Genomic DNA, 72,089 nt, shown 5'->3' with positions numbered 1-72,089 from the left:
TTATATATACATATATTCCATTCAAGAATTCAACAACTATTATTGAGGTAGGCACGGAACTGGGACTACATTAGTGAACAATACAGAAAGAGTTCCTGTCTCATTGAGCAAGTGTTCTAGTAAAGCAAAGAGTGTGTTTGTGTGTCAGTAGCTTAGTTGTGTCTGCCTCTTTGCAACCCCATGGACTATAGTCCACCAGACTCCTCTGTCCATGGAATTCTCCAGGCAAGAATACTGGAGTGGGTTGCCATTTCCTTCTCCAGGGGATCTCGCCAACCCAGGGATCAAATCTAGGTTAACTGCATTGCAGGCAGATTCTTTACCATCTGAGCTACCAGGGATATATATCACACGCATGCTAAGTCACTTCAGTCATGTCCAACTCTGTGACCCTATGGTTTGCAGCCTGCCAAGCTCCTCTGTCCTTGGAATTCTCCAGGCAAGAGTACTGGAGTAGGTTGCCATGCCCTCCTCCAGGGGATCTTCCCAACCCAGAGATCGAAACTGTGTCTCTTATGTCTCCACATCTCTTGCATTGGCAGACAGGTTCTTTACCACTAGCAGCCACCATCTGATGGCTCAGATGGTAAAGAATCTGCCTGCAATGCAGGAGACCCAGGTTCGATCTTTGGGTTGGGAAGATTCCCTGGAGGAGGAAATGAGGTTCCTCCTCAAGAAGAAAAGAATCCAGTATTCTTGCCTGGAGAATTACACAGACAGAGGAGCCTGGCGGGTCGCAAAGAGTCAGACATGACTGAGCAATTAACACTTTCACACTTTCTTCCATATATACATGTATATATATAATTTTAGAGACTAGTAAATGCTTGAAGGAAAATAAAGAGCTGAAAAGTAACTAGGTGTGGCAAGGGGGTATGTGTAAGAGCCTATTTTAAATAATTTGGTTATGAAAAGTGTTTCTAAGAAGAGAACATTTTAGCAGTGACCTGAATAAAGTGAAGGAATGCATTATAGAAAAAGAACCAACAGGATGGGGTGGAAGGGTGGGGGGACGACAAAGAGAGAGATTTATTTTAATGAATTAGCTCATGTGATTGTGAAAACTTGATAAATTCAAAATCTGCAGGGTAGACCAGCAGATTGAGACCCAGGAAGGGTTGTAAAGAGTTCCAAAGCTGTCTTCTGTAACTCTTTGTTGCTTGGGAGATGTCAATCTTTTTTCTATGAATACCTTCAAATGACTGGATGCGGCCCACTCATATTATGGAGGGTATTTTGCTTTACTCAAAGTCCACCTACTTAAATATTAATTTCATCCCCAAAAAATACCTTCACATAAACATCCAAAATAATGTTTGAGCAAATATCTGGGTACTATGGCCCAGCTGAAATAACACATAAAATTTATTATCACACGTTCATCCCTTGTCAACTTGGCACACACAGGCATCTCCTTAAACCATGCTGCGGCTGCTGCTAAGTCGCTTCAGTCATGTCCAACTCTGTGTGACCCCATAGATGGCAGCCCACCAGGCTCCTCCGTCCCTGGGATTCTCCAGGCAAGAACACTGGAGTGGGTTGCCACTTCCTTCTCCAAAGCATGAAAGTGAAAAGGGAAAGTGAAGTCGCTCAGTCGTGTCTCATTCTTAGTGACCCCAAGGACTGCAGCTTACCAGGCTCCTCAGTCCATGAGATTTTCCAGGCAAGAGTACTGGAGTGGGCTGCCATTGCCTTCTCCCCTTAAACCATACTTATCTCCAAATAAAGACAATATCAAGGTCATACTTCCACCTACCATGATACATGTTGCATACAACTGAAAATATGTTAACTCTTTCCTCAGAGAGGAAGCAAAGTCCTTGTGTGATGTTTACTTTTCTTGACAATCTGTAACTGCTTTCTGCCATGTGAAAATATAAGTATGCCAACTTGGAAGAAGGCCTTTACCAGAAGCTGACTTTGCTGGAACCCAGATCTCAGACTTTCAGCCTCCAGATCTGTGAGAGCCTCCAGATCTATGGTATTTTGTTATAGCATCTCAAACTAAGACAAGGAGAAGAAAGTTTTTCAATCAGTGATGCAAGAATAACTGGTTATCCATACGAAAAAGATATATCTTTGTTTTTTTTTTCTCTCTTATCCCCTTAACAGGTAATATAAGATGCACTGACTTTATATCATATGTGTTAGTCATTCAGTCGTGTCCAGAGCATTCAAATATTATCAATGTTTGATCTTGTTCAGAAAGCACAGTGTGTGTGTGTGTTCAGTCATGTCTGATTCTTTGCGACTCCACAGACTGTTGCCCACAGGCTCCTCTGTCCGTGGGATTTCCCAGGCAGGAATACTGCAGTGGGTTGCCATTTCCTCCTCCAGGGGATCCTTCCCACCCAGGGATCAAACCCACTGAGTCACAGAGGAAGCCCCTGGTACTGTGCAGAAAGCACAATAGGTTTGCTCAAACTTCTAACACTTGCTTAGCCCCTCAAATGTTATTCTAAGTTCCTCAACTCCAGCCCTTTCCTGGGCATTTAACATTTGAATGCTCAGATCCAACTAGCTGATTCTGGGCCAAAGAAGCCAGCATATCCACAAGATGGCAGCATTGTATAATTATTGAAAACCATAATCTGCTGTGGATACTTGAACATACCTTTCTGAGGCATATTATGTGATCTGTTAAGTGGATATCTGCTTTTATATCTTTACTTAATCTTGAAATAAATGAGCAGTTTCCTTCCCAGGATGTTTTACAGTTCTGAGATGCATGGGCTAGAGAAATAAAAAAAGCAGATTCTTTAGAGTGAGAATAAAAATCTGAGTTCAAGTATAAAATGCACTCTTAAGTCATTTAGTGCACTTAGGCAAGTTAACTAAACTCTCTGGGGCTCAGTCACACCACCTAAAAATTTAATATAATGAAATTATTTTCCCCAGAAAAACATTTTTTTTTTTTTTTTTGGCAGAAGATAAGATGGATAAGAACAAGACTGTATATAATGCTGTATAAACGTTGAAAGTAATTATTACCTTGGCATGGGAAAGTCAATCAGAGTAGGTGCCATCTAATAACTCAGTATCTTCAGGTTGATTAGAGGAATGATTCTGAGACCTTTAGAATAGCCTAGAATATTTTATTTCTGTTTTCTATGACACATCTTAAATGCCTGTGTTGGTGACCTTGTCAGAAGGAATCAACTACATAAAGAATTCAGTGGGGTAGTGTCATAGTTGTTACACTTGTCTTATTTTTGGTTTGGGCGATAACTGTTAAGTTCCTGTTTCAGCTGACAGCCTGTCTTCCTCCACCAGAAAGGTTAGAAACACCTCTGACTTGAATTGCCTAATAACAACAGCAGGGTACATTTGTATAAGGTTTATGGCTTAAACACAGTGGTTTTACATATCCCATTTCAACTAAGCAGAAGGTATGGTAACCAGTGACATAGTGTGGGCCAAGAAAATACAAGCTAAGAAGGTCAAGAATTTGAAATTCTAAGCAACAAAATAAAATATTAAAAATACAAGTTTCATATAGGTTAGAAAGGTCTATCATTTGCCTAGCCTAGAAGAACACGGATAAGAAGCAGTCTTAGGAGTTCAGATCAGGTTCAGGGTCTGAGAGAAAGTAAAGAGGGTCTGGAAAGTCTGGGAACTAACATTTAAATATGTCAGTTGGCTTTAGAATATGAAAGAGGGAGAGGCAGAAGTAATTAACACTAGTGAGGTAAACGTATGCAGCGCTGTCAAGGAGGGATGCTGCTGCTGCTGCTAAGTCGCTTCAGTCGTGTCCGACTCTGTGCGACCCCATAGACGGCAGCCCACCAGGCTCCCCCGTCCCTGGGATTCTTCAGGCAAGAACACTGGAGTGGGTTGCCATTTCCTTCTCCAATGCATGAAAGTGAAAAGTGAAAGTGAAGTCGCTCAGCTGTGTCCAACTCTTAGCGACCCCATGGACTGCAGCCTACCAGACTCCTCCATCCATGGGATTTTCCAGGCAAGAGTACTGGAGTGGGGTGCCATTGCCTTCTCCAATGCATGAAAGTGAAAAGTGAAAGTGAAGTCGCTCAGTCGTCTCCGACTCTTAGCCTCTTAGCGTCCCCATGGACTGCACCCTACCAAGCTCCTCTGTCTGTGGGATTTTCCAGGCCAAGAGTACTGGAGTGGGGTGCCATTGACAAAACTGGAACAGCTTCAATGCAGAAACCAAGGGGTTTCCAATGCCCATCAATAAAGATTTGCCCAAGCAAATTCTAGAGGACATGTACATAATTTCAAGAAGTGAGCTGCAAATGCAGGAGAGTTTGGGTCCCATTAATGTGCACCTTAAAAACAGAAGTTTCATAAACTTTCTTGAAAAACATCTGCTTCTCTTTTCCAGGATCTTAGGGGGTTCACAAAAGCTAGAGCTGTTGGGTAAGTCACCAAACCTCTCCAGAGCTTCAGTTTTCTCAGACACAAGATGAACACGTTACTGAAAGCTCAGTCTCTCTGGATGGTGCCAAATCTAATCTTGGAGACAGCTTTGGGTGATGCTTTAACAGGCAAAGGGAGACACACTGAACGCCTGCCTCAAAAATCTATGTCTCAACCTGGGGAGGATATGATAAAGGTTTTATAACAATGGTTTAAGGGTGAGGTCTCTGACAAGATTAGGATGACAGTAGGGTTTGCACGCCCTTAATCTCATCTCAGGTGGTCCAGTCTCTAATCTTGATGAGATTCTCTGGTCCCTTTAATCTTGATTCAGATAGTTTCTTGGCTGCTCCTCCCTTAACTGGCAACTGGTTCAAATCTGCACTTTGGAACTCAGGGAAGGTCATGGAATCTTGCCTATACAAAACAGGGGACAAAAGGTCCTCTGTGCCTGGAAGCTCCACAGGGCCTTCCTCGGTTTCAAATATAACAAGGGATGATTTACCTATCTCTAAAACTGGTCATGAAAAGTACAATTTAGCGTATGACAAATTACTTTATGAATTTTATGAGCCCTTTCTAGGGCTCTATAAATACAATTTGATTTCCTTTGCTTTGTGGATTAGGAGCCTACAATCCAGAGTTCTTCCCCTCCCCCCCCAAATCAGACCCTGGTCTCTGCTTACTGCAGAAAGTCTTCTTGCAGTGGTGTCAGGCTTGGCCAAGATCAAATGAAGCAGCTGTTCCACTTTCTGTGATCAGTATCAGTGCTTCTTGGCATTAGCATGGAGAGATGAGAGTTAACAGGATGTGCTCTTAGGACCTGTTCTCAGGAACGGCAACTCAAGCATCTTCTAAACTGAGCCTCACAAAGAAAAGTAGATTACTATGGTGAGTAATAATGAGTCATTGGGAGCAGGGTTTCATGCTCTTGCTAATGAACAATGCAAGGGAAAAGAAAAGAGGCTGAGAAAAGGGACAGAGCAACCTCAGAAACCCCAAAACGCTGAAGAAATTCTTACAAATAAAAGGTAGCTACACAAATATCCCCAAATGCCATGCATGACAGTGCGTGTCCAGGAATTAATAGTTTGTTATTAAAATAGAAATTGTAAAATATAATTTGATAGGTAAATACTGCTAGGTCAGATAGACTGACTAGAACAAGATAAATGGGGGTGAAGTGGGGAACTCAGGGGGAACCTAGGCATTTCAACTTACACAGTGCCCTTCAAGGCCTGGCCTTGGCAAGGTCTTTAACCTGTGCATTGAACATCAATGATTTGAATTTCCTGTCAGGACACATCTCTGGCATTCAATTATTACATTGCAGAATGTTCATGGCAGACAAATGAGTTAAAGCCTCAGGCATTATTTCAAAGCAACTCTGAGAGGGAAGGGTTGGGTTGGTAGAAACAGTCTTAAAGAGAATATGAAACAAATTTGCCTTGATTTTCACTGTTGAATTTCAACCTTGCCAAGAATAAGGCTGTGTTGAAGAGTTAAATCATTTTGTGCTTTCCCTGAAGAGAATCTAAGTGGGGATTTTTTTAGACTAAAAGGGACCTAAGAGGTCATTTAAGTAAGGCTCCTCTTCCACCTCCAGGGAGAATTATTTAATTCTGTTTCTTAAATATTTCAAATAAAAGATATTTCCCAAACTCTTCTAATTTGGGGATCTCTTCTAGTTTCTAACTATCTATCCATTGCCATGTGTTTCACTGTTAGAGAATTTTATTTTTCTGACAAATATTAAGGAGAACGGGTAAGGACCTGCCCATCAGGATGTTACATATTATCTGGATTTTAAGAAGCTACGACAGGAGACAAGTATATTAATTTCTTCCTTCTGCTTCAAAATACAGGAATCATCTTTAGTAAATAGTACAAGATTTCTTAAACCTATAAAGATCTTTAGTATCTGACTTCTCTTTTTAGAAACTACAACATGGAAGCCTCAGAAAACATTTAAGGTAGAGTCGTAACTAAGATTCAGTTCTTCTGAATACTTAGGTCAGATCAAGATACGTTTCCTTAAACTATTTAACCCAGCCCTTCAAAAGCCAAATAAAAGGATATTCAATCTGGCTTCTCCTGTCCCACCCCAAATTACTTTTTAAGAATAAAATAAGGATCCACTACTCTAGTACTGTTTCCAGGATCTCTTGTTAAAGTTAGGAAAACTTCAGGTTCCTGGCCACTCTGAAATGTAGACGACAACATTTTACTCATAATAGGTGGCAAAGGAGGCCTTCTCTTCCAAGGAAGCACAGTGAAATGCCTGACTCAGGCATTTAAAATACTTCTGTACTAAAGTCTGGGTTAATCTCACTTTTGGAACAGTGACAGTTTAAGTTCTTCCCCATCGCTAAGACCTTGCATATTTATTTTTGTGAGAATAATTTTACATTTGTGGGAATACCTAAACTCATGCAAAATATGAGAGATTTGAATATATATGAGATTATTCTGTTTTTCATATTTGGATTCTCAAGGCAAGAGTACTGAAGTGGGTCGCCATGCCCTCCTCCAGGGGATCTTCCCAACCCAGGGATGGAACCCACGTCTCCCACATTACAGGTGGATTCTTCACTGTCTGAGCCACCATGGAAGCCCAACTCAAGCATTTAAAATACCTCTGTACTAAAGTCTGGGTTAATCTCACTTTTGGAACAGTGACAATTTGAATTCTTTCCTATCTCTAAGACCTGCATATTCATTTTTGTGAGAATACACTTTTACATCTGTGGGAATACTTGAACTCATGCAAAATATTAGAGATTTGAATATATATGAGATTATCCTGTTTTTCATACTTAGTTAACTATATTCTTGATTTTGAGGATCCTTTGATTGCCATTATTTCTAAATTCAGTTCCATTACTTCATGGCAAATAGATGGGGAAAAGTGGAAACAAGGACAGATTTTATTTTCTTGGGCTCCAAAATCACCGCAGTGATTGCAGCCACAAAATTAATAGACACTTGCTCCTTGGAAGAAAAGTTATGACAAACCTAGATAGTGTATTAGAAAGCAGAGACATCACTTTGCTGACAGTCTTTTATAGTCAAAGCTATGGTGTTTCCAGTAGTCATGTATGGGGCTTCCCTGGTGGCTGAGATGGTAAAAAATCCGCCTGCATTTCAGGGGACCCAGGTTTGATCCCTGGGTCAGAAAGATCCCCTGGAGAAGGGAGTAGCAACCCACTCCAGGATTCTTGCCTGGGAAATCCCATGGACAGAAGAACCTGGCAGTCTACAGTCCACAGGGTCATAAAGAGTCGGACACAACTGAGTGACTAACACACTCATAGTTGGTTTTTCCAGTAGTCAGTACAGATGTGTGTTGGACCATAAAGAAGGGTGAGCACCAAAGAATTGATGGTTTTCAAACTGTGGTGCTGGAGAAGACTCTTGAGAGTCCTTTGGACAGCAAGGAGATCAAACCAGTCACTCCCAAGGGAAATCAACCCTGAATATTCACTGGAGGAACTGATGCTAAAGCTCCAACACTTTGGCTACCTGATGCAAAGAGGCGACTCACAGGAAAAGACCCTGATGCTGGGAAAGATTGAGGGCAGGAGAAGGGGGCGACAGAGGATGAGACAGTTGAATAGCATCACCAACTCAATGGACATGAGTTTGGGCAAGCTCCAGGACAGAGTGAAGGACAGGGAAACCTGGCGTGCTACAGTCCATGGGGTTGTAAAGAGCCGGACACGACTTAGCCACTCTTACAGGAAACTAATTTGCCCCCTTCCTTCAAATAAATCTACATAGCTAAAGAAAGCAATTGCTTCACCAATTGGGAACAAATGTGTCCTGCTGGCTGTGTCCATAAAAGGGACATTTTCAGTCTTATGAGCACAGACTTGTAAACCACAGATTTACAAAATTCTTGAGATTTTGAAATGGATGGGAAAGGGAGTAGGGGAGTTGTGAAAAAAAAAAATCTAATTAATAACAATGACTGGTCAGAAAAGATAATCTTACAACCTCTTTCAAGGACAGAATGAAATGATAAGGATTTAAACTTTTAAGATAAATCTAAATAATGAAAAGATAGAATAGCCCACAAATACTTATTCAATACTTATTCATCACAAATGACCAAAACAGAATTAGGAGTTGTTTATGATATAAGGGATTTTAAGACTTTAGCATTTCTAAAAACAAATTCTAACCAATTAATTCTGGATGTGGGCAAAGATTTAGCTATAGGAATATTCACTGAAATTGTTTATACTAGCAAGATTTTGGAAATAACTAAAATACTCCATTAGGATTGGTAAATGCAGTTCTAGCAATATGATACGTATTTAATATGCAGACACTAAAAATCATATTTTAGCAGACATATATATACCTATGGCTGATTCATGTTGATGCATGGCAGAAACCTACACAGTATTGTAAAGCAATTATCCTCCAGTTAAAAATTTTACAGAGTTTTTACAAAATCATATTTTGGAAAACTAGTTACAGAGAAATATGTCTCCAACAAATCATTAAGTGAAAATCCCATCTTCAAACTGAATGTGCACTATGAGTACTTGTTGCCAATTTTTTAGAAATAAAATATACGTATGTACACATGTTGTTGTTGTGGTTGTTTAGTTGCTAAGTCGTGTCTGATTCTTTTTGACTCCACAGAGTACATCACGCCAGGCTTCCCTGTCCTTCACTACCTCCCGGAGTTTGCTCAAACTCATGTCTGTTGTGTTGATGACACCATCCAACCATTTTATCTTCTGTTGCCCCCTTCTCCTCCTGCCCTCAATCTCCCAGTTATCAAGGTGCCTTTCAATGAGTCAGCTCTTCACATCAGGTGGCCAAAGTATTGGAGCTTCAGCTTCAGTATCAGTCCTTCTCAATGAATATTCAGGGCTGATTGCCTTCAGGATTGATAGGTTGATCTCCATGCAATCTAAGGGGATCTTGACTTTTCTCTAACACCATAATTCGAAAGCATCGATTCTTCAGTGCTAGATATGTGTGTTGATAAATGTACACACATTCAAGATACATATAAATAGACACAGAATACACATTGAAAAAAATACTGGCCATTTATATATAGCAAATTAACATTTCATCATTATCTCTATAAGTTTTTATTTCTTTTTTTTCTGATTTATCTAAATTTTTCAAATGAATACTTGTTACTTTTATAAGGAAAAGAGAATTCAACATTTGATATGTGTAAAAGTTCACTGGGTAACATATATGGAAGATACCAATTTTAGAATCTTGAAGCCATATGGGTCAAAAGCACAGATGTGTTCAAAGAATTAAATTAATCGAGATAAATTTAGGGAGGCCTGGCGTGCTGCGATTCATGGGGTCGCAAAGAGTTGGACACAACTGAGCGACTGAACTGAACTGAACTGAACGCCATAAAAAGAAATGTTTGCAGAAAGTCTCAAAAGTGTTTGAAGTTGCTATCATAGATGCAGCTATACACTTTCACAAAAGCTTGTGAATAATGCAGAAGGGGAGAATAGGAACTGAGACCAGAAAGGAAGACAGAAATTGCTGCCATTGTCATAGACTAGAAAAAAGACTGAATAGATCCAATAAGACATTTTTAATGTTCTCAAGTGTCCAGTCACCTCATTAACTCCCTTATCTGATACTGATTATACACAAAGCTCTGTAACAGTTAAAACACCTGAAGCAGCATTTGACATATTCTAAGCCATTCCATTTTTCTACTTATTGGTACCAAACAACCCTAGAGATGGACAGGTTGCCCCCACCTTTTTTTTTTTAATATTTATTTGGCTGCACAGTAGTCTTAGTTGTGGCATGTAGGATCTTTAGTTGCAGCATGTGGGATCTAGTTCTCTGACCAGGGATTGAATTTGGGCCCCCTGCATAAGGAGTACAGAGTCTTAGCCACTGGACCACCAGGAAGCCCTTGCCCTTATGTTTTTCTTTCCTTCTTACTGCAGCAATCTACACCTCTTATGCTTATCTTTATCACTTTACTTAAAACATACTCTGGTTACCAGTGACCTTTGCATAAACATTGTGGTTTAAAAAAGTTTTCAATTTATCTGGCCATCTCTCTGAAAACAGAAGTAAATCAATCACCAGGGCATGATTGTTCCAATTCACTTTCTACCCTTTCAATTCTTTTCTTTCAGTTAGAGGTTGGGGTTCTAATCCTTCCTTTGCCACTAAGATCTGTACAATGTAGGGCAAGCCAATTTATCCTAGTTGGGCACAACTAATATGTGTGAAAGCACTGTGTAGATTGCAAAACATTTAAAAATATGACTATTGGGAATTAGCTGGTTGTCCAGTGGTTAGGACTATATGCTTCCACTGTAGGAGGCACAGGTTTGATCCCTGGTCAGGGAACTAAGGTCCCACTCATGGCATGGGCAAAAAAAAGATTATTGAAATAGGTGATCTCAAAAGTTTCATTCAAGGTCTTAAATTATGAAAACGTGAAAATGATAAGTCACTTAGTGGTGTCTGACTCTTTGTGACCACGTGAACCGTAGCCCACCAGGTTCCTCTGTCCATGAAATTCTCCAGGCAAGAATACTGGAGTGGGTTGCCATTCCCTTCTCCAGGGGATCTTCCCAAGGACTGAACCTGGGTCTCCTGCATTGCAGGCAAATTCTTCACTGCCTGAGCCACCAGGGTAGCCCACTTTACACTATATTTTTGGTGAATTCAGTTGACCCAGGAGTTAGGAATTACATTTTGGCACACTGTAGAAGACTTCCTCTATTACGCTAAAACTACTGCTGATTCAAAACAACAGAATGATTTATTTGTAACTAAAATACCACCCAAACAGGTAATCCTTCAATTACTGAGGCTGAAAGTTACCACAAACAACACTTCATTTTAGGAGAAGGCTGAATTCGTAGCCAACACCTAAAACTTCCATTTCTACATTAAAAAACCCCAACTTTTGCCCTTCTTAACCTAATAAATTTAAATCTTAAGATTTTCACTTGAAATCACATCTGAAAAGGCTATAACCACTGGCAGTATTCCAGTACATTTTGCTGGATAGTGTCAGTGTTGGAATAGTGATTACAGAAGGCAGGAAACAAGTGAGGAGACACACCAAATATACACATAAAACAACAGACTCTCCAGGTGAAAGGGCTTCTAAAAGTTATTTAGACTAGGGAGTCCCAGAGCTCGGCATTTCAAAAGCTTATAAAAGGTTTAAAAAGGGGGTGGGGTAAGGCAGACATAAAGTGTGAACATTTAGTTTTGCCAAACAAGGATATTAACAAAACAACCATCTACCATCAGGACCATTTTATAAAAGGGCACTTTAACAACACATACATAAGAAGATAAAATCTCAGAAGCATAACTTGAAATTAGATAAATGAAAAAATGCATTATCCTGCTGTTTTCTAGGTATCTCATGGAAAACTTTGTTAGACTTGCCCCTGTCCACACAGAGACCTCTAGGAATCCCTAATCTGGTCCACTTCACGCATATCCTTATGCCCCAACCCCCAGCTGAGCATTTGTGTCCCCTCTACTGGGGGGAAAAAAATTCTTTAAATGTATACTCCACCCCTTATATAGGGAACTCTTCAAGCTGAGGAATCCATTAAATTTTGGATGGCTGTGGTAAAAAAATCAGCAGAATAATAGCTATCTTTGGAAACTTGAAAAATTCAGGATGCTTAAACTTGACTTAAAAACAAACACCAGAATCCTGACAGCAGAGAATTTAAAGTAAGCCAGACACACTTAGAATCACCAAAGGAGGCTGTCCAACAGTGCTGAATTGGGAGTCAGGTGGCTTGGGTTTTGTTAGTGCGAAAACTTCACGTTAAATCTTAGTCTTTTTTCCGTTATCAAATTCAAGACATTTAGGTCAGAGCTTTATGAATACAAATATTTAGGCCAGAAATAAAGTACCATGTAGGAATTCCACTTAAGATATCTTCCAGGATGAACCCCATTACTACTTGATCAGCTAGCGAGGCTGCAACTAAGTCTACATTTTTGTCCGTTTTTACAAAATTATCTTATTTGGGACAGATTTTCTATGTAAGTTTTCACAACCGAGGCTTTGATTCACTCATCCATCAGGGCTTGATTCATATTGCAAATGAAACACCATTATGCAGCTTTCTTTTCGGATTATCATTACTACCAAGCCCAATTTTCCCAGTTCAAATTCTTCTAAACGAAATTGTGCTCAAGATTTGATTCTCTGACCAATTTTTAGTAAAAAAATTTTATTGTGTAAAGTTTTAAACGTAGTCAGTTCTATAATGAAGTTATTTCTACCCTGTTTTTCGGTCAAGACTGTGCAGTTTTCAACAAGACCAAGATACGATTTTTCCACGTTTCTTTGTCGGGGTGGGGGTTGCGAAGAGGATAACCTTTGTATATGCAAGTTTTTTCACGGCTCTAAATCTTATTTTCTATTGATTATGTATTGGCCACTAACATTACTCGGATTTTCCTCCCCTTTGGGTATCAAGTATCAGTGGGTAAACAACACAAAGACTTAGAGGGGCAGGGTTAATTCCTGCTCTCCCTCTTTTCGTCTCCGTTAAAATAGGGAACCCAACTCTCCCTAAAGCGCAGAATTCTAGTAAGACTCCTCAGCTAGACTGGTAAAACACCAAACCCTGAACCAGCCCGTACAGGCCTGCTTTTCTCTTTCTTTCCACCAGAGGCGACAACCTCTTTCAAAAGAGATACTGAACTGGAATGGGCCGGTTGGGGGGAGTAGCCTCAGTAAAGATCAAAAGGTTAAAAACAGCCTCAAAGGTCAATACCCAACTCTTATGGCCTGACGCACCATCTTCCAAGAAAAATGAAGGTGACTCCTCCCTAATATGCTCTGTAGGCTTGGGGCCGCGAGGCCTTTCAGAAACCAGGCGGGTCTGAGGTGACTAACAGGTAGTTCACAGCGCAAGTCGACGACCGGAAGTGGAAATGGGCCCCGGGCGGGGATGAGAAGAGACTACAGCACGCTTGCGCAGTAAGCAGGGTTGCAGTACGCGTGCGCAATTGGGCGGTGACGGAGTGACGTTCAGAGCGTGGGCCGCGACTCTCACGGATCCGGTTCCGCCCTCCCTCTTGCTGTCGACCCTCCGGGGCTAGCGCTCGCGATCCCTTTCCCACAGTGCTCTGCGCTGTGAAGAAGCGGCTCCCGGGGACTGGGGGCATTTTGTGTTGGTTGGAGCCGGAGTAACAAGATGGCGGCGTCGGCGGAGTGACAGGGGTCCCTCCGGGCGGGAGCCGGCGGCAGTGGTGGCAGCGGTATCGCCGCCCTAGCTTCACCGCTCTCTTTTTCCAGCCCGCGGCGTCGCCGGGAAAGCAGGACAGCGGCGGCCGCCAGAAACAAGTGGCTCAGCCTGGTAACCGCGAGAACTCCTTCAACAATCTGCGGCCTGGCCAAAAAACCTGACAGCAGCGGTGATCAGGTTCCCCTTGGCCGATTCTGGGCCCTGTAACGCCGAAAAAGAGCCATCGTTTTCTGTTTCCTGCCGCTCTCCACAGCCTTTCCGTGGTCGAGCCCTAGAGGCCTCCATCCTCCCCTTAGAGGTGTCGGGGCTTAGCCCCAGCCTCCATCTTCGTCTCTCAGGATGGCAAGCAGCAGCGGCTCCAAGGCCGAATTCATTGTCGGAGGGAAATATAAACTGGTACGGAAGATCGGGTCTGGCTCCTTCGGGGACATTTATTTGGCGATCAACATCACCAACGGCGAGGTAATCACCTGGGGTGGGGTTCACGACTACGCTGCGCCTGTCCTCACTCCCCCGCCCCGCGAACTCTCGGGCCTTTTCCCACCGCACTCACGCACTGGGAAGTCCAGAGGGAGCCAGTTTTCCTGTCTTAGGAACCTCCCCCGCTCTCTTTCCCTAAAAGGAAAGAACCCGAGAGAAAGGTTGGGTGTACTAGGAAGTTTCCTAGCTTGTTAAAAATATACCTTAATCGAACTTTTAAAAACCCGTCGTTTAAGGTGAGAACGACAAAATCTTATTTCTGGGATCCCCTCGTTTTCTTCCTGTATTTTTAGTTGACTGGGGTTCTTGTTCCCATTAGGCCAGCTCCCGATCGCCTGGTTTGCTCATAACCCTCATTACGTTTTCTGGATGAATCATTTTCTTATACTTTAGAGGACGTGCCGCTTTCGTCACTGCCCCCTGAAGAGGCCTTTGAGGCTGGTTGCCTCGTTTTATAATTATAGAGATCTTTCTCTTCCCAGCCTCTCACCACCTTCTAGCCGAGAGTTGGAGATGTGCTCATGTTTCCCCCTCTTTTCCCAAGTGACACTGAATCCATAAGGATATTGATGCCATCATCCCCTCTTTCCCCTGCAGGAGGTGGCAGTGAAGCTAGAATCCCAGAAGGCCAGGCATCCCCAGTTGCTGTACGAGAGCAAACTCTATAAGATTCTTCAAGGTGGGGTTGGCATCCCCCACATACGGTAAGAATCCTTGAGCGAACAGGCGATCTTCTGAGGGAAGTACAGAATGGGAGAAAATGTGTAAGAGGCAGGCAATGGGACCAGCTGAATCCGGCTCTTGGCATTTGAGTTACCTGGGTTTCCTGTGAAGCGTAAGTCACCACAATCACGGTAAATTTTAGTTTGCCAACTTAGTTTAGGATTTCAGTTTTTTGTTAACACTCTGCTCCGTTTAGCTTCCATCATTCTTCGCGAGGGTTTCATTTGCAGTGAAAAGTATGCGGGTCATCTTTGATCCCAACGCGGAAGGGTTGCCTACTGCTTTCTTTCAGCTCAGCTGTTCCTTAGGTTTGTCCAGCGAAGTGGATTTGAGGGTGCCGAAGTGACCGGGCTGGGCCAGTTCGGGTTGCTATTGGAGCTGGCTTGGAAATGGCTGCTCTTTTGTTGTGTTTTTGTTCCAACATGTCTTCCTCCTCCGCTTAGAAAATGGCGGAACGACGTGACTCAACCACATATTCCTGCCCTTTTTACTGCTTGGGTTCATAAGTTATGCTTCCTGGATTCCCTCTTCGGCGGCTCCGAGTTGATTAAACCTTTGAAAAGCCTAGAATAAAGCCGCAGGCAGTGGTGAGGTTCAAGGAAAGAGATGGCATAGTGACAGCCTGTTTGTGATCTCTGCAGCAAATGAGATGTGAAATTAAGTTTACTATGCAAAATCTCTCATAGTCCTTTCCAGAAGTGTTAATTAACTCTGTAAAGAATGGTAATGTTTGTTGCATTTCAGTCTGTGTACGAAATTTTGTGGGAAATGACAAAGGCAGTTTGAGCAACACTATGTTGAAATTGACTCAGTTGTATTAAAAGGAAGCTTAATCATGTAACCGCAGTTTGACAAGTAACTTTAACCTGTTGAGTTACTTGGTCAGTAACTCCTCACGTCTGGGAAATTGTAGCTTTTTTTTGGAGATGAGATATTGGTGAAGGCAAATAGTAGTAAGAATAGATGATGACCAGATGAAGACATTGGGTCCTTTTAAATTATTAAAGGATTTTATAATAGTTCGATTTTTAAGATTAAAGAATATCTTCCTAGGATAAAGACTAAAACACAGTTTAAGACCCAGCCCTTTCCCAACAATTATTTAATAATAACATTTGCAAAAAGATCCAGATATAGTGGAGAATTAACTGGAATGGTATTTACTGTAGCCTCTTTTACTATCCTAGCTTTTATTCTTCAAATCTTGAATTAACTGGATTATATACATTAATTCTGATGTGAAAACAACCAGAGAGACACCATTCTTAAAAAAATTTTCAATGGTCATAAACATTTTTAATGGAGAAATTGAATGATACAATTTTCTATTGGTTGGAACTCAGAATAAATTATTAGGAAGAAAATACCAGGTTTATCTTACAAGATAAAGATTAATGTGAAATCTGAGATGATCAGATTTGAGATTTTTAATGGTTCTCATCCATTAAAAAAACCCTGCTGTGGAAAAATGAAAAACCTTGAGTAAAATACTATCTTTCTTCGTCACAGAATAAAAAAATTTGTGTTAGCCTAAGAATTTTAAATTTCTTATCCTTTTGCATATATTTTCATCTCTCCACCCTGGCCCTTGCTGATTTACTTCCCATTACTAGTTTTTCTTAGAATTAAATGGAAATACAGTCATGCAGTATGAGGTCATTTGTGTCTGGCTTCTCTGACCTAATGCTTTTGAGGCTGGGAGGTTTTATAAATTTCACAAATCAGGTTGAATTTAATGTAAAATGATTTTCACAAAAGCAATAAATATCTGGCATTTTCAGTGCTAGCTCCAAATTAAGTACGTGCAGTGTTATTTGGTAGCTTTTATTTAAGAACAGCACTTATACACCATTGAGGGCAGTAGTTAATATGGTGATTACCCACATAAATAAATGAAATTGACCTGTGAGCAAAATTCTCAGAACTTGAAAGCAGAGGGAATTGTGGAGTTACAAACTGGGTGGAGCTAAAGAGATTAACCTGACTTTCAAGCTAAGACTTCTTGGGAGAGGAGATGGGATTTCAGGATCTGACTGACTCTAAGGAAGAAAGGTTGGTGAACTGGTCAGGGAGGCTGTCCAACAGTGGAGTCTGGCTACTGGGAGTAGTTTCTAAAGCAGAATGTAGTTATTGAATGAGGGTGAGGAAAGAGTGAACTTGTTTTAGGAGTGGTATAGTCCAGGTACATAGAAACAAAAAGTGGATAATTGGTTTTAAAGTATGAGAGAGAACTGTTTGTCCACTGATGTGGGAAGGATAAGAAAGACTTATGCATAAGCTTTCTTTATTTTGGGTGGCAACATCTGCTCTGCTTAGTTTGTTCCCCACTATTTCCACATTAACTATACGCGTGTGTGTTTGTGTTTAGTTGCTCAGTCATGTCTGGCTCTATCGGCACCATGGACTCCTCTGTCCATGGAATTTTCTAGAGAAGAATACTGGAGCGAGTCGCCATTTCCTGCTGTAGGGGATCTTCCTGACTCAGGGATTGAACCCGTCTCTTGTGTCTCCTGTGTCTCCTGCATTGGCAGGCAGATTCTTTACCACTACCTGGGAAGCCCAATAAATACACTCAATAAATATTTACTTGGGAAATACTAAGTTAAATTGGTTATTAGCTTTTATTATTATTAAATAAGGCAGTCTATTCCCCATTGTATTAGAAATTTGACACCAAAATTTCTAGACCTCACTAATATCTACCTCCTCCCTCAATCAACCCTCACCCTGGAAGTTGTCTTCAGATTCTATGGGATATTCTAAAAGAAAGGCTGACAACTACCAGGCTTATATATTATAGCATATCTGCCTTATCAAGTCCTTAGTTTGTAAGGACCTTATTAAGGGATCTGTTGTGCAGAAGCACAGCATCCAGTGAGTATAAAGAGCAAGAAGGGGAGGATGGTGTTCAGTCTCTAGATATTTTTAAGAAACTAAAAGCCTTTGGGCCTTGTGAATTGACCTCTGGGAGCTCATTTTAAGTTACTGTGTTTCTGTTACAACCCTCCTTTTTTTGTGCTACTTTGAACTGAATTCAAATCTGTTGTTCACTTCAAATATGTTCTCTAAATCTGCCATGTGGTATTAACTGAGTGATCTGGGGTCAGTCAGTCCCTTAATCTTTTGGGGCATATCAGTTTCCTCTTTTTTGAAATAAGAAGATTTTACTAAGTTGGTAATTTTCTAATTTTGTTGGGGTAGAAGTGTGCTGGAAAGAAAAGTTTGGAGAATTTCCTACTCTTCTCTTGGAAAAAATTTTGCACACTGAGCTTTTTGGTAGGGTTTGTTTTGTCTTTAGCAGTTATTTTATTTTTTTGACTCTGCTGGGTCTTCATTAATTGCTGTGCGTAGGCCTTCAGTTGGAGTGAGCAGGGGCTACTCTCTAGTTGCGGTGCACAGGCGTCTCACTTCAGCATCTTTTATTGCGGTGCACTGGGCTCTAAGAGTGTAGGCTTCAGCATTTGCCGCATGCAGGCTTAATTGCTTCAAGACATGTGGGATCTTCCCATACCAGGGATGGAACTTGTGTCCCCTGCATTAGCAGGAGGATTCTGTACCACTAAGCCACCAGGAAAACCCAAGTAGGGTTTTGTTTCAACAAGTTTCCCTACTTAAATAAGTTACTGGCCTAGTTGATCTTAGGACTTGTGGCTATGAAATTTTAAGATTTATTTTCAGATGATGGTAGCTAGAAAGCATTTCATCACAGTTTGGTGTTTAGTCTAGATCTTACCTTTGAATGATATTTTAGTAGTGAGATACCACTCAGGACCTTGAAAATACTATCTGCATCAGGTAAACCATCGGTTACTATTTAGGAGGAAGTAAATTAATGGGGTACACTTTTATAGAAAATATGATAAAGAAGGTGGGAAAGGGCATAGGATAATTTTGGTTGTCTGGGTTTTTTTTTTAACCCCTCCCCCCCCTTCTTTTTTTGCCTTCTCTGAATGTCAGAAATCCTGGGAGATATTTGTAAAGTATTAGTTAATCCTTACTGTTCAGCGTTAAAAGCAGCTTAAATTTTAATCTTAGCTTCTTGGCACTGAGCATATATCCTGTAAATAAGTTCTAATACTGTTATCAGAGAACAAAGATGACATCTACACTAGGTATGTCTTTGTTAGAGAGATAATGTTACAGATCACCGGATTCATGAGAAATGTGATTTTAATTCATAGAGTAACTAAATCCATAGAGTAACTGTGATATACTAAATCTGTGATATCCTAAAGGTACTTATATTGGCTTATGCTGGATTTCTAGTAATGGAATAATGGAATGATGCTTAGATAGCATTTGGAGCTGGATGAAACTTGAGAAATAGCCACACTTGATGATACAGATTAGACTATTGAGTCTTCTTCAGTACTTCTTACTAGATGTCTCCTAACTTACAGTTTTCTTGGGGCAGTTTTTACCTTTATGTCAAGATCAAATTATGTCTGCGTACATACCCCACACCTTTTCACTTGATGCTGCAGACCTATATTGTGCCTCCTTCCTTTATGGCATTTGGTCTCATACAGAAAAACTGATAAATGTAAGTAACCTGTTGTTTGCACTGTTACTCAGTTGTGAAAGTGTTACTGTAGCACACCAGGCTCCATGGGATTCACTAGGCAAGAATACTGGAGTGGGTTGCCATTCTCTTCTCCAGGGGATCTTCCTGACCCAGGAATACAACCTTGGTCTCCCACATTGCAGGCAAATTTTTTACCTTCTGAGCCACTAGGAAGCCCATTAGATCCTTGTAATTCTTATAACCCTTTTTCTTCCTTTTGAGTCCATGGATTGCTGGGTGAGAACTTTAATGGACGTTATTGATTTGTATCTTAAAGTGGAGTGATACTTGTAAACATTTGTATAGTCCGTGGATTTTACTGCCTTGGCTTTAGTCATTTTTTAGAGCTAGGTCATTTTGTTTCTGAGTATACTTAATCTGTGGGGCTTCCCTGCTGGTTTCGTGGTAAAGAATCTGCCTGCCAATGCCAGAGATATGGGTTTGATCCCTCAGTCAGGAAGATCCCCTGGCGAAGGAAATGACAACCCACTCCAGTATTCTTGCCTGGGAAATCCCATGGACAGAGGAGCCTGGTGGGCTATGGTTCATGGAGTTGCAGAGTCATCCGAAACTTCAATGTCAAGAAGTCTGTACAAGAGAATTTGAATTTGAAACAAATGTTAACTCATTTAATCTTTTTAACTTATTCCATTTTATTCTTTTTTAAAATGTAATTTTGTGTATTTATTTTTGGCTGTGCTGGGTCTTTGTTGCTGTGCAGGTAAACTTTCTTCTAGTTGAGGAGAGTTGGGAGTTAACTCTAGTTGCGGTGCGCAGGCTTCTGTTGTGGAGCATGGCCTCTAGGTCAGGCGGGTTTCGGTAGTTACAGCATATGGGCTCAGTGGTTGTGTGTGGCACATAGGCTTAGTTTCTTTGAGGCAACACCTGCATTGGTCTCTTGCATTGGTAGGTGGATTATTTACCACTGAGCTACCAGGGAAGCTGTATTCCATTTTATTTTTAAGATCAGTCCTTGAGTTTTAACAGAATGTTTTCTGAAGCTAAATGAACATCTTAATAGCTTTCATAATATAAATGAATACCTAGTCTAAATGATGTTTTCTGTACTGTTTTTATATGATACAAGTGGCTCTTGAAAATTGTGAAAAAACTAGTAATAACATATACTGACCCTTGTCTTAATGGAATCTTTTTAATGAGATGTAATTTTCATACAGTGTAGTATATATATATAGATTAATGTATCATTGAATAAGTTTTGACAAATTCATATACTGTAACCCACACTCCTTATTGACAAAGAATATTTCATTTTTTTTAATACTGCTAATCCTTGGTAGGCGACATTTTGTGACAACATAGGTTTTATATATTTTTTAATTGACCTTTTGAATTATTTTAACGTTATTTTTCTGGATTTGATGTTGATTTGTCAGTATGTACAACTACAAGTTAGTAATATGTTTATCACCATGATGTATACTAACCTAATAAGGATGACTGAGTTGGGTTGGTGATACTCAGTGGCAGTTGAGATCTTTACTTATTTTCCTCCTCTGAATAACTAAAATATTGCTTTTTCCTTGTCTGATAGTCATCAGTGGGGTATGTTTAATAGGAACTTCAGAAGTGCTGTAGAAAAATGTTTAGTTGGATGGTACATTTTGATCCTTATTTTTATTTTTATATTTTATTTTTCTGATCCTCAATAAGAAAGGAAATGGAAAGAGCATTATATTGAGAGTCAGTACTTAGGTTCTGTCTGTGGTGTCATCTAGATTTGACCCTTGAATGAATTCTATCATGAATGTCAGCTTTCCTTTAAAAAAGGGATTTTGTAAGACTATCTCGGTCTTGAGTTTTTTTAAATGCATTATATAAATTAGTGGCATCCATCCACGTGCCAAAAAAAAAAAAAGAACCAATACCAGGCATTGCCCATGGTCTCATTTAATCATTACAGGAATTGTGTAAGTTGAGTCAGAATAGTTAGTTTGCCTAAAGTCACAAAGCTAATGTGATATTTGAATAGATTTTACTATCTCAACAGTATCAGTGGTTCACAAACTTCGTTGCACGTTGTAATCACTTAGAAAACTTTAAAAAAATATTGACACCTGGCTTCTAACCTCATATTTTGAATTAATTGATTTGAGGGTATGACTTCTAGTTTAATTTAGTTTTGGGGTTTTCTTGGCTACACCATGCGGCCTACGGAATCCTTGTTACCCAGCCAGGGATTGAAACTGGGCTCCCCCGCAGTGAAAGCCCAGACTCCTAACCACTGGACCAAAGCTAGTATTTCTTAAGTGAACAAATGGAAACATGGCTGTACTGGTTGATTTAGCTTTGAATCCTGATGTAGAGATACTGACATATCAAAATGCTGCTGCCGCTGCTAAGTCTCTTCAGTTGTGTCCAACTCTGCGACCCCATAGACGGAAGCCCACCAGGCTCCCCCGTCCCTGGGATTCTCCAGGCAGGAACAGTGGAGTGGGTTGCCATTTCCTTCTCCAATGCATGAAAGTGAAAGGTGAAAGGGAAGTTGCTCAGTCGTGTCCAACTCTTAGTGACCTCGTGGACTGCAGCCTACCAGGCTCCTCCGTCCATGGGATTTTCCAGGCAAGAGTACTGGAGTGGGGTGCCATTGCCTTCTCCGATCAAAATGCTAATGTCTGTTAATTTCACAGTAAAGGCTTGCTAATGTGGACCTTTGTCAGCTTCAGTATTTATCAGTGGTTTGTTGGCCTTTTGGAACTTCTTTTGGCTCAAACTTGGAATTTTTTCTACAGGAGAATTTTTTTTTTAAGGAAGCAAGATGGTGACAGTGACTAAGCATACATGGTATATATCACATGTTTCATTTGTGCCAGCATTAAGTGTGCAATGACAGTGTTTGCAGATTAACCAGAAATTGAGGCTATCCTATATTTCAGGTCCTCTGGAGGCTGCTCTGAGTACTACTTACCCGTTACACTTTCTTACACTGCCAGACTATTCTGTCTACATGTAAGGTGGCTTTTATGGTGAGGGGAGGATGCGATCTGATTTAAAACTGCCTTGTTTGTTGGAAAGTGGTAGCATGAAGTTTTTGTAAATTTTGTTTCAAATTCCAAATTTTCAAAGTCTTTCATTTGCATACTTTCCTTATTTTGCTTTTTTTTGTTCTCACTTGATTGAAATTATTCTTACCACTAAGCTTCCCTGATGGCTCAGCAGGTAAAGAATCTCCCTTCCAATACAGAAGATAAAGTAGACTTGGGTTTGATCCCTGGGTCCGGAAAGTCCCCTGGAGAAGGAAATGCAGCCCACTCCAGGATTCTTGCCTGAAGAATTCCATGGACAGAGGAGCCTGGCAGGCTACAGTCCATAGGGTCGCAAAGAGTCAGACCTGACTGAGCATCTGAGCACATATGTCTACTTACTGAAAACCTAGTGTTTTCATTTTTTGAGCCTTCAAAATATTAATACTTTGTATCCTTCTTAAGGAAGGGAGTGATGTTGGCTTTTTCTCTGAAAATTCAAGTTCTTTTCTTGGAGAGTGTCAGTGAACTTTACGGTACTTTCTAGAGAATAAGCAAACATTTCTTTTCTTTTATTCAACAAATACATGTATATGTGAGTACTATGCAGTTTCAGATAATGGGCACATTTCAGTGAACAGATAATTTTTGTGAGACCTACATTGTTTTTGAATATATATCATGTGCTTGACATATAGTTGTGACTTTGTCCCTTGCTGAAAGTTAGTGGCAGAGAGATCTAAATTTCATACTGTGAGGACATAACCTTTCCTTAACATCAGACAGCATGCTGAGCTATCCAGAGATTGCCTTGATTGGAGAGGTCAGCAGAGACCCCATTATGTCTCCTTGTGAATCCTGCTTAGTCAACATTTCTCAAACATCAGCCATGCATAGTAATTACATTCAGAGCTTGTTTAAAATGTAAAGTTTTCTGCCTCACCCCTGGATTTGTTTGACCAGTACTGGAATGGGCCTTGCTAGTGTATTTTTACAAAGTACCTCAGATAATTCAGGCTAAAGACCAGAGAACCACCCTTTGAGAAATACTGTGCTGAGGTTTTGACACTTCATTGTTTTGAGCTGTTGTGGGTAATTAGTGATTATTTTTCTGAGAGGGCTCTGACTGTTGTAGGAGATGCTATTGTCTGGTTTGTTATTTCATAACTGTTGGGCAACTGCTTTTTGTAATGAAAGTAATCCTTATATTTGCTTTTATAATCTCCTATTTATTAGGAGACTTCTTGATAGATAAGTATAAAAATGTTTACCAGTGAGCAAAAATGGCTTATGCAGGTAAGAAAAAGGCAAAGGAAGAACTGGAACTTGTGTTTTTGGCCATCGATTGAGTCATTATTCTTTTCATTATATTGCATATATTGTGAGTTTAGCCAGCTTTCCATTCTCAAGTCCAACTGCTGGTTATTGAGCCACTTTTTATTTGTTTATTCACTGAAGGGCATTTTTATAAGTACACGTTGCATAGTTCTATATTATTAGCTTAGATTTACATTGAATTTAATTTATGAAAAGATAGTCATGCGTTTATACATTACTTTTTTCTTTCAGCTTAGATCATTCTAGTAACTTGTGTTGCCTCTTCCATTTTCCCCTTTACTATACTTGTGTTAACATATCAAGCCCAGACTTTGTGTTCTTTCTTCTATTACTTCTTCTAAAAGATTATATCAGACTTTGGAATCGTTGGTTTTTTGTATGTGTTCATTTGCTAATATAGAGAAATTTGAGTTGTTTTTAAAATATATAATCTACTTAACGAAGGACTTACTAAGCAAATTAATTAATGTAGTGTGTGTGGAGGGGGAATGTTTCATCCAGCCAAAATTATTTGTTCTTCTAGATCTTTATATGTAAAACTGTCTTTAATACAAATGATTCCTATATTGCTAAAAGTACCCTAAAGAAAATGGTACACTATTTAGTCTCTAAATAGTGTATTGAGAGATACTTTGATTTCCGGACTTAGTTACCCTAAGACTTTAATGTGTGTTTTCTCATACTTTCTCTTAAGGAGTGGAGGTAAATCATTTCAGCCTTAAGAATTTGAAATTTAATTTAGGAAGAAGGAAAAGGGAACCCAATTTTGTTTTGTTTTTATTTGGCTGCACCATGCAAAATGTAGGGTCTTAATTCCCTGACCAGGAATCCAACCCATGCCCCCTGCATTGGAAGTGCAGAGTCCTAACCACTGAACTTCCAAGGAAATCCCTCTGGGGCCTAATTTTGATATTTTGTAAGTAGCATTGATGGTTATATCTTTGGACATGTTGAGTTTAAGCTGATAGGATATCCCAGGCTTAGCTCTTGTATAATTAAGTTAGCAGAGATACAGACCTAAACCTCAGCTAGGGAATTAGGACTGGTGTTTATTTAGATCTGAGCAAGATCAGTGTAGAAGTGATAGTAGAGACAGGAAATTGAGAGGTAAGGACTGAATTCTTTGGTGGAAATGCAAAGTTAATCAAGGCAAGAGGAGAGTTGCCATAATGGTATGTTACAGTCAGTGGAAGCCAGTTTTAAAGGACAGGCAGAGGCCAGATTTTTGGAGTTTCTTATTGTATATGAAACTTTGCTTTTTTGGTGTATGTAATGGGGGAGGGACGAGAAATGGCACCACAAAACTGTAGAGGAGTGACTGAAACTAGGGGACTATGTAGAAAGGCATCTTTCAAAATTTAGCTCAGATGCCAACTTTTCTAAGAAGCCTTCCCTTTTATCTTTTCTGAATAAATTACTTAACTCCTCTATATTTCATATTTACTTTATTGTTGCTTTTATATTGTACTTGTCACCAGTTCTTCTAGACCTTAAGATGCTTTTGGCACCCTTTTTGGCAGTGTCACTCACATAGCAGCTGCTTAATAAGTATTGAATCAGACTTGAAGAGAAGATTTTAGTAAAGGATTTTTAACAGTTTTAGTGAGACTATATATGTAAGCATCATCAACTTAAAGTGTGCAATTCATTGGTTTTTACTATATGTACAGAGTTGTGCTGCCATCCATCACCATAATACAATTAAAGAATACTTTCATCCCCTCCTGTCCCCCAAAAACCTTGAACACATTAGTGATTACTCTCCATATCCTATTAGGCCTAGATAGCCACTTGTCTACTTTCTATATGTTTGCTTATTAAAAAAGATTTGATCAACCGTTTATAATTGGTATTGTGAAAACTACAGATGTATTGTCCTACTTCCCAGTGGAAAAGTATATTTTAATACTTGTATTCCCCTGGAGGTTCCAGTTCTTCACATATTGTCTTCCAGTACAACTGTATCCAAGGCTAGAGAAAGCAGTGACAGCAAGAACCATTTGTGATCTTTGAAATATAATATTGGGTAGTATGATGAGATGAGAATGATAACCATTATACAGGGAACCAAGAAAAAAAATAAAAGTAAGATGGCAGATACAAACTAGATTTTTAACAAGTTACCTGTGAAGAAGAAAACAGGGTGATCTTGTCTTACTATGTACCAACAATGCTGGCTGTTTTCAGTTTCTTGTGAATAACAAAGCTTAGTGTGTACTCCTAACCCCTCCCCACCTCTTTACCCATCCATCTTCTGTTTATGCTTCAAGAATCAACTTTACTTGTTCATCGAAAGGTTTTCCCTAAAGCTTCCCTCTAAAAAATTGGTTGGGTCCCCATAATTTGTACCTTTCACCATCAGTTTCTCTCATCATTTGCCTACACAGACTGTAGTATAAACTATGAGAGCAAAAATTACTTGGTTTTGTCTAGTTAGCCACCATAAATGTTGAACGGGTAAACGAACAGGAACTTAGTATTTTCAAGTATCAAGGCACATTTGTTTGTGTTTTTAAAAATTTGCTGGTTAAGGAACGTCTATGCATGTTTTAAAGCAGAGGGCAAGGAACAGGAAGACTGAGAAATGGAAATCTTACAGCGTAATTCAAAGATCTTAGGGGTCATATTGTCAGCAGAGGGTTAGTAGCAGGTAAGAGGGTTAGGATGAAGAAGGAAAATGAATCATCTTAGTTGACATTATTATTGGCTGAGTGAAACGTGCTGCACAAGGTTTAGATCTTAATCTACAGTCTGTTTACCTTAAAAATCTGTTTAGAGGGGCTTCCTGGTGGCTCAGTGGTAAAGTATCTGCCTGCCAACACAGGAGACATGGGTTCGATGCCTGATCTGGGAAGATCCCACATGCCGCAGAGCAACTAAGCCCCAGCACCGCAACTACTGAACCTGTGCCCTAGAGCCCAGGAGCTGCAACTACTGAAGCCTGGGTATCCCAGAGCCTGCGCTTTGCAACTAGAGAGTAGCCCCAGCTCGCAACTAGAGAAAAGCCTGCACACAGTAACAAAGACCCAACACCACCAGAAATTTAAAAAAAAAAAAATCTGTTTAGAACAGGGTTCTTAACTTGGTTCAGGGATATCATTCTTTCCTTCAAGAGATCAGTGAGTTGGATGAAAAAAAATTCCAAAGTTTATTTTCAAGTGCCTCACTAGTTTAGACAGTACCTGTGGCTTTGTCACCAATAGAAATCACAGATATTTTTGTATCACATTGTTGCGTGAATCTCAAAATAGTCTTTATTCCCATCATACTTCAAAATTATAGTACTGATTAGACCTGCCCCTAAATTATATTATGTAGTACTTTAATAAAGAGCATGTATTTTACTATATCAAGATTGATTTTAAAGTAATTCTATGGTAACTGAATCGCTCTAAAATTAGTTTCCTTTATAATGCTACATATTATGCTTTTAAAATACTCTGAGAAGGGATCAGTAGGCCTCATTAGACAAAGGTGTGGAGGCGAGGGGGAGTCCAGGACAACAAAAAAAGATTTAGAACTCCTGATGCAAAACTAGTGACTCCAACTCCCACCCACCCACACATAACTTGTTTGAGCAGGTTCTTGGTGAAACTGGAAGTTGCTCAGTTGTATCCGACTTTTGTGATCCCACAGACTATACGGTCCATGGAATTCTACAGGCCAGAATACTGGAGCGGGTAGCCGCTGTCTTCTCCAGGGGTTCTTCCCAACCCAGGGATCGAATCCAGGCTTCCCACGTTGCAGGCAGATTCTTTACCTGCTGAGACACCAAGGAAGCCCAAGAATACTGAAGTGGGTAGCCTCTCCTCTCTCCAGTGGATCTTCCCAACCCGGGAATGGAACCGGGGTCTCCTGCATTGCAGGCCAATTCTTTACTAGCTGAGCTACCAGGGAAGCCCAAGTTCTTGGTCATTGTGGCTAAATAAAAAACATTTGTTTGATGCAGGATTGGTCCCAGTTGGTGGGTATCCACTGTTTTCTTTTCCCCTTCTAGTCTTGTTCAGTTTTTATTAAATTACTTCCATGCTTGTTAATATCCTCCCCCATGGGTGTGAGATTGTAAGGATGGGAAAATTAGCCAGCTAAAGGCCTGGGGAAGTTTTGGGAAAGGTTCAGTGAAGTAAAAGATAAAATTAATATCTAAAATTTCTTGAAATCATCATATCTACCTCTAAAACTGTTTCTTTTGTTCTATCTAAACTTTAGTCTAAATTTCTTTACTAAACCTGATTTTCAGACTTCCTTGGTATGGTCCATTGGTTAAGACTCAGCACATCCAGTATACGGGGTGTGGTTCCATCCCTGGTCTGGGAACTAAGATCCCAATTGCCTGTGTGGCGGTGCAGCAAAGTGAAAAAACAACTTGATTTTCCAGTTCTTTGCAGTAGCCAAATAGCAGCATAGAGTGTCATTCTCTAGTGAAAATCCTCTGGATCTCAAACCAGTTCAAAGGTATTTCTGCAGTTGTAAGTCCAAAGGATTGTGAATAAAAATTTCGTGTTACTGAACTTGTGAAATATGAATTGTGTTTTAAATGTGAAATTGTGAGAAGAGGAAATAGATTGATGTTTCGAAGGCAAAAGAAGTTTATATTATTAAATTTTAGGTGTCTTGTATTCAAAGTAAAATGAAAGCCACTAATCCAAGGAACAAATAAGGGCAGAGAACCTTTCGGAGAATGATAGTTACACAACAGTCTTGTGTACCAAGTTAATAGAAAATCAGGAGATGCCCCACATTAAGTCCTGTGTCTGGTTCTCTTTCAGAAAGGCTGAAGAGTTACCATGAATCAAATATATAGTCAAACTGGTGCATTGTGGTTCTGTTTTTGTGATGAAAAATGCCATTAGTAAAATAGAGCATTATAAGTACTAACAGTTTTAGGTTAAAGGAGTTACAGTGTCTTAAGACTGAAGTTCATAGATGGTTCTACCTTTCAATCAACTATTGAATGTAGTACTAGGAGGACTGGTAACTCTTGAGACTCAGGAATTTAAATTGAGAATTGAAGGCAGCCTCCTGTTGGATTCTGGCAATTTAGGAGGACAGGGGTAGTAGGAAATGCCTTTCTTAACTGTCGTAAATGAATTGTTAATCCCGGTGTACACTCACACCAAAAACAAAACATGGAAAGAACAGGCAACAAGGCATGATTACGATGAGAAGCAAGAAGGAAGATACAGAAAAAGATGCACAAGAATTGACTGTAGGTAATTTTTTTGGCCCATGGTAATTTGGGGGCTATTGAAGGACAGGAAGAACTGTCTATAATTTTTATAATATTATGAAAGGCAAAATTTAATATATAGGAACATTGAAAGAAATTCAGACGTGAGAATAGGGTGATTGGAACTGTTAGCAGTAACAACCTAAAGGGGGAATTCGAGCTTGTTTACTTAGAGTTGAGTGAGATTGTACTAGACCAGGTCCTTAACGTCTACCCTCATAAGAAGGAAGGTAAAGGTTGGATGATGATGATGAGTTGGCAAGAGACTGAGTTTGAGATACAGTGTCTTGAGAATGTATATGCTATGAAAATTGGAGAAGGAAATGGCGACCCACTCCGGTGCTGTGGCTTTGAGAATCCCAGGGACAGGGGAGCCTGGTGGGCCTCCATCTATGGGGTCCAACAGAGTCGGACACGACTGAAGCGACTTAGCAGCAGCAGCAGCACTAATTCAGTGCTTGTACTTTCAGTTGTTCAGTGAGGACTCATTTGATAATCTAAAGATGGAAAGATAAATGGTATAGGAAAAGACATTTCCCTGTTAAGACTGTCACTTTATAGTCAGTTCAGTCACTCAGTTGTGTCCGACTCTGCAACCCCATGGAGTACAGCACGCCAGGCTTCCCTGTCCATCACCAACTCCTGAAGCCTACTCAAACTCATGTCCATCCAGACGGTGATGCCATCCAACCATCTCATCCTCTGTCGTCCCCTTCTCCTCCTGCCTTCAATGTTTCCCAGCATCAGGGTCTTTCCAAATGAGTCAGTTCTTCACGTCAGGTGGCCAAAGTATTGGAGTTTCAACTTGAGCATCAGTCCTTCCAATGAATATTCAGGACTGATTTCCTTTAGGATTGACTGGTTGGATCTCCTTTGCAGTCCAAGAGACTCTCAAGAGTCTTCTTCAACACCACAGTTCAAAAGCATCAATTCTTCGGCGCTCAGCTTTCTTTATAGTTCAGCTCTCACATCCATACATGACTACTGGAAAAACCATGGCTTTGACTAGATGGACCTTTGTTGGCAAAGTAATGTCTCTGCTTTTGAATATGCTGTCTAGATTGGTCATAACTTTCCTTCCAAGGAGTGTCTTCTAATTTCATGGCTGCAGTCACCATTTGCAGTGATTCTGGAGCCCAGAAAAATAAAGCTAGTGTGAGAGATGATTGCAATTGTGTGGTAGTTTGAACATTCTTTGGCTTTGCCTTTCTTTGGGATTGGAATGAAAACTGACCTTTTCCAGTCCTGTGGCCACTGCAGAGTTTTCCAAATTTGCTGGCATATTGAGTGCAGCACTTTCACAGCATCATCTTTCAGGATTTGAAATAGTTCAACAGATGACACCACCCTTATGGCAGAAAGTGAAGAGGAACTAAAAAGCCTCTTGATAGTGAAAGTGGAGAGTGAAAAAGTTGGCTTAAAGCTCAACATTCAGAAAACGAAGATCATGGTGTCTGGTCCCATCACTTCATGGGAAATAGATGGGGAAATAGTGGAAACAGTGTCAGACTTTATTTTTTTGGGCTCCAAAATCACTGCAGATGATGACTGCAGCCATGAAATTAAAAGACGCTTACTCCTTGTAAGAAAAGTTAGGGCCAACCTAGATAGCATATTAAAAAGCAGAAACATTACTTTGCCAACAAAGGTCCATCTAGTCAAGGCTATGGTTTTTCCTGTGGTCATGTATGGATGTGAGAGTTGGACTGTGAAGAAGGCTGAGCGCCGAAGAATTGATGCTTTTGAACTGTGGTGTTGGAGAAGACTCTTGAGGGTCCCTTGGACTGCAAGGAGATCCAACCAGTCCATTCTGAAGGAGATCAGCCCTGGGATTTCTTTGGAGGGAATGATGCTAAAGCTGAAACTCCAGTACTTTGGCCACCTCATGCGAAGAGTTGCCTCATTGGAAAAGACTCTGATGCTGGGAGGGATTGAGGGCAGGAGGAGAAGGGGACGACAGAGGATGAGATGGCTGAATGGCATCACGGATTCGATGGACGTGAGTCTTGGTGAACTCTGGGAGTTGGTGATAGACAGGGAGGCCTGGCCTGCTGCGATTCATGGGGTCGCAGAGTCGGACAGGACTGAGCGACTGAACTGAACTGAACTGAACTGGAATTCCATCACCTCCACTAGCTTTGTTCTTAGGGATGCTTTCCAAGGCCCACTTTACTTATTATTTGGCTTCTTTGAGTCAAAGATGAGTAGATGCTTCCTGGTGACTTTATACTTTTAGTACAGGGAGTATTTTTTTTTATTCCTTGCTTTGTTTTTCTCATCTGCCACGTCAGGTGTGCCCTAGCCTCTTAAAACCTCTAATACAGCTTTTTATTTTTTAATTCAGCAAATGTTACTGAGTATTTCCTGCTTGTAAGGCATTGTGCTGAATGCTGGAAATACAGAGTTGTGAACAAGACACTAAATGGCTCTTCCTATTATATTAGGACTCTCTAAAGGAATTGAACCGATGAATCTTATATACAGGCATATCTCAAAGTTATTACAGGTTCAGTTCCAGAACACCACAATAAAGCAAAGTCACACAAATTTTTTGGCAAGTATGTGTATTAATTTTGAAATACCTTATTGCCGAAAAGTGCTAGCCTATCATCTGAGCTTTGAGCAAGTGGTAATTTTTTGCAATAATAGCATCAAAAATAAAGATCATAGATCACCACAACAATATAATAATAACAAAAATATCAAAATAATGAAAATGTGACAGACACAAAGTGAGCACGTACTGTTGGAAAAGTGGCGCTAGTGGATTTGATCAAGACAGGGTTGCCACAAACCTTCAGTTTGTTTAAAAAAAAAAAAAAGTGAAAGCTGCAAAGAGCAATAAAGAAAGATATGCTTGTATTATACATAGAGTTTTATTATGAGGGATTGGCTTACACAGTCTTGGAGGCCAAGAGGTCCCAGGACCTGTGGTCTATATGAGCTGGAGGCCCAGGAAAATCAGTAGTGCATTTCTGCTTCAAGCCTAAAGGCCTGAGAGCCAGGGGAACCAAAGATTTAAGTCCCAGATGAGTCCTAAGATCTGAAAACCAGGAGCATGGATGTCTGAGAGCAGAAGGTGATTATTTCAGTGCTAGCAGAGAGGGAATTTTCTCTTCCTCTGCTTTTTTGTTCTGTTCAGGTCCTGCACTTTAGGGAGAGTGATCTTCTTTCCTTAGCCTGTCATTCTGATGCTAATCTCTTCTGGAGCCAACTTCACAGACACCCCAAAATAATGTTTTACAAGCTATTTCAGAATCCCTTAGCCCAGTAAGGTTGACACACAAAATTAGCCATCACACTAATCAAGCCATAAGAGAAGGCCTACGTTAAACAAATGTTCCTTTTCCTGTTATTATTGTTCTAGTTAAAGGGATGGAACATATTTAGGTGCTTTAATCTGAACTGAGTATTGATGATGATTACACTGGTTTACTATTCTTGGAAGTCGTTGGGTCTCAGCAATATTTAAAATATTTAATTTCATTCTTTTTTAAGATACTTCTGTTTTTGTAGAGATTTATTAGGGAAAAGAAAGAAACCCTTAGCTCCATATCTTCTAATTGGTCTTCATGTCATTGTCATTCCTTTTACTCCCCAGGTTCCATATTGCATACTGATACCAAGGCCAGCTTTTAATATTGACTTAATTATATTAGGTCCTAGACGTACCCTACTGATATTTTCCCGGTTATCTATAAAATTTAAAGCACATTAGCCTGGGATTCAAGAGTCTGTATCAGTCACCTTAATTCTCCCCTTTATACGAACCTGTGTCTCTTCTTGCCGCCTGCTTAAGACATCCTTTTCTACCTTCCCTATCGAAATATTATCCCTCCTTCAGGATCTGACTGGTAATAGACCATTTTCACTAGGTTTCTTTCTTTGGACAGATGTAGTTCAACCCATTGTTTTTTGTTTTTTGCTTTTCTGAATTCTTTTAGCATATTTTGGTCAGCCCCAGTGACTTGTACATGTGTCATCTTAGGTTTGTGCTTTTTACATGTGTCTTAATTTTTTAGCTAGAATTACTTTAGATAGGGGTTTAGAAGAACAAGATGAAATCAGAGATGGACCTTGCCTTCTGCTAGAATTTTAGTCAGACCTTAAGGTACCTTTCTTAATGCTCTCAGTAAGTAATGATGATTTTTTTGAATTGCAAGCTCATTCTCTGGCCTCTTTCCTTGATTGATCAGGCAACACTGAGTCTAAAGACATTTGAAACAGAAAATGAGACCTTGTACTTTCGTTTTTACTTTCATCCATTAAGTCATTTGATTCTTCTACATGTTTTGAAACTAAATAAGGTCCAAATCAAACCAGTTTTTTTTAATCTCATAAATTGTCAGAGTTACCTACAATGTGCACACTACCATAGTGTGAAGTGAAAGTGAAGGTGTCATTTGCTCAGTGTCCAACTCTTTGTCACCCCATGGACTGTAGCCCTCCAGGCTCCTCTCTCCATGGAATTTTCTAGGCAAGAATACTAAAGAATACCATTCCCTTCTCCAGGGGATCTTCCCCACCCAGGGATCAAACCCAGGACTTCTGCATTGCAGGCAGATTCTTTTCCTTCTGAGCCACCAGGGAAGCCTCTTACCATAGTGTATGTACTTAGTAACAACACATTGTTACATACATTAAAAAATGTCTAAAGATAGGACCTTGAGTTTCTGGTTGAAGGCAGAAACAGGAGTGAGGCTTTCACTTTGGTGTGTTTCAGGTAGTCTGCAAACTTAAATGATCTCAGAGAATCAGGTTAGTGCTTGCTCATTACCCAGGTTCTGTGAAGACTTAGGAAAAACAAACAGTAAGCCCTGTGTTACCAGGTGGAGAGAGAGAGAGAAGCACCAGAGTAACAATACCTGAATATTTGTACTTTTGAGGGGTTAGATTTTGGATTCAAGCAGTAGTCAGTGGCTATGAGAATTCTGTGAAATGAGAGATCTGTGTGAGACAGGCTACTTAAGGAAGATTTCTCTGACAGCTGGATATTAGGATGTTGCAATTGAAAATGGAGAGTTAGAAGCTCTCAGAATAAAAGGAAAACATGGAGGTGAAGGTAGAAACTGAGTATGATCTGGGTAAGCAGAAGACTGTTCCTGGCGCCTAATCTGTGTGTAATAAGGTCTGGATGGATTGCACAGGTGATGCCTAATCTGTGTGTAATAAGGACTGGATGAATTGATTGCACAGGGGAGGGTGTGAGGTCTTAGGTTTTGAGAAATTAGTTATATATTCCTTACCCTCCAGGCTCCTTTGTCCATGGGATTTTCCCAGCAAAAATACTGGAATGGGTTGCCATTTTCTCCTCACAGGGTCAAACCCAAGTCTCCTGCGTCTCCTTTATTGCAGGTAGATTCTTTACTGCTGAACCAGCAGGGCTTAAACTCATACACTTAAAACAATAAGAAGAAAAATACCTGATGACTTGATTTTTTTTTTAAAGTATATTTCTAAATTCATCTGATTTTTCTTGTTTCTAATTATTCTGAGAGTATTCTGTTAAAGGCCTACTTTGCATATGACTTCTCAAAAAGTACTTTGTGAAGTTAGGTGATGACATGGCAATGCGAAGTATGAATTTGTGCCTTTGACATGTCAGGTTTGTAGTTTGGGTTGGATGCTTGTAAAATTTACTTTATTGTAATTTTGTTAGGAAGCTGTTGGTACAAATTTGTTGATGTGCTTGTGAGATGTAGTCTTATGAGAGTTGATTTGTGCTTTCTCTTTTGCCTTTGACGTTTAGTGACTTCCCCTCACTTCCTTAGCATTTTCTATACTTTGTATTCTTGATTAGAGTCATTTCTTTTTCTTTAAAACCTAGCTAAATTAGATTTATATTAAAAATTGACATAATTCTTAGTATTGGATATTTATAATGTTAAGAATTGGTTTTGAAGTTCCTCATAGCTTCCCAGCACAGATTTGCCTCTGCAGTTAAGTACAGAAAGGATAAAAAAAGAGAAGGAAAACAAAACCGAGGAAGCAGGAAAGGAGAACATAACCGTATTTCATTTTATCACTTATTTTTCAATTTATTATTTGTTTTGTTTTACCCCTCTCTTCCCACCTCCACCCCTATCCCTCACCCTCCAAAAACCCACCAACTGTGACCTTTTTTGTGTGTGAGAGAGCTTTTCTTCAAAGTAAATGTTGGAATGAATGTGAAGAATGTTGAATTCTTGTATGGAAAACAAAGGATTGAAAAGAGAAAATTACAGAAGCTTTGAACACGGTTTTAGATACAATCTCAGACATTAGCAGATTGGCACTTCTGTTGCTTTTCTTAGGCTAGTGGGCACAATCTCTGTAAGGTTAAAAAAAAAAAAACTCTTTCCCAGCCAGGCTATCTTTTTCAGCAAAGACATGTGAAAATGAATTCCTCTTTGTGTGTTTGATGGTAGTTATTCATGTTTCCTGTTTGCAAAGTAATCCTCAGGAACAGGTGGAACAAAAGTGTAGGAAACAATGTGCGTTTTTTAAGTCTAGCCCCTTTGTGACCTTTTACATAAAATTCTAGGGATAATATTCGTTGGACCTGAATATGGGACCACACTTACATAGGACATCAAGGAGATCAAACCAGTCAGTGCTAATCCTAAATCAAACCATCTAGTCAAAGCCATGGTTTTTCCAGTGGTCATGTATGGATGTGAGAGTTGGACTATAAAGAAAGCTGAGCACCGAAGAATTGATGCTCTTGAACTGTGGTGTTGGAAAAGACTCTTGGAAGCCCCTTGGACAGCAAGGAACTCCAACCAGTCCATCTTAAAAGAGATCAGTCCTGGATATTCATTGGAAGGACTGATGTTCAAGCTGAAACTCCAATACTCTGGCCACCTGATGCGAAGAGCTGACTCATTTGAAAAGACCCTGATGCTGGGAAAGATGGAGGGCAGGAGGAGAGGGGGACCACAGAGGATGAGATGGTTGGATGGCATCACTGACTCAATGGACATGAATGAGTTTGAGCAAGCTCTGGGAGATGGTGAAGGACAGGGAAGCCTGGCGTGCTGCAGGCCGTGGGGTCACCAAGAGTCGGACATGATCAAGAAACTGAATAACAACAAAAACACTAGACGTTTTTTAAAACATGTAAACTTTTCAAATGGTAAATCCAGTTATAGTTTCTTATTAGAGTTTTTAAAGACATCACTTCAGTACAGCTTTAAAATAGCTTCCTCTTTTGTTTGTTTACATTTTAGATAAAAGCCAGTTTTTTTTCCAAGCTGGTGGTGGTTTTCTTTTTTTTTTGGCTGCACTATGCAGCGTGTGGGATCTTTAGTTCCCTGACCAGGGATCAAACCCATGCCTCCTGTAGTAGAAGCAAGGGGTCCCAACCAACCATGGACTGCCAGGGGATTCCCTCAAGCAAAATTCATAATTTAGCTAAGTTTAAAATAAAAATGATAGTGTGTATTTTTCGGAAACCACCCTTATCTGATCTAGAGACATACAGAAACTTGCAATCACTTACTGCAGTGATTCCTAATCCTTGGAGTCTCTGAAATTAGCGATTGATATTCCTAGAGTTATTGGGGATAAATGTGTATCCACAGAAATATAGCAATGGATAATTAAAGCATGATCCTTCCAATAAAAAGTGAATGTCATCCTTGTGGTAATAGGATTATTTTCTGTAATCGGGAACTAAGCAAAAATATGACTCCTTATAAATAGAACTTGGTAGGAAGTGGAACAGGAGTTATAATAAAACGGATATTTACTCTCTGAAACATTTTGGAATGACTGATAAAAATCTCCTTCATTTTTTCAATTAAAAAGTAAGACCAGGTGAGGTTTAGAAACTTGCCCACAGTTACAGGAATTAATGGTGGATGGATAGAGAATTCACCTGCCCTGCTTAAGAAGCATATTAAGCCTGAAACTATCACAACATTGTTAATCAGCTATCCCCCAATATGAAATAAAACATTTAATAAAGAAAAAAAAAAAAAAAAAAAGAAGCATATTAAGGCTGCCACACAAGTACTAACTTAATGGGACAGTGGGTTGCTTGACAGAAAAAAATCTCTTTATGCATTATTTTGTGTTGGGCAATGTAGTCAGTAAGTGGGGTCATCAGCTAAATAGAGGAAAACAACCTTAAATAAAAACCTAGAGGGAAACTATCTTACATTTTTAAAATTTGATGATGTTAAGTGATAATCAGCTTTTTATAACGCCTTCCTCTTTCCCTCTTTGTTAGGTGGTATGGTCAGGAAAAAGACTATAACGTGCTAGTTATGGATCTTCTTGGACCCAGCCTTGAAGACCTCTTCAATTTCTGTTCAAGAAGGTTCACAATGAAAACTGTACTTATGTTAGCTGACCAGGTATGTGAAACTTTTATGAGAATAAAAGCTAAGAAATGCTACTGTTTAGTACTACTTAACTATAATTTCAGTGTAGAAACCAGAGTATTATAATCCTGTATAATAATCCTTGGGTTAAAAGTATAGTCATTCAAGTTTGTTACTCTAATAAGTCTTGTGGATGTTTTCCTGTGGTATAAGACAAAAATGAATTACACTGGTTTATTATTCACCTATAGACTAAGAGTTTTCGAGCTACTCCCATCATATAGTGTATTTGTTTTAGTGTTGAGTATAACAGGTTTCTTTGTAAGATTTTGTTTGAAGAAAGGATTTTGGGAGTGTTTGTGCAAATATAAATAAATATGTATATATTGAAATTTTGATTAAGCAAATTGAATGGTATTATGTGTTGAACCCTTATAAAAGGTGTATTTTTGAGGAAAATAAGGTACTGAAGTAATTTAATGAACAGTTTTTGACCAAGTAGATGCTTCTTACAGGATTCTCAGCTATTGGTAATATTTAAGCAAAATCATGGAAATTTTTATGTCATGAATTGGATTTATGCATTGATTGAGGTTAGATGAAATTGTTTTAAAGCCCAAGGCTAGATTTATTTTTTTAGCTAAAGGTAATAAAAAAGAAAACCAGTTTTAAAGAATTTTAAGATGGGAGAATGGGGTCAGGAACAGACCTTGAAGAAACAGATATTATGGTCAAAGATAACAGGTAAATGTGAATGTCAAGGACCTTGCATAAAACATGACTTCTTAATATGCTTTAACTGACATGTGAGTGAATCTTAATAAGAGTTTGTATTCTGTAGGCTCAGTAACATATAGGCATACATGCAGTGAACATTATTCAGGATCTGCCACTGTAAAGGAGATCAGTCCTGGGTGTTCATTGGACGGACTGATGTTGAAGCTGAAACTCCAGTACTTTGGCCACCTGATGCAAAGAGCTGACTCATTTGAAAAGACCCTGATGCTGGGAAAGATTGAGGGCAGGAGGAGAAGGGGACGACAGAGGATGAGATGGTTGGATGGTATCACTGACTCGATGGACCTGGGTTTGGGTGGACTCTGGGAGTTGGTGATGGACAGGGAGGCCTGGCGTGCTGCAATTCATGGGGTCGCAGAGAGTCGGACACGACTGAGCGACTGAACTGAACTGTACTTAGCACTGGAGTGTACAAAAAATAAGAGCTAGTTTCTTCCCTCTTGTAACATAGAGTTAGTGGAGAAAAATGGACAGGTTCTGTCGTAAAAGTCTATATTGGATACTCTGGTAACATCAGAGAAATAATGTACTTTAGGGAAGGGGGTTGTAGGAAGGCATTTGTTTAAAAAAGAACCAGCTGAGTCTTGCTCTGTAAATGACAGGCAACACTTGAGTAGTCTGTAGTTTGTGCTATTAATTTATCTTGTGCCTGACCTTCCCCCTGTGAGTGAATACTCATAGTTTAATGATAAGTATTACTTGGCTAGAACAAATACTTTATGTACTTGACTGGTACAAAAAGTGAGACAAATGTTTTGTTTTACTTATTTAATATATGAATTGCTGCTGTACCTAAAGATGGTATTTGAACATTGTATACATCTTCTTCCTTGAGTGTATAGTTTAAACCAGAGATTACAATTTGCCTTCACAAGCCATTTGCCAAGGTAGAGGAATAAGAGTTAGAATTTATATCCTTGGTGATAAAAGCTCTCGAGAAAATGCAGGCAAGTAAAAATAGAGTCCTGACGTACACTACTGAGAAGAGCAAAAACATATGGGCAGAAAGATAATGTTGGCAGCCTTTGGACATGGAAAACATTTTCAAATACAACTTTTATTTTATGGAAAAGGTAGACATAATTGATAAAACTTAGAAATTTAAACTATTACAGAAGAAAAAGTTTAAATCTGTTTACGTAACAAATGACTGATAAAAAGATTGTCTGTTGTATGCAAAGAATTCTTAAAAACTGACAAGAAAAGGACAAGCCAAAAAAATAATGGAAAAGTATGGATTGACTTCACAGTACAGTACTAAGTCCAGAAGGTCAGTAAAAGTGAGCAGGTTTTTTAACTGTTATGAAATTACAAGTGAAGTCAGTACCTGTGAAAATGGGCAAGATTTAGAAAAAACTGAGATAACTGCTAGTGGGAAAAAAACACTAGTGCTGAAAAAATGAGCTGTTATAGGCTATTTTGAAGGCAATCAGTTTGCCTTCAAAGCAGCAACTCCCCCTGCAATGATGGAGTTATAACCCATAGAAATAGAAGTGCTAGTAGATAAGGATATATAAGTATATTAGTGTTATTGTTGAGAGAATATTGGAAATAATGAGCATTAATACTGTGAGCTGGGATAATTGGGGAGTACTTCCATCTATGCCATAGAATATTTATCACCATTAAAAAGAATGGTAAGACCATACCACTTGACTTGGCAGAATTTCCAGGAAACTAAGAAAAGCTTGTTATAATGCCATGTTTGTTAGTTTTGGGATATGATCATACATATATGGAGAAAAATCATGGGAGAGTCGGAAAAGCATGCCAGAAAGGAAACCCAGCATGTATATGTCCCCATTTGTATAAAAGTTACATGCTTACGTTGTATGGTACCAACTTCCAGAAATGTTTGGGATAGAATTAGTTAAAAACAAGTGAACAAAAATAAAATGAGTAGACTACTTCTATTTTAGTTTAAAGCAATAACAATGTATAACTGTATCTGTCAATTGGTCAACATCCCTGTACTCTGAAGCACATATAAGTTTGTGTGTGTACATATAGAAGAGAATAAAAATAGATCTGAGTAATACTAGGTACCTCAAGGGGCATAGTATTGACATTTACTTTATATAATTTTCAACAACTGAAACAATTCTAAATTTATTACTTCTGTAATTAAAAAAACCGTTCTTTCTATCAGGTTAGGTTCTGTCATGTTTGTAATCATTCATATTGAAAGAATAAGCTCAAAGGAAACTGCTCGTTTATGCTTGTATATCCATTTGTCTGGAGGTAAACACAGAGCTGGTTGTCCTTTTTCATTTTGTCTAGCATTGTCTTTTTGAACTCTAAATAAAGTTAATAAAGTATACTTGTGATCTTGAAAAATGATTGACATATTGAAATAATTGAGACACAGTATGTTGCTTTCTTTTGTTTCTTAGTGCAAATCACTTAACTTGATTTTCTCTCTTCCCCTTTTTTTCCAGATGATCAGTAGAATCGAATATGTGCATACAAAGAATTTTATACACAGAGACATTAAACCAGATAACTTCCTAATGGGTATTGGGCGTCACTGTAATAAGGTTAGTCACATGTTCTTTGCATGAAAGAACAAAGAATAAAACTTCCAAGAATTGCTTTGATAAACTTTGGTGAACTTTTTGTCTTTTAAAAAGTCATAGTAAGTTGAATTTGCTATTGATAATTGTTTTAAAAGATTGTACTCGAAGGATAATCCATTAACTTAGTAACTTGAAATACATTATCTCCAACTTAACCCAACCAAAGTTAGTTATTTATATGGAAATATGAAATTCCAAGGGCTTTATAATGAAATGTAATCATCTATATTATTGTATCTATTTTTCATTCATTCGAATAGCAAACAGACAAACAAAAAAACCCATATACCCATATAATTTTCTTCCTGAATGCTAAAAATCAGATTTTAACCTTTCTTTCTGAAGTGTGGGTTTTTGCAATATATGTGCTTGTGCCAGTGTGGGAACCACTGTCCCACCCATCTGTCACCATGGCGTTAACATTTGCTGACTGAGCAAGGTTGATAATGAGAATTCTTCAGTCCTTGGATTTGTGTATTCAAAAGGATAACTTTTGGACCTGTTTCAAAAGTAGTTTGACAGTTTATTTGGGTGCCAAGTTGAATGGGGTCTCCACCCCTCTTCTCTCCTGTTCAAAGGAAAGTGTAGACAAGTGAAATGAACTTTCATACAATGAAATTAGTGTTCATTGGGGGCCACAGAATGGTTGAACTTACGGGGTGATTGGGTTTTAGCCAGTGACGCATGATTGCAGTTAGAAACTAATTGTGTTGACAATTTTCTGCAATGATTAGTTTTACTGAGTGAATTGCTTTTATTTTCAATTGTTGAGCTCGGGCAGACAGGCAGCATTGGCAATGCACTAAGCATGTTATGATCTGACGATCTGATAGAAATTCTCAACTTCAGGACAACTTGGGGGTTTTTTGTGTTTTTTGTTTTGTTTTGTTTTTGGAAGGAACATTCCTATTTTATTTAGTCATTAGGGAATGTTTGATGTTTTTAGGTCTAGGTATAAATGTTTACCTTTGTTTGCCTGTATGAATGCCAACTTGGAGCCATTACCATTAGAAGTGGTATTATTTGTTAATGCGTGAGACATTAATGTTGGTCTGACCAGGTTTTAGGAGTTAAATTTTATTTTTCTTGAAAGCTGAGCTTTAAATGATAGAAGGTGTTTAAATCTACGTGTAACCTTTCGTGCCATTCCCAAGTCACATCTTTTTTCTTTTTTTTTTTTAAATATTATGTGGCTTCTGTCTTTGAAGCATCCAGGTTCTTGTTATTTTAAAACCTGGTAATTTAATTGAACTATTACTAGTCTTAATTTTGGCAGGCAGTTTTGTCAGAATGACCCTAATCTTTTGACCATTTCCCAGCCTTTTCTTCCCATTTTCTTCCTGCTAAAGACCTTCTATCCTCATGTAATCCATGTTCTGCATGTTGATGTTGCAGTACATGGTTTGTCTTAAACTTAATGATAGTCCAGATGATGTCTTTGCTTCCCCACCCTGCCCCAAATAGCTTATTAATCACTTAGTTGTGTTAGGAAATCCAGGTTGCCCAGTGATATGTAAACCTTTTTAGAATCTTGTGTCCTCTTTTAGAGATACTAAAAAGAAGATTGTGAAATTGCTTTGCTGTTACACAGATTCAGAGAGACCCTAGGGTTAGAAGTACAGTGTTTTACCTAAGAATCTGAATGTTGTTCTTGAACATTTTAGGTTAGTGTTTGTTTATGTAGTTGGTTTTTAGTGTTTTCTGTATTGTAGTTTGAAATATGCCAGTTGTATGATACTGGATTCTTTGGTCAGCTCGTTGTAGTAGTTTTCTATTTGTGGGTAGAGTTGGGGGTGGGGGGGCATTTGAGGTTGATTTTTAAAATCAAATTTCTTATTTGGAAAATTGTTCTGAATTTGATATTTAGGAGTAGTTACTCCAACCGTAGTGAATTTGCTCAACTCTTCCAGTAATCATCCCTGCATGCTTATGAAAATAAATTTTAAGGTGACTAAATGCCTTCTACCTCTTCCTTACTGAAGATTTTTTCCCCCCTGTGCAATCTTTTTTTAGGGGAAGGGCAGATTGTGGTACCAAAGATTGCAGATCCAAATTCCCTGTTTTGTATTAAAAAATTAAAGAGCCAAATGTCACCATTGCTATCCCTGTTTCAGGCAGTGACACAATATAGTGGCATTAAAAACCTGAGTACTTTCCAGAATTCAAATGTTCTTAAGCATGTGATTCTTATTTGGAAAAGTGAGAACCTACAGTGCTTGGTGGAAGAAGGATGGCATTTGGCTACCCTGTTCTTTCTCTAATGCCTCGGTGTTGCCTGTCTGCGCCGGCCATTGTTGCAATGTAAGCAATACTGTTTGATGCACTGCCACCCTCTATTGTCTGTTTAGTGTTTAGAATCTCCAGTGGGGAAGAGGAAAAGAAGCATGACTGTTAGTACTTCTCAGGACCCATCTTTCTCAGGATTAAACCAGGTCTGAAACTGTCTCCTATTCCAACCTCAATCCCAAATTCATGTGCTTTTCTTTCTTATTGTTTGATTATTTTTGTTTGTTTTAATTCTGGAGAATATAGATCTTGCTCAAGCACCTCTTAACGTTGGCATTATTCAGACATACTTGGCAAACATATAACATTACTAAGATATTTCTTTATGGCTTTTGCTTAAAGCTTGTAAAACTTAGAGAAAACCTAAATGAAAACAGGATTATGTTTAGATTTCTAACATCCACAAGAGGAGATATGTTGGTCTAAAATTGATATTGTTTAGCTAATGCTAGATTTAAGGTAGACTGTTCAATTTTTAAAAAATAATTTGGAGTTGCATCACTGCTGAATGATGATATTCTGCCTCAACTCTTCCCATTCCCTAATGAACTTTAGGAGTTGTGTAGATCAGATTTCAGATCTAGTTTTTTTTAGAATTGATTGCTTCAGTATGAGAATTCTCTCATCTTCAACCAAGTAGCATAAAATGCTTAAAGAACATTATATGCTCTGGAACTAGAATGCACTGCATTCTAATGATAACATAATTGATATCAATTACCATTAATAACACATAAATAAGATAAACAGATGTATAACCTAATGATTTATGTTTGGCAGGCTAGATAAAACACTCAATATTTCTAAGTTTTTTTTTTTTTTTTTAATGTAAGGAAATTTTTCACTTACTCTTCATTTACTATGGAGAAGCTGGCTTTATTTACTGTATGAATTTTCAGATAAACAAGGGAAAATAAATTTTTAAAAAATCAGCACCACCTAGGTACTTAATTTTTGAAGCTCCTGAATGAATGAATCTTTATCAGTAGTATACACTGAGAAGTAAGTGTTGACATAAGTATCAAAAAAGGAAAAAATTTGCATTTGATGTGTGAGCATACTTTATAATTTCCTTATTAAACCACATGTATCATCTGGGCTATCATTTAATCCTTCTCCAAACTGCCCAGCTTTATATCAGGAACTATGTTCTCCTGCTGTTAAAAAGGTTTTAGAAATTAGATTTTATTATTATTCACAGACAAAGAAATAACCAACTGTGGTAACTAGATCTTCACTGGGCAGAGAGAGAATGGTGGGTAATTAGGTACATTGTAAGGCGACTTTACTGCCCTGTTTTTTCTTATCCATATACATTCACACATTTTACTCATACTTTACAGCATAATTACTTATAGGTTTTCTGGGTTATAAGGAAAAGTGTTCCTGTGAATTCTTGAAAGGGCAAGGAAATATGACTGCTGGTGAAGAGAAAAATGGTTGAAATACCAAAACCTGAAATTGGCATTAGTATTTCTGAAGAAAATACACCTCTGCTGAATGAGTTATCCCATTATACCCAACATTAACTCATTTCCATGTGCCTTTGAAGAATATGCTGCTTTCTTTAAAACAGGCACAAATTTTTGAACATGTAGTTTAAAAATCCACAGAAAGGCAGCTTGACCACCAAAGAGTTTAGATGTCTCCTTTGTATATGCAGACCTATAAAAATACATTATTTTATGACATTGGATATTGACTTTTCCTTGTTTGGTTTTACATATCTGCGGCTATTTTGGTTGTATCCTTGGTATCACATGGTTTCATGTAAACATTTCCCATTTATGTATGTTTTTATTCATTTTAAATTCGATGCATGGAGAGCTACTAAAGAAGCATGCATGAATAGGTACCATTAGATAATGAACTATAAAGAGATTTAAACTTTTAAATTTTTAAGTAGTTTTCAGTTGTTTTGCTCTTCAAATGGAATACCTGTTTATCAGTGACATTACTTTCCCTGACTTATTTCCAGTTTTTATAGGAGGAGAAAATTTTAAATTCATTTGCTTTGTAATTTTTTACTTTGATACTAAGACTCAGATACTTAAGATAGTGTTTCATTTTTGTTTCCTTGATAAGTTAGATTTTGTCCTTTAGAGTTGTGGAAGGAAAGAACTCTCAGAGTCTTCTAGTTGTTAAGAAAGTGGTTATTGAGTTGCACATGAAGCTGTTGAATCTAGACATGAATGTCACTGGCAGACTTAACCATCTCAGAGTTGGCTATTGTTTCCTCCTCCATTTTGGAGTACTAAAGAAAGCAATCTCAGAAGATAGTCCTTAGAAGAAAATCGGTCCCAATCACTTTTTATTCATAACTCACATAATTCTTAGAGATAGTTTTTAAATGCTGTGAAAGTGGGTGTCCTTTTGTGTTTGTTTTTCCTTGTTTTCTTTTCATTGTGAATCTGTAGAACTTAGTCATGGATTCTGTTTTGCTTACCAGACGTATATATTGCTCATTTTAATATTTGAGTACTGAGCCAGTTTTCATATCAAAAGAAACTTAAAGCTCATACTTTTAAGTCTCTTATTTCTCTTAGTGATTTATAGCATTAATTTCTCTGTTCCTATTTTATAGTAACTCAGTTGTTCAGTCATTTAATCATACTAAAGAACTTTCATTATTAAATCTGTATTTAATAATTTAATCTTTATTCTTTGTAATAGACTAGATGAAAATAAGTATTTCAATGTTAACATAGTTACAGAAGCACAAATCTCAGTCTTTCCTACCCAGTGTCTAACTGAGGCTAGATTGTAGTGCCTGCCTTCAATAAGTATTTTCATCTTTCTAAAAGAAGCACTTGGTGGTATCTTTTCCACTTAAATCAATAACTTGCTTTATTTATTTTTTGAGGCAGACCCTAACAGATCATGTTTCCCAGTACATCACACACTGTAAACTGTAGCAGAAGGGGCCCAGTGTCAGCCTAATAGGAAGAAAAAGTACCAAATTGAGGTATAACTAGAAAAGAATAGTGTAGGGCCACATAGTATAAGAGCACATAGATCTGCTTTGCTTAATAAATTTTGTAGGCATAACTTTAATAATTGATTTTATGGTAAAGGCTAAATAAAGTTTTTAGTTAAGATTATTTTGCTTTAGAAGGTAGGTAAATATGAACATATTTTGGGTTTTTTCCCCTAAAAATACTTCTGCTTTTTTTTGTTCTTCTTATAAAAGTTTTAATCATGGAGAATAAACCTGAATTATTTCTAAAAATTAGCTATATTATAAATGAGCATCTTATTCCCTGTGTATCATATAAACGGAACAGCACTAAATGTTATTTTGTTTTGAAATACTATTAATACTTTGGTTTTTAGTTAGCTCATTTAAGTTGCTAATTGTAAGCCACCTTGACTTAAGTAATAGATCAACTTGTTATATTTTCCAGAAGCTTAAGCTGATCACATGTGTAAATGTCATTTGGGAATAAAATGAAATGTATGCTTGTTTTAAAGTACTCATTTATTATAAATAAAAATTCTGGTTTTGTTGTCAGTATCAAACTTTGAGAGTTGTCTTATTTCAGATAATGAGCATTCTGTTGGCATACTAAAGAGTGGCCTTTGTAGAATGGAAGAGTTCCAGGTGGCTTATGTCTAGTTTTTTTTTCTTTTTTTACCCCCCTGCTTGTTTACCACTAGTAACAGGATGTCAGGCTTCATTATGGCACACAGCACACTTGTCAGCAACTCTGCTATCGAGCACGTGTACATTTCTCCACTACATTGGAGGTTCCAGAGACAGGCTTCTGAATGTATAATGAGCTTGGCCTGTGAAATTGTTCAGCTGACAGGGATCAACTGTTTGATGTAACTGTATTTTTTTAAAACCTGATTTATTGATGAGGTGTAGTAAAAGCTTATTGGAATGTTAAGTGTGTTCATTATCTGTTCTGCTTACAATGCTTTATTTTGATATAGTTGAAAAAAATAGAATAAATGCCATTTAATAAATAAGCAGTTTGACTGAGTAAGCTTGGGAATCTAATGTCTCTTTATTTTCTTTTAAAGTTATTCCTTATTGATTTTGGTTTGGCCAAAAAGTACAGAGACAACAGGACAAGACAACACATACCATACAGAGAAGATAAAAATCTCACTGGCACTGCTCGGTATGCTAGCATCAATGCACATCTTGGTATTGAACAAAGGTGAGTTTGGAATGAATGCATTTATCAAATCTATAGCAAAAGCCATTGATGGGTTTTTTAAATATTTTAATTAGTTTCTTACAATATCTAAAGATGTCTCTTGGCTGAAGATTTGAAAGACACTTATTAATCCTTTAACCTGCTTCTGTAGACGGTGCAGAGAAGCCAATTAAATGAGGCCTTTTGTTTTCTTTGTTGTAACTTGTCTCTTGGGGAGGAAATATTGCACCTTGGAAGTTAGAAGTGTAAAGGCAGCTTTATTTTTGCAGCTAAAAACAATACTTTTTTCCTTTGGTGATCTTGTGCTTTTTATATATTAGTGATGCAAGCTGAGTTTGGGGAAAGAATGTATTGGTTATTTTTATATGGAAAATATTACATGATAACTAATGAATCAAAATTTCATTGGTGGACCATCCTCTGTTCTCCTCTTCCACCCCTACATAAAGGATTTAGTTTAAACATGGTCATAATTTCTGTGCTCTTTCTATTTTTTGACTTGAAAAATTCTAGTTTTTCTTCTGCTTTCATCTTTTGTCAATGCTTTTTCTTTTTGTCCTTTAAAATAAGCGTAGAAATGACAAATCATACACTTCCAGGTTAGGGGACTTCATGAGAAGAAAGTTATTGAGCTAAATTCTTTTTTCTCTGTAAAAGTTAAGTTGCAGGATCATGTTGGATTTTATAATTTTGGATTCTATGAGAAAATTTTGTTTAGAAGTAACCCATTAGGAACTTTTAAAAATTACTTGCTCATGATACCAAATTATTCTCTTGCCTTGCTTGGGAATATTTCTCTTTGTATACCTGGCTTTCTTTCACATGTTCTTCATAATAGCTTCAGCTTATAAATTTACATTTTCTTTTCTAGTCGCCGAGATGACATGGAATCATTAGGATATGTTTTGATGTATTTTAATAGAACCAGCCTGCCATGGCAAGGACTAAAGGTAAACCAGATTCAAATTGCCTGCTTTTTGTTTTAGTGTGTTGCCATTATGTTGAAAATGTCTACTTTTATGTACGGTAGAACTAGTTTATCCAGTAATTCTATATTATTTAATTGTCCTAACATTTTACTTGTTTCCATTAATTAGGAGTTTTGCCATTACTTTTGTATTCGTAAATTAATGATAAATTACTGTGTTCAAGAATTTAATGACTATTTAGGTACTTTATTGGTTCTTTCAAGGTAAATAGTCTGTATATTTATTGAGCACCTGTAAACTTGACACATTGCTCAGTGTTGTATGGGTAGCTTTATCCAATGTGAATATTTTTACACTGGAAAAGTAACAACAGTTGTAAATGTTAACTAAATGATGGGCACATTTATTTGGTATTGATCTGCTTATACCTTTGCCCTTGCTGAATATGGGTTAAGAAATCTAATTTAAAATTTGACTCCACCTATTTTTACTTAACCCCTATCCTGGTGGCTCAGACGGTAAAGCGTCTGTCTACAATGCAGGAGCCCCGGGTTCTATCGCTGGGTTGGGAAGATCCCTTGGAGAAGGAAATGGCAATCCACTCCAGTACTGTTGCCTGGAAAATCCCAGGGACGGAGGAGCCTGGTAGGCTACAGTCCACGGGGTTGCAAAGAGTCAGACACGACTGAGCGACTTCACTATTTCTACTTAAATCATACATTTTGATGTTCCTGTTAGACTCACTCTTTGCTATTAGCTAAAAACATTGTGGAAGCAGAAAGTCATATGAAAAGTTAACAGCTTAGGGGGAAAGTTTTAAATGTATTATGCTTTCATTCCTCTTTTCCCTAGGTTATGATTCCTCTTGAATCTCAAGTTTACTTTTATGTGTAATATGTTAAACTAAAAGAATCTTTCATAATATTGAGTATGTCTGTGTGGTTTGATTCTTATTCTCCACAGGCTGCAACAAAAAAGCAAAAATATGAAAAAATTAGCGAAAAGAAGATGTCCACACCCGTTGAAGTTTTATGTAAGGTAAGTGTACACTGATGATTTGTTTAAAAATATAAATGATCCAAAACCAAAAAGGAACAGTTTATTTCCCAGCCTCAGAACTTAAACTTCCTATTGAGTAGCTGTTACTGTTTTAACTTTACTTTTGGTTGATTCTTGGTATCTTTAAGAATGACTTGAACATATGAGTCATTTTAAATAATTGTTTCTGGTTTACATGCTATGATCCGTTTTAAATTAGAGGAAAAATAAGAGAGCAGGTAAACTTACCTAATAGAACCTCACCGATCTGTGAGAAAATTCAATTAAGAAATATTCTCCTTATTCCTAAGCTGGTGCCAGAGAAGAAAGAATATCCACAATTGGCATATTGAGGAGTTAGAGAAACAAAGGCAGATTAGAACAATCCAAAAATAAGAAGTGTCCAGTAGTATATAGATGGTGGTTTGAATCAGGCTCATTTCTCTGAAATCTCAAACATTATAGACAGAAGCATGTTAGTTGAGAATAGAAAGATACTTGTATCATGATGTCTCTTCCATAGAAAGAAGACCACATGGTCATCTTTGTGACAGTTGCATACCTGAAATAATTAGGAAACAATGTATAATTATATATTTGTCTGGTAGAAGGGAGAAATCAGCATGAGTTGAAATTGTATTTTGTGGAAGGGTATAAAATGGTGATGTCTTTATGTCTCTCGCCACCTACAAATTGGCTCTCACCTTTTCTGCATATCTGCAGGAATGGAGGGGATGGGTTGAGAAAATAAGACCCTTTCTGAGAGTCTTTGTTTTAAATTATGCAATAAATTTTAGGCTAATGAGTAAAATAGTCATTATGTTATATTTCACCCAAATAACTTACCAGGTAACACTTACGTTGGTAGTTTTCTTTTGTAAAAGCAAGTTCATATGATAAATATGGAACACTATTAATACAGACTTTGAATGTATGTTAAAAAGTGAAAAGCTCTGTTACGAGATTTTTAAAAACTGTCCACCAAAAAATGAAATAACATAAAAGTACTTTGTAAAAATTAAATTTGTTTCTATCGGTATAATCAATAAAAATAAATGTTATAGGTATACACATTCTATCCTACCTTCTGTATATGAGAAATTTCTCAAAACCATAAGGTTGTGGGAAGAGACTGCCTCTGTAATTCATCGCCCTTTGTATTCACATTTACTCAAGGGGAAGAGACTTGGGAGTTTTTGTTTTAATAGTTTGCATTTCTACATTCCTAATGGCAAAATCCTTTTGGTGACTAATATCTATAGCCTTAAAAAATGTTTATATACATCTTTGAGAATCTTTGCTGAGAAACCGAACATGGAAAAAGTTTATATCCATAGATGTACTTATTAGTATAATAGAGAAAAACTGGAATCCTCCAAATGTCCAATTATAGGGAACAGGTTAATTAGGATATGTTCAGTAGGTCAAATAATATCCAGCCATGAACTTCTAAATAGTTCATGGGGAGGTTGGAAATAATATAGAAGAATGTTTTAATGGATTTCTTTTGATGGAAAAGAGAATATGTGTATGTGCAATATGATAACAGTTACAGGAAAAAATATATAAACCCAGTTTATTCATAGGATGAAGCATTGGATTGATCTGTATCATAATTTTGATTGCTCTGTATGATTGATTGCACTCTTGGTGGTTTTACTTCTCTGTTAATATAGGTCTATACTACTATTTTTAAAAGTAATTTCAGAATGGAGAAAGAGTACCCATTCATTGTCCTGTTCTGGCAAAGAACATGACAGCCCTCATTTTAGTTATTCTTTGTTGCCATCCAGTTACTGGATGTTGATAAACTAATAGGTTAAGAAGTGTGATATCTAAATTATTTAAGAACCTGATACTGTAAGAAAAGGATAAACATTTCCTTTACCAGTACTAAAAGATACTACACATAATAAGGTGGTCTGGATGATGAAATTCTGTTAAATTCATGTGGATAACAAGTCATATAATTGTTTTTAATTTTATGTTTTAACTCTTGAACTTATAGGGATTTCCTGCAGAATTTGCCATGTACTTAAACTATTGTCGTGGGCTGCGCTTTGAGGAAGCCCCGGATTACATGTACCTGAGGCAGCTATTCCGCATTCTTTTCAGGTCAGTTTTAAGGCTATAAACTCCTGTGAGGGAAATTAGTTCAATCCACTCAATGTACCTGTTCTGACAAGTAGCAGATAAAAGTGGATCTAACCAATATTAATGAAATGTTAAGGAACTGAGTTTGACATTTTTCTATTTCCAAATGTCCTTGAAGTGTTGTAGTTTCGGATGGAGAAACCATTGAATCATGCTCAAAGTAGAATGTAAGTATTAGATACAAGTAACTGTTGTTGGAACTGGGGACTCTCCAACTTGGTAGAGAATCCTGTTTAATGCCAAAATGAATAACAATTAAAATATCAGACAAAGTTTATGATACTGTAGATGTAGGCCCAAACTCTCGGGTCCCTAGGTAAACAACCCATAATTGGTCTTGAACAAAAGGGAAAAATAAAGTACACGTGACTCAAAAATCTTAGTTGGAAGAGAAGAATTAGGGATAATGCTGTAATCCTACAAAAGTCTTGCATAGACAAAGTCAGCATAGACATCTCTCTCTCAAACTTTAACAGTTCCATGTCTACTCTGATTTGTCTTCAGGGGGTACCATCCTGTTATATATATTCCCCCAGATAACTGATAGCTTGACTCAGTATTTTTGTTGTTCATGCTGCCCTCCTCCTTTTTTTTGGCCGCACAGAGCAGCTTCTGGGATCTTAGTTCCCAACCAGGGGTGGAACCGCCCTTGGCAGTGGAAGCACGGAACCCTAACCACTGGACCACTGGGGAGTTCCCTCATGCTGCCCTTCATTCCCACTCTCCTGCTCCTTTCAAAAAAGTTCAGAGGCAGCTTCTTTTTAAAAAGGGAGAGGATTTAAGTATTCATGAATACAGCAGACCAAAGTGGTGACATTTCCCTCCAATCATAATGCATAAAAAGTAGAATTAATTAACCAAAAAGGAAGTCAACTATAGGGAAAGAAATCTTACAGGAGCTACCACAAAAGAAAAAAAAAAATGCTCTCACTGTTTGGAAAGTTCAGTAGAGCATTTAAATTGGACCTTGTTGTTAATGGATTAACATAATTTTATATTTTCTAGGACCCTGAATCACCAATATGACTACACATTTGATTGGACAATGTTAAAGCAGAAAGCAGCACAGCAGGCAGCCTCTTCAAGTGGGCAGGGTCAGCAGGCCCAAACCCCCACAGGCAAGCAAACTGACAAAACCAAGAGTAACATGAAAGGTTAGTAGCCAAGAACCAAGTGACGTTACAGGGAAAAAAAATTAAACACAAAATTGGGTAATTCTTCCATTTCTAACAGTGTTAGATCGAGGAGGTGGTTTTAAAATACATAAAAATTTGGCTCTTTGTTGTTAAAAAAAGACGTCCTTGGAAAATTTGACTACTAACTTTAAACCCAAATGTCCTTGTTCATATATATATGTATATGTATTTGTATATACATATATGTGTGTATATTATATCATTTCTCTTGGGATTTTGGGTCATTTTTAACAATTGCATCTTTTTTACTCATTCATTAACCCTTTCCAAAATAAACATTCGGTGTTGGGAATATGGTATAATCAATCAATCCAAAATCCTAGACCTAACACTTGTTGATTTTTAATAATGAATCTGGTTAGCCATGGTATTTTGACTTTTCAACTAACAGTGTTAAGAATTTTCTGCATGTTAATGCTTTAGCATTTAAAATGGAACATTGAGAACATGATCTAATTTCAAGGGTAGAGTCTGGCATTGCCCCCGGAGTGTCTGTCTTCTCAGTTGCAGAGCACCTCATTTACTCTCTTAAATGCTCAAATAACTGAAAAGCTCGACACATCCTTTCTCATCACAAAAATAAATCTCTTTTGTTTTTAGTTGCTATTTACCAACATGTGTTCTTAAAATGATTTTTTTCCTTAGGGCTTCAGTTTTTTAAATTGTACAAATACTCAAGATCTAAAGGGGGTCTACTGTAGAACTGAATTCTGCAGTTAACTCCTTGCAAATTGGAAAAAAAGGAAAACTGGGGCGAATGCCACTTGGCTGCTAGTCTAGTTCCCTTCTCTCTCTGGCATTCTTAGTACCTCTAAGGAGTAGAACTGTTAGGACACAGTACCATTTCTTATCACTGTTGTCACACAGTTCAATTCCTGTGTTTTTTGTCTGTTTTTCTTTTCCCCTTTCTGGGCCTTAACTCCTGATACCTGCCTACTTCCTAAAAGTGTAGTGGGTGGATAAGGTTTGTTTGGGGTTTTTTTGTTGTTGTTGTTTCTAATTATGTGATTTCTGAATGACTGCTCTAGTCTGAACTTGATCTTTTTGGTCCGTGTTATTAGTGTTGAATTTTAAAAATTTTGTAATATAAAAACAGGCTCTAATCTGAGGATACTGTTCAAGTAGTATAGTTAACTGATGTCATCCTCATCCCAGCAGCTCATCTATTAGAATGAAGTTGAGGTCGTTCACTTCCATGTTTCTGTATTTGGGAAGGATCCGGAGTTGAAAGTTTGATGTAGTGGGAGTTCTTAGAGATGGCAAACACTAATGCTTGTCCAGTGCTCTGCCTCTGCATCATAGTTGGGATTTAATTGTCCCTTTCTAATCATAGTGTCAACAATTTCTTAATGAGGTAGGTAGCTAGCTAGTATTGCTAAGAAGCAGTTCTGCCATTTAGGTAAGACCACAGAGACTCTCTAAACTGAGGACCTGACACCTACAGTATATTTGTGCTTTTTTTACAAAATGAAACAAATTTTTGCCTAAAGCTAGCTGGGATAATAGGATCATCACAAGTTACAGTTTCTAGAACTAAAATTAGATTGAAATCTTACTTGACCTAGAACATCTTACTTCAGGCATTCAGCAGCCTTCAGAAAGAATAACCTTATTTTGAGCTAGTTTCGTTGTTAGTTTACTGTGTCTCTTATTCAATAAACAAGCAGAATTTTTGTCCTGCCTTATCCAGGTCTAAAAGATGAGAAGTTGGATCCGCTGAGTTAGTATGTTTCCTTGGAAAAAAATTGTAATTAAACTGAAGTTTGATCCTTATTTTGTATTGTAGCCATTTTTCATAAAAGCAACTTAAAATCTTGTACAAGTTTCATAGCACTCTTAGACACTGGGGTTATACAAATACCACACAAACATGGATGTTTCATAAAACATACCACATACCACCGCAGACTACTAAGAACAAATTCTTTAACTTGTTTTATTTGGGATATAAAACGTAGTGCCCTAACCAAATCTTACACAAACCCATCCATATATAAAGCCATGAAAGCATAGCACGTTTGAAGGTGGCATGAAATGGAGAATCTATTCCCCCTAAGTAATCTCTACCCACAACTCCGTTATCTGGGTCATCCAGTAAGAAATCCCCTGTGAAGCCTGGAGTTTCTAAGTAATAAAGGTGTTTGAAGGCATCTCTTCTCTTAGGATTCCCTACTGTACGTCTTTAGGTAAATCTCTGTATTGCAGGCACATGCATTCCTGGGGGAGGGGGAATCCCCCAGATAGTAGCTTTTACTAATATGTTTTATATAATAATATTGGAAAAATTCACATCTAGTATTTCTTCCATCAAAAGCTATAACTTGTTTTAGTAGTTGACTAGGAATGTGCAAAGACTTCAAAGTCTGACTTAGCTAAGATGGACTTCCTATGTGTAGTAGACTTTATTTACTTTTGTAAAGAAAAGATCTTTTGAAATACTCCATTGCAAAGGCCATCAAAAGACTAAGAAACAAAGCATCTCCTGTAAAGCTGACTGTGATCGCTACTGTTTTTAAGTGCTCAGGTGCCACAAGACTATAATTACTATTTTTATACACATTAAGGAGGAAAAGATTTACATCTGGTACAGTTCCAAATGCATTTCCACTCCCTTTTCTTCAACTGTATTGATTATAGGGAAGGTACTTTTAAGGACATTTAAGACATAGTAAATGGCAACCCACTCCAGTGTTCTTGCCTGGAGAATCCCAGGGACGGGGGAGCCAGGTGGGCTGCCGTCTGTGGGGTCGCACAGAATCGGACACGACTGCAGTGACTTAGCAGCAGCAGTAGCAAGACATAGTAAAGGAAAGAGAAATATTTTTAGGACATTCAGAATTCACCTAAGTTCACTGTTTCTTTAGTATAGGACACAGATGGGGAAGATTGCAGAAGGTAGTGAAGCCAAAGGTGGATCCTCTCAGAATTCTAATACTCTCATCATCTTAACCCATCTGTTTACTATTCCACTGGCTACTAAGCATAATTGTATCATAGTGTAAATGGATGTCAAATTGTTGGCATTTAATAGATTAGATATAATTTTTCCATCTCCATGATCTTCCTTGAATTATCTTCCAGTATTTACTGGGCTTCACTTAACATTTATGTCCAGTTTAACTTTTTCTGGCTTCACCAATTGCTGCTAGGAACGTGGCTGGTCATTCAGCAATGTAAACCAGATCACAGGGGAAGACCTTGAAATATCTGGAGAGACTGCTTTGCTCTGAATACTCTCAATCCAAAGGAGTGGCAGGGAGCTGCATCTGTTTCAGCTGCTGCTGAAATTTTTATCAGGTGTTTTTTCACCTCGGACAATAAAGCTGGAGAAAAGAGAACCAAATAACCCAACAGGAAATGAAGATGATTGCTTAAGAGTTGATTTAACATGATCTAAAGCCCACATCTCTAAGGCTTGCTGGACCTATCAAACTTTTCAACTTGTCAGATTGGAAACAACAGAAGACCTAGAACAACAGTCAGAAGACCTAGAAGAGCACAGTGCTGCCGACTCGGTGGTGTATAATGCAGACCATCTACCAGTTGGGGAAGGAATCAGTTGTAACAGGTATTTTAAAATTCACATCCTTCAAAATCTGTAGCAGAATTAATTGCGTAAAAGAAAAGACAAGAAATCAGATCATCAGTCTTAAAATGCAGTGTAAGGATGATGTGAACCCTCTATACTAAGTTGTCATCTATTTTGTTTGTAGTGATAAGAATGTTTCCCTTATCTCTCCCAACTGAATACATTTTTTAGTTTCTGTGGAAAAGGAAGAATTATTGTGGCTCTTCTTTCTTTGAAGTTTTGGTTTTTGTCTTTAACTTTTATACTGTCAGTCTGATTCAGAATTCTCCAAGCTTGATTGTGATTGTGCACAAACAAAAAAACTGCACAAGCGTGTTATAGGAAAAGGGAAAAAGTTAATTAATATAAATGACATTCATAGTGAATATAAATATTATAGTCAATTTTTTTGTCAATTAATTTTTAAAAGTAATACCTTATTAAGGAATTCTAAATTTTAAAAGCTCATCACAAACTTCCTGGCCTTACTATTAGATAAATATCTCTTTAAACTAGTTTGTGATTCTATTGAAAAATAAAGGTTAATATGAAGTTAATTTACAAATAGAATCAAATGTATACTTTGCAGATACCAGACTGAGGGATAGAATCTCCTGGTTAATTGTATACAAATGAGCATTTTTTCTCCTTTTGCAGATTTGTTAAATCTTAAATATAGCTATTAACTCCTGAATTTGTCACATTAGTTCTCCAGCCTTGTTTTAACTTTTCCCTCCTCCTCTTTTTTTTTTTTAGGAACAAATGGATTCAGTCCTTTTTTTAACTGTTGTGATGAAGATGGGTTTTGGACTTTGAGAAGCCAGGAGATACCACCTGAACAACTACAAGATAAACCAAGGACTAATGCACACTGGGGAAAAGAATACTCGAAGATTGAATATTGAATACCTGCTGAATGCTCCTATTGAGATTTTTCCTAAACAAACATCTGTAACATTTTAGGACAATTCACCGGAGAAGCATTGATCTCTGGGTTGAACATCCTACCATTGGCCCGTCTGAAGAGTTGAATCTGGATTTGACTCCTCTCTTCTACCAGGAATATTATTAGGCCAGCCTTTAACCAGTCCCTAAATAATTGTAATCATTAATTAACCCAGAAGTTCTTCAAATATAAGATTAAAAAGATGAACAGATATAATTCTTACCCTTATTAAAGACAAAAGAGTTTTCTAATATTTTGACTGATGATGTAACTTATGTTTTCTTTTTAGTTTGTTAGTGGTTTTTATTTTAAAGCTGTTTGGATATTCAGCATAGTACAGGTTTGCCCTCTACCTGAAAGTAGGGTGTTCTTAAAACTTTTCCAAAGCTACAGTGGCATAAAGCGAAAAAACAGTTACCTTAGGATACATGTTGCTGATAAATTGAGATAATGCTTAGATGCTAGCTGACACAGTTCAGAGCTGTGGCAACTTAAGGGCTGAGAGCAGTTCCCAGGGAAAGAACTTGGTGGTGCCATTCTTAATACTCAAGGTGCATACTGCCTCTAGATCTGCTGAGAAACACTGAGCACTATTTTTGATTTTGCCTTTTTTTTTTTTTTTTTTTGGAAAAGCAAAATACCTTTGAATTTCTTCTGGTTAGTTAAAATAGGTACTAATGTAGGTCTTTCCTATATCAAGTGGCATACAGTGAACTTTTGAAAAGTTAAGGGGACACTGGTAATTAAATTATCTGTAATATAATCGTGTAAGAAACTATGGTAAATGAAGACCCAACAATCTTAGTGGCTGTGAAAACATTTCTACTGTATTTTTCAATAATTTCAAAAAAAATAATTGCAAGACTTGAAACCATCAGGTACTCATCAGGATAAGTCTTATTGCTATTTAGCTAACCCATAGTTTCAATTTGCTTCAAAATATTCTGTATTTTAACATTGAAACTAAGTTAAAACTTATGGTCAGAATTTATTTAAATTCAGGTTTGATCTGACAGCCTTTTTGTGGTTTTACTGCTAATCCTGCTTAATATGCATCAGCAAGGTGGTATTTGTTGCGATAAACTACATTTTCAGAAAGTTTTATCTTTCATTTTTAGCATTTACTTTGTGAACTTAGTACTAGGATGGGTAGCAGAGGCCTATTTTCACACCTATTTTGTTGTTAGGCATTATGCAGAGATGGAGAAGTACTCACATCTTTGTCTTCAGAGCTTGTCACAATCTAGTTTTTAGGTGAATAAAGATGACTTTCTGCCCTTAAATGAAAAAACAAAGACATACATGCAGAAACAATTACAGAACTGTTTCATTTATCACACAAAACCTGTCGGAGATGGTCCTAAAAATGTTGGGAAGTACCAAAAAAAAAAGCAGCTTATGATTGGCAAAACAATTTGTGCTGAGGAAGTAAGTCAATGGAGTAAGCTAGAATGATATATATATATTGGCTTTAAGAGGAGGGATTGGACCAAGAGGACATTGATGCCTCTAGGTGAGAGAAGGTGCTGATGGGATATTCCTGATGTTGAGAGACAGTATATTCCTTTTAGCTACAGATAAAGTTTACAGGCATTAGAGGTAGACATATTTGCTCTGATTCTCTTCAGCTGTAGGTAGAACATGGCAATTATATACCTGAAGCCTCCTCCTATTCAAGCCTACCTGTATGTGGTAGCCCTAAGGTCTATTTACAGAGTGGGGAGGCTTGAAGTAAAGCCAGAAGGCCTCATTTACACATCAAATCAGTGGTAAAAACTAGTGTTTTTAATGTAACTGATAAAGAATTTTTAAAGTCTATGGTTCTGTGGTAATAAGTATATGGTTTATACTTATTACCAGATTTGTGTTCAGTGAAATAACTCAAGATAATTGTGCCTTTAATATATTTGTTATTAAAGCCTATTGTCCCTCATTCGTAAAAGAAATAACGTACAGAAAAGTTCTTGCTCATAGTGTGATTAAAACTATATTTTCTAGTTGATAGAGCAATCTTTTTTTTTTTTTTTTTTACTTGACAAACACATATAATGTATTCTAGGTACTAGAAATACAGAAGTAAAGTGAATAAGCTTATTGGAATTAACACTAATTCTCCATCTTGAGGATTGTATGCTGGACTGGAAGGCTTTAATTCACTGTATACTACTCCTGCCTAGAGGCATCCCGAACAGAAGTTTGCTGTTTTCTTAAACAGTTGGGCTGACCTGGTGATTTTCAAATAGATGAAAATAGCATGAGTATCATTCTAAAGTAATTATTTCCCTACTTTGGGTATGGTTAAGAAAATTCACTTAACTTGAATTTTAACCTGTTTTTCTGTTTTGATTTTTTTTTTTTAATAGGTTTCTAAGCATGAATCAAGGAACAGAAGAAGCAGAGCAGATGATCGGAGCAGCATTTGTTTCTCCCCAAATCTAGAAATTTTAGTTCATATGTACACTAGCCAGTGGTTGTGGACAACCATTTACTTGGTGTAAAGAACTTAATTTCAGTATAAACTGGCTCTGGGCAGCATTGGTGATGGATGCTGTGTCCTGAGTTGTAGCTGCTGTAATTGTGAATATTAACTGAGATAGTGAAACATGGTGTCAGTTTTCTATTGCATTTTTTCAAGTGGAAAAGTTCACTAAATGGTTGACACACACAAATTGGTGGAGAAATTGTGCATATGCCAATTTTATGTTAAAATCTTTTATTTTGAACTATACTGCTTTGAGATCTCATTTCAGAAGAATGGCATGAACAGTCTTCAGCCACAGTTGTGATGGTTGTAAATGCTCACAATTGTGCATTCTTAGGGTTTATCCATCCCTGGGGTTTGCAAGTTGTTCACTTAAAACATTCTTAAAATGGTTGGCTTCTTGTTTGCAAGCCAGCTGATATGGTAGCAACCAAAGATTCCAGTGTTTGAGCATATGAAAGACTCTGCCTGCTTACCTGTGCTAGAAATAACAGCATCTAAAGTGAAGACTTTAAGAAAAACTTAGTGACTACTAGATTATCCTTAGGACTCTGCATTAACTCTATAATGTTCTTGGTATTAAAAAAAAAAGCGCATATTTGTCACAGAAATTTAGTTAACATCTTACAACTGAACATGTATGTATGTTGCTTAGATAAATGTAATCACTGTAAACATCTATATGATCTGGGATTTTGTTTTTATTTTGAAATGGGAGCTTTTTTGTTTACAAATTCATTAAAAACTATAAACTGTTTCTGTAAGGAAATGAGATTTTTTAAAAAACAAAAAAATGCCTTGCTGACTCACTATGAAATCAAAATCTCCCCAATTTTTTAATAGACTACTTCAAACCATTTGTTACGTAATATTCCTTTGGAAATCATTTTAGATTTACTGTCATAACTTTCTCAAACTTTTTATTTAAAAAAATTTTTTTGCCCTGAAGCGGAAAGGCATTCTTTGATTTTTCTTCTTTTTTTTAATGACCTGCAGACACAATACCTCGTGCTGCAGCAGCTGCCAGGACTTGGTATTGTAACTTCTGCAGCTTCAGACTAACCGCTGGACTGATTTTGAATAAGAATGAAAGCGTTAAAGGGTTTATCTATAAAATGAAGCTATTCTTTAAATTCCTGGTTGATGGGCAGATTGACTCCTAATCTTGGAGCGCATCACACCATGAGAGATTCTTGTGATTGGTGATCCTCCCCAGCCCCCACCCATTTCTATAAATTAGCTGCAGTTTATCTCTCTTTTTCTGACCCAAGAAAAAGAAAAGCTTTCTATGATTGATTCCTTAGTGTAGCGTGGAAGTTGCTCGGTCGTGTCCAACTCTGCAACCCCATGGACACAATCCGTGGAATTCTGCAGGCCTGAATACTGGAGTGGGGAGCCTTTCCCTTCTCCGGGGGATCTTCCCAACCCAGGGATTGAACCCAGGTCTCCCGAATTGCAGGCGGATTCTTTACCAGCTGAGCCACAAGGGAAGTTAGTGTAATTTATTCATTTATAGCATGTCAGAATAAATTTAAAAACTTTTGTCTGAAAATGCTGCCAGGCACCTATTATGTAAATGTAGGTATTTTGTAAAAAATAACCTTGAAATTGTAAATTGACATGTGTTTGGTCAGATTGTGTCAGGTTTGTTTCCTTCCTTTTTTTTTTTTTTTTAATTTGAAAACTACATTAGCAATAATTAATTCAGTGATTACCACATTCTGCCATTAAAGGATATATTAGCACCATCATACTGCAGAAATCTTAATGAATATGAACTTTGGGGTAGGCAGCTTCTTTGTTTTCTTTCTATCCACTTGTGTTGGTTAAGGTATTTGTTTCTTGACTAATAAACCCTTTGATACTTTTAGCCAGAAATCAGTCTCATAAAGCTATTTTTGAGTATAGTTTGTGTAAAATAAAAATGTTTAGCTTTGGTAATAACTTTTCCAAGCTGAACTCCCTCTAGCAAGATATTTTTCAGTGCTTTTATTTACTATGCACTTAGACTATGCACTTTTTCTGAAATATTTTTGTAACACTTAACTTTTTTGTATTTTTGCCATTTGAAAAGGTTGTGGTGTAGTTGGTCTGTAATTAAGTTGCAGATTTAAAACTGCTGTTAGCTTTGTAAATCAAAATATAGGTGTTTTTGTCCTGGTATATTGTCGTTCCATCTGCAGCTGGAGTTGGAATCTCATTGATCTTCTAGCTACCATTCATTTTCTTCACAGTTCACGAAAGAAGAATGTGAAATTCAGTGAATGCTGTTACTAATCCTGTCGGGAGATGAATCTCATTTCACCAAAATTAAATTATGTTTTTCCACTAAAATGATGATACAAGTTGAAGACACATCACTCTGAAATTGGAAGACCTCACCACTTAAGGCTCCGCAGTGGCTTACTCAGCTGAACTCTAGGTTACTACTCTTTACTTTGTTCACCCATTGGGGGGTGCAGTTTTTTTAAATGTTGGGAGATGGCCATTCTAACTACTGTTGAATGTCTCTGTTTTGGGAAGGTATAACAAGAAAATAAAAAAGAATATATATGAAGGGAGAGACTGGTTATCTCCTCCCACATGGCTGTGCTCATGCTCCTATGGCCTACGAGTGGAATTTTGGAGGGTTGCTTTTGCTATTATTTTCCATCAACAAATATTAAGAGATTTTTTCCTATTTCTACTAGTCCTTGCAGTGTTTTGAGCAAGCTATACTTGATAAACTTAATTCCATTGGAATAAAAATACCAAGCAAAAGGATTTTGGAAGCCAAGCCATTGAGCTAGTTTTCTCTAACATTTGCTGAGATACCAGTATTACATTCTTGCAACTTGACTAGAATGAACCTTGGAAAGGGGTGTCCTAGGCGTTTTCAGCTTAGCTCCTAAAAATTCGTCGGTAGTCTGGGAGATAGTTGCCTTTTTCTGAGTCAGACTGAAACTTAGCAGTCTTTCAGATTTTCTCTTTGTCACATTTTAGACATTGATAACTGTGACCAATGATTTTATGAATCTGAGATGTGCTGGTCCCTTTGAAGTGAGACTATAAGCACATTATGGTTGCTCACAACATTTTAGGGATTCCCTCCCACCTCAAAAACAGATAACTTCCACTCTTCTCTGGAATATATTTACTGACTTGTAGTACACCTCTCATCTTTTGAAACTGCCTAAGACAGTAATGAATTAGGTGTAACATGACCTGAATCTATGCTATGCATTTTGTAGTCAGTCATCAAAAGGTATATTGTTTAGTGCTTTCTATTCTGAAATGACCTATTAGGCCACTTTTGAGGATGTGCAGATATACAGTGGAAATGTTAAGCAATATCAGAGCTGTTAGAGAAATCAACTGTCTCAAGACACATTTTAGGTTGGTCAGATTCATTGTGTCTTGCTTTTCATTGATGAAAGGAATTACCCATTTATCTACTAAATAATTAATACAGTCATTGTTCAAACTAACAAGCCAGAGCTTATTTAATGCTAGATCATCTTTAATGAGCTGAATCAAGGCTTTACCCTGTGTTAATGGTCCTTTGGTTGATGAGGTGCTTTTAAGCATTTTAATTTTGTAATTTATCTTGATATTATTCAAAGCAGGATGCTCTTGACACAGCTTCAACAGTTGTTAATGTTTTGTCCCATTTACACTTCTGTTTGTACATTTGCTCATTTACCATATACTTAGCTATTTGAAAGTAGATTAGAGAGTCATGATCCTTTACAGCTAAGTGTAGAGTTCATAAGAAATGAGACATGTTTAATATTGACCCAACTTTCTAGGCCAGTCTATTCAGTTTCATCAGTTACCCTAATGTTTCATAATTTTTTTTCCCCGAGTCCTGTCATGGATCCAACAAAAGGATCATTTATCTGCTTTGGTTTGTGTGTGTAGCATTCTTTAATTGGGGACAGTTCCTTACCCTTTATCTTTTGTGAGTTTAGTATTTGTGTGTGTCCATGTAATGTTTCCTTTACTTGCCAGCTATGTTCACTGAGGGCCTAGAAGACATGATATTGCAGTCACACAATGAGCACTAAGACCTCAATCTTGATTTCTAAATACTAAAAGAAAACATGGCTGCTTGGAGAAATGTCTGACTTCAGGGCTAGAGCAGAGAATGTACAGAATGAACTTGGAACTTTCTATTGTGGCAGAGAAGAAATCTCAAAAAGGGGTTGGGTATGGGTTGGAAGGATACAAGACTCACTTGAAGGGTTCTTACTGGCCAGATCTATCACTTACATTATCAAAATAATGAAAGCAAGTTAACTTACTGAACAAGGACACATGATTTCCATATTGATATAAAAAATGAGAAGGGGGAGTACAAAGCTAATAAAAGATGAATGATACATTAGAGAAGGCATTTAGCTAAAAGTAGCAAGTACAAGTTTGATGAGAGTAAACCTAAAAGTGCAGAATTGAATTTATGTAAAACTTAATGATTTTCAAAATTATGTGCAGCATGTCAGTTTTCTGAACTGTGTGAAAAAGTTACTGTTGTTCCCATTGGGTGACTGAGGACAGTGGGACTACCTTAGGCAAGACAGCTCAGTAACTTTTGCAGAGCAAAGACCTAAACCTGATAACCTTTAGTTTTTCATCCTGTTGAACCGTGGTGTCCCTAAAAATCTAATATAGCTCTTCATCACCATTTTAAACCCTGAGATTGCTAATGTTACTTAGTGCTATATGCCAGTCAACTTTTCTAAGCACTTTACCTGGATATGCCTAACTTGCAGCTTCCCCTAAGGTAAGTTGTCTCCATTTACTTTTGAAGATAATGAAAGTAAAGGGTTGGAGGGGGTATTTACGTTACTATTGGCTTCATAAATGAGAGCTAAATATACCCCTTATAATTTATGGTCTATGTGTCTTAAATGAGTATCAAACAGGATGGTAGTGTAGGAGGAGTTAAAATCCAAACTGATAGGTTTTCATAAACAAGTCATCCCTTCAACTGTTTGGGCTATTAGTCAAGTCCATGTTTAGGATCAAATAATAAGTAGGATGCATTAATAAAGTCTGCATTCTACTGATAAGAAATTTGATGAGGTTATTTTTACCTATGGTAAATATTTCATTTACAGTTTTGGAGCATTTCCATGTAATCAGGTTTATAGAGGTATGCTATTCTAATGTATTAGTATATTCACTGACAGGATTTTCTCACCCTCTAGTACCTTAGTACATTTGTAGTCTGATTATTTATGGAGTAGAATGTATTAGGTAGAAAAATGTGGCCCTTTCTCACCATTACCATATTAAGTCAGCCTTACTAATGCAGAGATGTGAAATAGTTTGAATAACCATTGGAAACAATTTTGTCAGGCAGGCATCCATTGGTTCTCTGCCAGTGAACAGTGACACAAATCTTGGTGATGAAGTGCTATATTAGATTTTTAGGATTGGAAGAAAGGTGGGAGGTGGGTATTTTTAGAAACTGCTCTCAACAGTTGCTAAGTAAATATTTTTTCATTAATTGCAAAACTGGTTTGCACTATGCTAACATGCGATTCCATTAAAAGTGTAATGCTTTAGTCTCGATATAGACAATAAAAAGAAAGAAATTAATCTCTAGATAGTGTGTGACCACCAAAAAACATGAAGGTTAATACAATTTTTAATATCCTTGACTATACTCCCCCTTTGCAAAATGGTGAAGAAAGTGTTACTGCTTTATCTTGAATTTTTTATGATGGTGTAATTTTTTAAGCTTGCGTACAAAAGTTCAAGTTTTGTACAAACAATAGGGGTTAATATGGCACCCCACTCCAGGACTCTTGCCTGGAAAATCATGGACGGAGGGGCCTGGTGGGCTGCAGTCCATGGGGTCGCTAGGAGTCGGACACGACTGAGCGACTTCACTTTCACTTTTCACTCTCATGCATTGGAGAAGGAAATGGCAACCCACTCCAGTGTTCTTTCCTGGAGAATCCCAGGGATGGGGGAGCCTGGTGGGCTGCCGTCTATGGGGTCACACAGAGTCGGACACGACTGAAGCGACTTAGCAGCAGCATACTAGAAAATAGATTAATGTTTAAGAAATATTTAATGGGTTTCTTAAGTGCCAGGCACTGTGCCACACCCTGGGGATTCGGGGATTGACAGTTCACATGAGACTGCATTATGGGATGTTAACCAAGATGGATTCAGTACTAGTGGTACAGGTGGCGCGGTCAGAGAGGATGAATCTCTGAATTGCAACTTGAAGGATGAAGCAAATACCTGAGGGAAATACGTAAGTCATATGTAATTTTTTTAAAACAAAAAGTTGAAATTACACAGAAGTTTAGGAAGAAGGCAAAGTTCCGTGCAGCCATGTCCTTATCCAGATAGTTAAACAAGCCTTTGCATGACCATTAAGGAGATCTGAGAACAATAATAAGATAAATGGCCTTAAGTGGTAGAAGCAGAGGAGGGCGCTAAGTTGTGAGAAAGTCCAAGCAGCAACATGTAAGGAAATGCATTGGGCCACGTGGGTGGTGGATAGGATGGTTTCAGAGCAGTGCCAACAGTAGTAGAGTTTCTAACTAATTCCCTTGCGCCAAGTCCAGCCCACTACAATGTTCGTGCACAAAGCTAACAGTTGCTTAAGTAACAGTGTCATGAGTTAGTGGTGGTGAGGACTCCAGGTTTTGTTGTATATTAAAGCAAGTCTTTGTAGAATTTTAAGGTGGTTAATCTGTTCCTGTAAGATAAATACTTTGTAATGTCTTAAAATGCCACTTGTCTAGTTTTTATCTTTAAAATGCTATATCTTTAACAACATCAGGAAGGAAAATGCCATAGTACACAATGTACACATTGTCAGCCAGGAGAATATTAAGTCTTTTGGATATTTTGCTGCTTGTGACATTTGGAGGTACCCAGCTCTGCTTTTTTGTCCCTAGATAGTACACATGGAGTGATAGCAGGCTAAGATGGATAGATAAGAAAATAGCAGTGCATGGAAAGTTAATAATAAGGTCACTGAATCTTGAAGCGCTCTGATCTCCCTTTGAATAATACCCTGTTCAAGGTTACAGAGCTGATTAGCAGCAGAGCTAGGAAAGAATCCAGCTGCTTCTCTTCACCACTCCACATTGGTGACGGTGACCGAAAAACTGTTGGTAAATTAGAAAGCTTACCCACCATTCCCAGTCCGTTTTATCAGTATACCACTGGTTCTGCATAGCAGTTTATCTAGTTTCTTTGTCCTCAGATCTTGAGTTAAAATTGGTGACTTAGTGACTGAGGTAGTAGAATCTCTTTACGTTGAAAACTTAATTTAGAGAAGAAATTTGATTTATACATCTTATCAGGACTTCACTCTCTTATCTAAAACAATTATCCACAGATCCTTCAAAGCACTCCAGGAGTGCATGTGTGCATGCACACACACATACACACATTTGCGCTCACGTATTTTGAATAGCTTTTAAGGCCATCAGTGCCCCAAGCCAGAGATACTTGGACTCAACTGTTGATCTGAATGTGATGAGGGTTGAGCACAGAACTTTGGGGTGACACAAGTATAAAGAATAATGAGTTACTGAAGAAAAGTGGGGAGTAGTCACAAAGGAGGACATCCAGAAATTCATCAGGATCATATGGAGGGATCAGGAAGGAAGCTGCATTGTTTACTAGTCAAGGTACTTGGTGTTGCTTGCTGCAAAAGACAAGGTGTGGAGTAATGACTATGCAAGGATAAGTTCTCTGTAAGGAGAGGAGCCTTCATCCTCCCAGGTTGATGCATCAGGGGCCAGATGCTGGAGGAACACCAGCAGTGAACTGCCTCAGCAGGATTGACATGTATCACTTTTCCCTACAGACCATTGACCAGGACTGGTCAGGCTCAGTCTATCTGCAGAGGAGGCTTATAAACTCTGGGACACAAGTTGTTTGCAAGTTCTGTGATGGAGAAAGCTGGGTGTGTCACCAGACTCGGGCCTCTGTACTCTCAGGTGTCCAGGCTAGATCTTCCAGGAAGCCAGAACTGGAGCCAATAAACTCTGATGACTTCTCTGGCATGGGTTCCTCGCCTCTCTTCAGGGCTTGTCACATAGGGAAACAAGCCATGAAGTCACTGTTGCTAGGAAATACATAAACACAGCAAGAAATAAACTTGCTGAGGATTCAGCATTGCAACTTTCCCATAAATGACCAACAGCTGTTTGCCCTTTTGGGGAGAGATATCCACGTTGGCATAGGAATAAGGAAGAAGAGTTTGTATGCATCTATTCTCCTAGAAAAGGGGTTTCTTGTAGAGCAGAAGCCATAACTTTTTTCCCTTGTATTCCTAGTTTGGGCTTACTTGGCTCTGGTAAAGCATCTGCCTGCCAATGCAAGAGTCACAGAAGATCCCAGGGTCAAAAAGATCCCTGGAGGAGGAAATGGCAACCCACTCCAGTATTTTTGCTGGGATAATCCCATGGACCGAGGAACCTGGCAGGCTACAGTCCATTGGGTTGCAAAGAGTTGGACACCGATGAGTGACTGAGCACATATGTATGAATTCCTAGTTTAGTACAAGATGATAGTTGGTAAAACCACTGTTGAATATTAATGAAGACTCGGATAGTATTTTCTTTGAGCAGTAGAATGCTCTTGATTCATTGAATTTGTGGTCATTTAAAACCTGCATTATCTCTTTCCAAGATTTGTTGCCAGGCCACATCTATTTTGGACGTATGCAAAAAAACCCTATCTGCTGCTGATTTTAGATTCAAAGACTTTAGATGACTCCACCATTAATCAATACTACTCCCAGAAGAGATCAGGAAAAACTCGCTAGATTAATAGAATTACGATCTCCCTAACTGTAAAAGGAATTTAACCAGTACTTGATCTGGGGTGTATGTGTGTGTGATGTGTTTTCAAATGGTCAGTGTTGCAGGCCTACTTAAATCTGACAACTTTAGTTCTTTTTTTTTTCCTCCAAACTGTGCTGACTCTTCAAGTTGACGTGAAAACCGAAGTGCTTTCTTATGTTTGCCTAATGCTTGCTGCTGCTAAGTTGCTTCAGTCATGTCCGACTCTGTGCGACCCCATAGATAGCAGCCCACCATGCTCCCCTGTCCCTGGGATTCTCCAGGCAAGAACACTGGAGTGGGTTGCCATTTCCTTCTCCAGTGCATGAAAGTGAAAGTGAAGCCACTCAGTCGTGTCCAACTTGTAGCGACTCCAGGGACTGCAGTCTACGGGGTTCTGTCCATGGGATTTTCCAGGCAAGAGTAATGGAGTGGGTTGCCATTGCCTTCTGCCTAATGCTTAAGTACGTGCTATTCCTCTACCCCTTCTTTACTAAAGACCGTGAAAGATGACTTGAAAACTTATTTGGATATGTTTAATATTGGGCTTCAGAGCCCACACTGAAGGTGGGTTGTTATTTGGTAATATTGTGTACCTAATGATTTGCCACATACAGTGTGTGAGAAACTCACCTGTGGCTTTTGTGTAACCTTACGTTCAAGATTCATGCATTGCAATGACTAAGTGTCAAGACTGATTAACTGTGTCTACAAATGAACCTACTATTTTGCCTCCTTAAACCTATTCTTTCAGTTGTTTAAAAAATCTTAAAATATTTGGCTGTGCCAGGTTAGTTGCTGCATGTGGATTCTTTAGTTGCGACACATGGAGTCTAGTTTCCTGACCAAGGAATTGAACCTGCCCCCCTCCCCACTCCACCTCCACCCCCACCCCCACATTGGGAGCTCGGAGTCTTAAGACACTGGACCAGCAGGGAAATCCCTAATTCTCCCTTGAATGGAAACTCCCAAACAGCCCTGGGAGCCATCTTGACTCATCTCTCAAGTCCATCTCCTCACTTTCCTCATTGGTTCTGCCTAAATTTGGCCTGTATCATCTCTTCTCTGAACTCTAAGATTAGCATCTAATGTAGTCTCCTTACCTGGAATATAACTTCTCCAGTTCACTCTCCACTCCATTTGTGAATGTGCCACCCCTTTCCCCCCTTACTTTCAGGATAATGACCAAACTCCATAATCTGTCGCCTGCTCAAGCTCTTCAGCCTCATCTCTTAGTTTCTATCCCCAGCCCCAGTTTCCATCCCAACACCCTACACTCGAAGTTTCCAGCATTCACTGTGCCTTCATATACTTCTCTGTGCTAAAAACGCCTTCCACTTTTTTCTCCAATATGTCCACTTGTTCAGTTCAAACAGCTCTAGGAAGCTGTGGCACTTAGTGAGGAACTGGGGCCCACACTCGAACTGAGCAGCTCTGCTTGCTATTGTCCTTTGAATAAAAACACCTGGACAAATGCCAGTGAGAAATTTTACATCATTCCTTTTTCTCTTTGAACTCCTGTTTCCATTCCTTTTTCCCGACAGGATTTTATCATGCAAGCAATTCATTTTTATGCCTTGCTGTCTTTTAATGGTTGCCATGTTATATTTCTTTGAAACAAAAATATGCATTTTCAGTTTTAATTTCTTGTGACCACAAACCTTGAAGTGTTATTTCTTCTGGTAGAGTTGCCATTACAGTTATTACACCTAATTGATCACTGTCACCTGAGTGCATTTTGATAACAATTTGAATATGGAGAGTTAAATGTTATTTATTGAGAAGGATTTTTAAAAAAAATTTTTTTAATGTTTATTAGAAGTCTTCACAAAATTATATGTAACTGGAAGATGTTTTGTTACTGCGGTGTCACTCAGTTCTTTGCAATCTTTCCAAGATACATGCCTAAATCACTTAAAGACCTTTTACTGAAAAGTGAAAGTGAAGTCACTCAGTCCTGTCCGACCCTCAGTGACCCCATGGACTGCAGCCTACCAGGCTCCTCCATCCATGGGATTTTCCAGGCAAGAGTACCGGAGTGGGGTGCCATTGCCTTCTCTGCTTCGTGGGTTGTTATTGATGTCACTCAATTCTTCGCAATCTTTCCAAGATACATGCCTGAATCACTTAAAGATCTTTTACTGAAAAGCAGTGAACAACTCAGAACTTTCTTCAGTGTTGTACAATGGCAACCTCTTTTCTCTAAGGCCATTCCCCTGAAGGAGCTTCTAGAACAAGGAAGAAAAGTTTTACAGTATGCCTACTGGTTGGAGGCTCATGGGGCTTCCCAGGTGGCTCAGTGGATAAAGAATCCACCTGCAGTGCAGGAGACATCGGAGATGTGGGTTCCATCCCTGAGTCAGGAAGATCCCCTGGAGGATGACATGGCAACCCACTCCAATATTCTTGCCTGGAGAATCCCGTGGACAGAGGAACCTGGTTGGCTACAGTCCATGAGGTCTCAAAGAGTTGGACATGACTGAGCATGCACACAAGCACATGGAGGCCCATGAGAGTGGAAACTTCCAGGGCAGGGCTCCCCTCAAGGTCTCAGGCCCTAAGCCCACAAGGGGTCACCAATAGTTTCCTTCTAGCTCTCACTTTACTCCTTTCCCTCTCCAGGTTTGAATCTCTGCATCTGGTGCCTGAAACACTCTTGGTCTGAGTACCTGGATTGTATTCTTCCTCCCACTATTAACAATCCCTCTTCCTGAGCTGACTATGCAGGACAAAGATTCAACTGGTACAATTAGCAAATCAACTCTAATCTAAAATGATGGTGCTGACAACATCCACAAAAAGATGGCCTCTGCAGGCTGGCCTACCACATTCACTTCCCAGGTTCAAAATGATGTGCCTTTTAAAAGACAGTGTCAGTGTCAGCTTTGTGAGCCATTTACAATCAGCTCTTACACAATGTAGGAAACTAGCAGGCTCTACTCAGTTCACTAAACCACTCTAGAAAATTGTGTAGTTCTGGCCCCAACTTGCCTCTGTTAGCGTTTTAGTTCAGGGCATTAGCTTTGGTTTTGAATCTGAGCCTACTTGGATTCATGCCTCTTTCTGACCACATTCATTACCTCAGGTTCCCCCAGGGCCCTCCTTTTGGCTAACTCCCATTTCTAATAAAGATGGAGTCACAACATCAAAGCTGTGTACATTGGTGACTTCCTCCAGGTTTAACCTTTGCTGTGAAACAGAAACCAGAATCCTCTGTGTTGTTGGAAGGTGGCTTGATGCCTCAGAAATAGCACGGAAGCTGATGGGAGACAGAAGACCAAAGTTACACTCTCTAGTTACAGTTAGACATAACTTCACTCTCACCCACAGTTGCCCCAGTTAGCCTTCCTTCACCCCCGACACTCAATTACTGTATCTAAACAATTGGATACAGTTTTTCACTCTTATCCTTCTACCCAGGATCAAGGGAAAGGCAAAAGTTGTGCCATATTTTGCTACAACAGTGCCAAGCACACAGCCAACTGTGTCCTCACTATCTCCATAAGCCCATCATCAAGGCCTGGGCTGGGGGGCACAGGCTGCTTCCCCAGGTGGGACCAACCCATCTGGTTTCCACAGCTCTTGGGGCGGGTGTGGGTGAGTCACAGTAGCCACATGTCTGGGCAGCACTTAGCCTACCTGTCTGGTGAAGGAAATGCTGAGGACACCTGGGAGAGCCCATCCTGCCCCAGGGTGGCTACCCAGAAAAGCCTGCACTCCCAGTCCCGAGGCGGATGATAGAAAATGGTCCAGTGGACCAAGGAAAAGACATGCTGGACAACCATGGCCCACACCAGGGTGGCTGAGGAGGCCCAGGCCCCGCCCTCAAACAATGGTGGTCCTTCCAAAGCAGAGACCCATCTGTAGACAGGGGCTGGGAAAAGCAGTGTGGA

At 38.3% G+C, this 72,089-nt stretch overlaps 1 protein-coding gene across 3 annotated transcripts; it reads left to right on the top strand.

Moving 5' to 3' along the window:
• Window positions 1–13,360: 13,360 nt before the first annotated feature.
• Window positions 13,361–54,172, top strand: CSNK1A1 (casein kinase 1 alpha 1). 3 transcript variants are annotated; one of them, XM_055558198.1, is made up of 10 exons: window positions 13,361–14,093; window positions 14,709–14,815; window positions 37,163–37,289; window positions 40,493–40,591; window positions 46,943–47,082; window positions 47,954–48,032; window positions 48,975–49,049; window positions 51,058–51,164; window positions 52,209–52,321; window positions 54,090–54,172. In XM_055558198.1, the coding sequence occupies exons 1-10, from the start codon at window positions 13,971–13,973 to the stop codon at window positions 54,122–54,124; spliced, it is 1,005 nt and encodes a 334-aa protein (XP_055414173.1). In that variant the 5' UTR covers window positions 13,361–13,970; the 3' UTR covers window positions 54,125–54,172. The 3 variants fall into 3 exon arrangements, with proteins under 3 accessions (XP_055414173.1, XP_055414161.1, XP_055414151.1); XM_055558176.1 differs by adding an exon at window positions 42,979–43,062 and having other exon boundaries at window positions 13,362–14,093; window positions 52,209–54,172; XM_055558186.1 differs by having other exon boundaries at window positions 52,209–54,172.
• Window positions 54,173–72,089: the final 17,917 nt, after the last annotated feature.

Source organism: Bubalus kerabau, chromosome 1, assembly GCF_029407905.1.
Source record: "Bubalus kerabau isolate K-KA32 ecotype Philippines breed swamp buffalo chromosome 1, PCC_UOA_SB_1v2, whole genome shotgun sequence".
Taxonomy (NCBI): domain Eukaryota; kingdom Metazoa; phylum Chordata; class Mammalia; order Artiodactyla; family Bovidae; genus Bubalus; species Bubalus kerabau.
The sequence above is the reverse complement of the archived record's forward strand: the minus strand, read 5'-3'. Positions and strand labels throughout refer to the sequence as shown.

Bases quoted from the DNA above. Each gene is read 5' to 3' on its own strand.
- CSNK1A1 (XM_055558176.1), top strand. From the start codon at position 13,971: ATGGCAAGCAGCAGCGGCTCCAAGGCCGAATTCATTGTCGGAGGGAAA. The intron at 48,033-48,974 runs GTAAACCAGATT...TATTCTCCACAG, and splicing joins TGCCATGGCAAGGACTAAAG to GCTGCAACAAAAAAGCAAAA. The intron at 51,165-52,208 runs GTCAGTTTTAAG...TATATTTTCTAG, and splicing joins CTATTCCGCATTCTTTTCAG to GACCCTGAATCACCAATATG.